The sequence below is a fragment of the Pteropus medius genome, unplaced genomic scaffold (assembly GCF_902729225.1).
Source record: "Pteropus medius unplaced genomic scaffold, Ma_sr-lr_union100, whole genome shotgun sequence".
NCBI lineage: Eukaryota > Metazoa > Chordata > Mammalia > Chiroptera > Pteropodidae > Pteropus > Pteropus medius.
Window position 1 is genome coordinate 4,014,810 of NW_024340848.1, and position 72,089 is coordinate 4,086,898.

The 72,089-nt window shown below is 32.8% G+C and overlaps 1 long non-coding RNA gene, 1 other non-coding gene and 1 pseudogene across 2 annotated transcripts; 2 read left to right on the forward strand and 1 right to left on the reverse strand.

Moving 5' to 3' along the window:
- Positions 1-912: 912 nt before the first annotated feature.
- On the forward strand, positions 913-55,505 carry LOC120582307 (uncharacterized). Its single transcript, XR_005647534.1, has 3 exons — positions 913-1,221; positions 51,376-51,476; positions 55,393-55,505. It is a non-coding gene; the product is annotated as an uncharacterized LOC120582307 (long non-coding RNA).
- On the forward strand, positions 38,621-38,739 carry LOC120582827 (uncharacterized; annotated as a pseudogene).
- On the reverse strand, positions 40,635-40,741 carry LOC120582773 (U6 spliceosomal RNA). Its single transcript, XR_005647637.1, has one exon. It is a non-coding gene; the product is annotated as a U6 spliceosomal RNA (small nuclear RNA).
- Positions 55,506-72,089: the final 16,584 nt, after the last annotated feature.

The window sequence follows — 72,089 nt, forward strand, 5'->3', positions numbered from 1 at the left end:
AAACGAAAAAAGGAAATAGGCTGCCACACTCAACAATCATTAAAATTCTAATTTGAGCGACATTTCCTGAAATGTGTCCTCATTTTTTCCTAATGTGGCAAGGGATGACCTCTAAATGTAGAAGGTTGTAAAATTTTTATTAATTCATTTTTTTAGAGTTTATTCATAATGGCTACTTTTACATTTTGGGTTATATAGGTTATTTTTATCATAATAAGACATCTCCAATAAAAATATTTAAGATGCTAAAAGGTTGAACAAAAGTTTTGGAGGCTAGGTGAAATATCATTAATAGTTTGGTATGTTGCAAGGACAAGTCGAAGAAAAACTAGTTTGCACATCTGTCACGTTTAATCTGAGTGGGAACCCTATCTCCCCTAGTTACATGTTTTCCTGTGTAGGGCCTTCTAAAGTAATACTGGAGGCCTCTTGCTCCATCTCTACAGTTATGTCTTTCTAAGGTAGGAATGATTTATCTGACTGTTAAATTTAGAGAACTGGGCTTGTGGGGCCAGCCTTTCCCTCCACTTCCTTCTGTAGGGGGACCTACCTACTCCAGGGAACAAACATTCTCTTTTTCATGCCATAATTTTTACAGAGTTGGTCCCTGCAGAGCAAGGAACCTGAAATATTTCAATGGTCTCTATTTCTGAAGAGCATAACTCGAGTTCACACAGATCTTAGGTAAGAGAACTGGAATTTTAACTCTGTGGCTTTATAGCTTACCATCTTAAGCATTAGACTACACAGTTTCTGTGAAGTTGTGTCAGGAGATTGGAATGAATACCCCACATGATAAAATAAAAGAAGAAACCTCATCCCCTTGCTTGATAATATAAAGAGAGGAAGAGTTAACTGCGGTGTGATTCATCGCACTTGTTTTTGTTTTAGTTCTAAACTAGAAGTCACCCTGCTTCAACACTTCTTAACCACATCAGGAGAGAGATGTCTGTTTCAGTGAACTTGATACTTCAGGATGCAGAGAAACAGAAATTGAATACATGTAATAGGTCATTGGCAGAGAGTGGATCAAGAGAATTCAAGGATCAGAATGTAATAGGAGCAAGGTTTGGAGTCAGACAATCAATGAAAGAACTTTATTGAGTTCTCCAAGGTATTTAATCTATACAATCATAAGTATATCAAAAGTCGATATAAACAAGAGGAAAAATGTGTTTCAAAGGAAAGGAGGTAAACCATTTGAGAATAGAGCCACGAAAGGTAAGAAAAGGTGTGTGTAGCGGGTGGGGGAGTAGGAAAGAAAACTTGTATTCAGAATAGGACATTGGATAATGCAAGTATATAAATTTTATTGTCAGATCCAAAGGAAGAGAGCTTTAAAAATTAATCAGAGAATAGGTGATCAATGACTTGGTTTTAACACACCACAGATAAACAGCGTATGGAAAGTGATTCGGCTATATTCAGAGAAAGAAAAAGCAAATGGAGCTGATCAGAAAGAAGTTAAAAAATAAAATGATTTTATTAGTGAAAAAGTATAGGGTGTTTTTGTGTGTGTGTGTCTTTTCTAATGAATTTGTCCCATCAATATTTCAAATGAGATTTTAACAATCTTATTTTTTAATGTATATTTTCTATAATTTTTGCAAAGTTAAAAAAACTTCAGAGTGAATTAGGTTTATTTTCTTAATGAGAATCTAATATTTTAGCAGTGACATGTATTTGGTTGTGAACTTCCCCACACTGAGGGATGTAATTCAAATAAGCAATTCATTCACACAGGTAAAAAAGAAGAAATACCTGCACCAGCAATAAAAGCAAACTTTTCTCATTTTGTGTTTATGAGTTTAACTCCAAGGAAGTTTAGATCACACTCCCTTGAAATATGTGATTATACTTCCAAAGCCCAATGGCAAGGAAATAACCAAACAATACAACTAATTTGTTTCCTTGTACAACTGATCTTGTGGCATGTTCTAGAATTGAAAAAAATCTCTGCTGCTCGCCTTCCTGCAAATACGATACAAATTAAACATTTCTTGTGAGCTTTTAATGAAAGACCAATTTTAATTATTTTCACTTACTATGCAAATTAGACTTGAATCAGCCAGTTCATTAATATCATATCTGGAGTAACAAAATAAATATACCATCTAAGTTTTATTAAACATGTTTAGAGTTCTGTGATATTACAGAATGTGAATTTTTAATTATGATGCAAATTAACAGATTGTCTTATTACTTGATATAATGTTTGTTGTTAGCTGATGTAAATACTTGCAAATATCTTGCATATGCAAGATTTCTTTCTTTTGTTAACATTAACAAGAAAAATCTCTTTATAAAGTTCCTTTCCATTTACAATTGTAGATTAGTCCTTAGCATTTTTCCTCATTACATGTGAATCGTTAATCATACAAAATGAATGCAACATCACTTTTTGTTCTCGGGAATGATGTGCTTTGCGATGAATACTTATTATCATAAATCTTTCTAAAAGAGCTTCTAATAGCATCCAATAACTTCTAACATCAGTGAGTAAAATTTAAAGTGTACTCTTTCCACCAGCTTTTATATCTGAAGCTAGCATCATCAATTTTCACAAGGACAATTTAAAACCAAAGCGTGTAAAAACAAATATCTGTACCATTAGTAATGCAAAACACATTTGCTACAGTTTTTCTCATGAACACCATTCCACAATGTCCTTCATTTTTTGTTTTTGTTTTTGTTTTTCATTCTAATCTCATTAGAGCCTGCTGCTCAATAATTACTTGTTTTTGCTATGGTAAAACAAAATTTCAGTAAATTTTGTTCAGATCCAGAGTATTTCCAAATATTAAATCAAAGAAAACATGAAATAAATAATTTTAAAAACTAAGATCCCTTTATCATTGTACAGCAGTTTTAATAAGGGCTTTTAATGCATCTATTTTAGACATTTTAGCCACTTAAATTGATCAATTATATATCCTGCTATTTAAACCTACCAAAATTATATATATATATGTATATAGTGAAAAAAGCCTGATTTTTCTCATAACCACCTATGCTGTTGGTATCCATTTGCTCATCCCTAAAGTGAACCTAGACTAAACATACTTGAGAGAGTGTCCTAAAGAATATAATAAATATTTGTAGATAAAAACAAAAACAAATTTTTAAAAAGAGCAAAGGGCAAATAAAAATTATCTTACAAAATTGTATTAGTTATAATTATTAAACTGTACTTGGAGTCTTCTAAAATTAATTTCCTCTTACAAATTATTAAATTTTGACCTTTCTATTTAAAGTCAGCATAGCTTATGCAAGGCACAATTTCCAAAAAACACTGAGATCATTTAAGGCACAATATAAAATAAATTTTTATATATATGTCATCTATTAACTTTTGTTGTTATTTTTGTTTCAACTTGAAGTAATTTTAAATCATCATAAAAAGATAAAAATAAAAGGTTCTCAAATTGTTTACAATTGAGACACTTAGACCAAAATAATTGTTGTGTCTTCAAATGGTGAAAAAACAATCATAAATAAAAAGCTATTCAAAAATTTTAAGTGTTTCATGATTATTATAACAAAATAAATAATTTACTGAGTTTCTACAACTATGATCTCAGTTCTATCTTGAGCTTTAACTCCAGTGACCTCTTTGAATCCAGATAATAACTTCTAAGGTAGGTTTTTATAGCCCTATTTTTTACAAAAACACGGTAAGGCTCAGAGGGCTTACATGGTTTCCTCAGAAAACCCTACTAAATAAGTAGCACAGGGTAAAATTAGAATGCAGATTTGTATTCAAACTCAGCTTTTTCCATCATATGTCTTTTTTATTTTTTATTTTCATTTCTCTTAGCTTTAAAATTATAGGCATGGTTTTGAGTTCCTTCTACAGATGGCCATGGGACTATATACTCAAATATACAGTACAGATGTAGTAGTTCAGTAGAGGTCTACAACTGACTTATTTAGAAGAACCACATCACAAGGATTTGCCATTTGTTTTATAAAAGTAACTTCTACCTTTATATAGAAACCTTCTATGAGAGAATACTATAATTTCTGATGTCATCACTTTTTAATATACTGGAATGTATATGTTAATAATTAAAATTAATTTAGACATATTGTTCTATGCTTATATGTATTTTCAGGAGAATATTTATTTACATTACCAAATAATTTAATTGATCCTAAAGATTTGCTATGGAAAAGTAAAATATGATTTAGTATTTCTAATAATATTTTCTTATTTATAATAAAGTATAAAATAAAATGTAATTCAATATTTTAAAACACAGTATAAATAGGCTTCATATAACATTATATATGCATGTATATATACACCTATGTATATATATAAAAAATCAAATTTTAGAAATTATACAGCCTATTGTGTGTTTAATTCCATAATTCAACTCATCCTTCCAAATATGTACATAAATTACATATGTTTTTTTTAAATAGTTGAATTTATTCATTGTTTTTGGATATTATGAACAATATGAAATACTGATTTAGTTGAAAATATTATTGTCATAAAATCAAATTTCGAATTGATATTATCAGCAATACCAGCACCAATGATTTTGTAGTGCAATAAGGGAAAAATGTAGAAACGATAAACATAAAAGTTTAGTTTGAAATATTAGAAAATAGTTATAAAGTACCGTATTAATAACACACTACTCTGGTGATGATAATTAAATACCAATTTCTAAGCAGGCGATTGTCAGAGAATAAATGCTCTTGTGGGTGCTATTATGTTTTTACTCTTGGACAAGGTACCTGAGGGTGTATAAATGTAGTAAGACTCTCTATGGGTCAAAATGGAAGCTGGGCAAGGAGTGTAAATAGAGGGATTGTACACCTGCTTCTTTATTTCCATGAATAATTGATAAATAGCCTTAGATGGATTTGCAATATATAATTCAGCTTAAGCTACTGCTAATCTTTCTTAAATTTCTTCACATAATTATTGGTAATGGCAAAGGAGGGTAGGCACTTATCTCTAAGACTCGGGAAATGGAGCCCAAAGAGACCCAAGAAGCATAATAACTCTGTGAAGCCTTATAATTTATCTAAAATTTCACATAATTCTGTATTTATGATAGTTCCTATTTACCTAAGGTAAACAATTAAAAATTTTCAATTAAAACCTAATCTCTCCCCAACCTCACTATAGATTCTTCATAAAGGTAAGCTTTATGAAAGTCCATATGCAAGAGATGTAATCATAATATTTACTTTCAGATATCCTGAGGACTTGAAGTTCAAGGTTTCTAGTATTTATTAATTGTGGTTTTCATAATTTAATGTAAAAATATAAATGCTACAATATAAAAATTTATATTTGTACAATATGGAGTACTTCTGAAGATTTTTTTCTTTTAAAAAATTTTAAGGTTATGTTAAGATGTTTAGTTCATACGTGTTTTATTGATTAAAATCATTTTTTAAAAATCATCTAAATGTAGAATAATACCTATATAAATACATTTACAATGTAGCATCTAGACATACTTGAAATCTACATAACTTATAGTAAAACTAAGTCTTTTTCTTTATGTTATGTTTTCAGATTTGAGTTCATCTTGATGCTATTATGGTACTTTGAGGAGGAACAACAGATTGTGAATCTGAAATATTTCTCTTATATATTAGTTTCCATTAAATTTTCATTTCTGCAGGTCTCCATGATCTGTGCTAATAAAATATAGTCTTAAAATATGTTTTATTATAAGCATTAGTCAGTGGCAGATGATGATACTGAGCTATGCTAGTATTCACATATAAATCATCTTTATCCTTTTAAATTTTAAAAATAATAAAATGCTGGATTCTTCCATGTTTTTGTCAAATTCTGTATTTAAAATGTTAATAGGGTCCCTAAATCCATCCATAATTTTTAAATGTTCTGCTAATTATTCTGCATAATAGATTTAAATGAATTGCACTGTTTAATTTCCTCTGTATTTAAAATAATAGACTATTTCACTACAACATAATTTTAATTTCTACTGTATCTTTTTTCATTGAAATAAATGTATAATTAGATTATTCATTGTAGGCTAAAACCAACCTTTCCTAAAAGGATCTTTCATCTTTTCAGTTTTACATTTCCTAGAATATGGGAAAGCCTTATTTTTTCATGTGGCCAGTGAACACCTGATGGTTCTCTGCTAGGTCTTGGAAAGAGATTAAAAAAAAAAAAAACCACCACAAATACCAAAAAATTTACCTTCAAGAAAAGCTCTTTATCAGAGAAAAGAAGCAAGTTCCAGACATAAAGTTTACCTAATACTAAGTCATTCTCGTTACTCAAGGTAGGCATCTTACATGAGGTGGCACTAACCTGAGTTTCATGAAAGTCAGAAACAAAAGCAGAGAAAAGCTGGCCCCTCATGTGTGATTCTTCACTACTGTTGTATACAATGGCAGGCAGTGGCCATGGAAAAAGAAAGGCATTAACACAAAGAAAATTAAATGTTTTCTGCAAAAGTTAAAGGAAATGCATTGGCAAACATAGGGCAAATGACATATTTTCATTTTAGAAAAATTTCTCTAGCAATATTGTTGAAAATGGGTTGTAAGAAAGCAGCAGGCGTCAAAGAGACCTGTTTAAGCCTGTGACATTCCAAGGAGAAATTATAAGGACCTGAATAAAGTGATAGTGGGAATGGAGAAGAGAGAATAGTGAGGAGATATTCTAGAAGGGATTTAATGGCCTATTGTAGCAAGGGATAGAAGAGAAGGCAGAATCTAGGGTAAGCATACACATTTGGCTAGGATGACTGGCCAGATGGTGGTTCTCTTTACTGATCTGGGGGAAAAAAAACAGATTGGGGGTCTTGTAAGAAAGTAACTGATGAGCCTTATTTCACTCATGTTGAACTTGAAATATCTGTGGAATATCCAAGTGGAGAAGTCCAACAAAAGGCTGGATATATTCTCAAATTTAAAAGAAAAATGTACATGGTGGTATACATTTGATAGTTATAATAGTGATAACTGTAGCCAGTGATGAAGTTTAAATAATACAAGAGACATCAAATGAGGGGAAAAAAAAGAGCAAATGGCAGAACCTTAGCTGACACCCATATTTAAGAACTTGGTAAGGAAAGAAGCAGCTGTGAAAGAGAATGAAATGTATGGAAGCTCTTTTTTTTGCACCCACCAGACAGTACTTCCCGGAACAAATGAACGTTGTCAGCAACACAGAATTTCCTTGGAAAGATGTCCATTTATTTCAGTGATGCTGTCATTGCTCAAAGCACTTTATTAGGTTCTCTTTCATCTTACCTCTGGACCAGCAGCATTTTCTTTTCAATATTGTCAGTGGTGGCAAAGTTTTATCCTTTTACAATAAATGCATTTCTTTAGAAAGAGCTCAAACGTCAACAAGATGTAACTACCTAGTAATGATCCTTATTATTCTTCAAGTGAATTAGAAACTGACTATAAAGGTAATTTCAATGTGAGGAGTTTGAAATTAAAAGCCAAATTTCAATCATCTTCAAAAATGTATATGTTCTCCCAAAGTGACTTTATTGGAAGACATTTTAATATGTGTTTATTATATTATTTATAGGATTATAGTAAAATCTTATCCATTATTATATTAAATAATCTGACCTCTAAATAATATTACTGAATCTGCACAATTTAATATGGCTTTTGTCTCTTATACAAACCTGTCAACTGTCTTATTGAGATGAATGACTCAATATAAATGCAAGCTCCATTTTAAAGCTTCATTAAAATTCTTACATTCTCTTACATTTTTAGACATTACTTTATTGCTTTTACACTACTGGCTAACCTTAATTTGCATGAGTTGTCTATCTCGTTATTAAGACATTGAGTGAATATGTCACCTGTTAAAATAGTTAATAGTTCTTGGCAATCTTTTTCTCATTTCTCCCTTAAATTTTGTCCACTGTTGTAACTTAAAGGCCTTTTCATTGTAAGTAGTGCTAAATCTAAGATATATTTATTTATTTTAAAAACACTAAGGTACAAAAATCACCTATTATGCACCAAGATATCAATGAATTGTGAATAAAATAGAGTTATCATTTCTATTTTTGACCAGCTCATTAGACACAGTATGTTAGAGGCAAGTTCCTAAATCTGCAAATAAACTAGTCAAACAACAAAGACTTCGTTTTCTCACTATCATGTTAAATAGCTTTATAGTTGATATCTAGGATTCCTAGACTTCAAAGTACAAGTTTAGAATAGGCTTACGGTACTAATGTTCGAACTTTATAATCTTAGCATATAGTCTATACAAGTCTATTAGTATTATAAAAGGCCATTACACTCATACACTGGTCTTCTTAATTCTGAAATTTTATCAAATTAATTTATAGGAAAAAATATTTCAATTTTGATTTTAGCCCTTATTTTTATTTTTGCCATGTAAACATTGAATTCAGCTTATGAAATATTAAGAAACATTTCTTTTTAGGACTTCAAATAGTATAATTAATGTATCTAGAAACATCTCATTGGAAAAATAATTGCTAAGTGGAAAATTTAAAGTTAGTAAACTACCTGCATACCAAAAATCTTGGATGTGATTTATTCTCAAGTCAGCATTTGGCAATATTGAAATGAAGGCTGTTTGACCTGTACAAAAGATTTTTGATTGGTTAAAAGATTAGACTAGAAAAATACTAAGATTCTTATTAACTCTATGATATGGTGATCACTCCCCACATAATTTAATTTAAACCAGAAATGTTAACACTCATTCAACTTTTGCTTTCTTTCTAAACCCTGTGTATTTTTATGCATTAGATTGACTGTTGTGCTTAAACCCTATGAACTCCTGTATTATGTTTAATTCATCCTTTTAACCCTAGTAGAGCATTCAGTAGACAGACATTTAGAAATGTTGGTCTTGTCAGTTCATTTGCACACACACACAAAAATTGTAAGGCAAGGAAATGATGAGATTCTGGTGCCAGTAACTGGTGAATTGTATTTTATCTTGATCACTGGATACTAGATTCTGACAAAACTTCAAGTTTCAACCCTTTCTATAGGATGTTTACATATGTTTCTGTACTTGTCATGCCTTTTGATTCCTTTTTGATTGTCCATCCCCAAGTACCAGATGTTATTCAACAATCTTTGATTCTATAGTCTCCTAGAAGTTTTCTAATAAATTATTATAGATTACACAAAACTGCCACAACCACATATTTTAATCAAGTGCACAGCTTTTTCCCTGCACAGCCCTTCACTGCCTATATAGACATCAGAGCCAATTGTTAAGATATGTTAAATTTATCCTATCTTATCACAGTATCTGCACCCATATAGTCACCAAATGAACTACTTTGATTAAAAGTATTCTGTAGATATCCATACAAATGCAACAACAAAGAATAAAACTATGTAATAAAGAAAATATTTGGTACATTTACTCTTCTAATCTAAAAATTATGAAGTCATCCCTTATTCACTACAAATAAAAGAAGCAAGAAAATAATTCTGAGCACATTTATGCTTGCATATGAAGTACTTAATTATAGGAACACTAAAATGCAAAAGTAAATTATCCTATAGGTAGCATTTCTAAGGCTATTCATTTCAAACATTCTCATCCATTTGATAAATAAATAGCAGATACAGGATCTTATAAAAGAAGAAGGAAAGGGAAGATGAATTAGGCAGGTAACATTTGCTGAGCTTAAGTTATATGCTCAACATATAAGTTAGACACCATGCTGGCCCCATTCCTGCATCTTAATACAAGATTATTACAATTAATTGTCTTCAGACACATGTATTAATCATACCAGGGATAGCACAGACTTCTAGTGATTGGTTCAGGTTCCTCTCAGTTTATTATTGTAGTGATTTTCTTTTGAAATAAAGACTCCTGGCTTTGAATCAGTCCCATCAGTTTTGGGGGTTACTGAATCTCAAATTCCCACTCATGGTTCAGTGACCACTCACCCCACTTTACCCATAGCCCCACATGAGAGACTCTGTACCAACTACAGTTCCATGAAACCTGATCGGCAACCTCCACTCTGTTTATCCCATGTATAGTTGGGATGGAATAGGTTATGCTTTGGTAGCAACTTCCAAATTCTCAGTGGCTTATCTCAACAAGAATTGTTTTCTCTCGCATACTGCAGGCCCAATAAGACCTTGTAATCAGGTTAATTATCGCTCAGAACCCAGCAGAATACCAAAGTATTACCTCCATGAAGACCACAGAAGAGGGAAAGAGTGTTGCAGGGTCTTATTCTGGTAACTAAATGTACCCATTTAAAACTACACACATTGTTTCTGTAATATCTCAATAGACAACCCTGTCAATGAACATGTTCTAGTTCTAATAGAGTGAGGAAGTGTAATGCTGCCATAATCCATAAGAAGCAGAAAAAATGAAATGTGAACAGCCTTACCAACTACCACATCCCCACAACCACTAAAACCACCAGCACTCCACACCCACGTACAGACATATACACCCTCTCTCTGCTTCTGCTAACTCTCTCAACTAAAGGATAAGGGATCAGATGTATGTTATATATTGGTCTCACTTCTCACAACATACAATGAGTTAAGTGTCAATAACTTGCCCTTCTCAAATGAGATAACTGAGACTCATAGAGATCCAGGACCTTGTAAATAAAATCATATAAAATATTGGGCTCTACATTCAAACTCAGATCATTTTGACTTAAAATTCTTAGTGAGTATTTAATTTTCACAAGAAAAAATAAAATTCTTCAATGTTATGCATAACATTCCAAGCTCCTTTGTCACTCTCTAGAGTCATTTCTTACTACCCTCAGTTCACCTCTATAAAAAACCTCTTATGGTTTTATTGGCTTCTTTTTTGTTGTATCTTTACTCATTTGGCAACTCTCTTTGGGATCACCCATCTCTCTTGTCCTCCTAACAAACATTAATATTCTTTTAAGATACATTTCACAAATCCATGCCCTCTGTGAAGGCTTTTATGATTTTTACTCTCACACAAAAGTTGAATTATTTGTTCTTTATGAGACATCAAACCCTGCATATAATTTTATAAAACTAATTTGTGTTGCGTTTACCATCTTTTGTATCTGTCACTATTATAAGCAAGGTGCCTTGAGGTACTCCTACTCATTTTTATAATTGACTGTGTGTCTATGCTGAAGGTTGGTATGTATGCTGTTATTAAATGTTGAGTGAATACAGAATAAATATGTAGTGGAGAAGTAAGACATGGACTCTGGAAGCCAGATTGTTTCCATTGGAACTGCCTCCACATTACTATTGTCCAATATTGTTCAAATTATCCTCTCTGTGTTTCAGTTTCTTCATTTGAAAAAGTAAGAAAATAAAATCATATCTCTATTGTTCTGTCAAGGTTATTATAAGGATTAAATAAAAACATATGTAAAGGTTTTAAAGGAGTAATTATTAAAATCAGTGGCATTGGTGACAGTAGTTGTCATAATGCTACTAATACAGGTAATCTGTGTCATCTCTTGCCAGTACTTTGAAGCTATTATCAGTCTCTATCTCTAGATAAAACCTATTCCAAATGGTAGGAGGTCAAAGTTACACAGAACTGGATAAATAATTATATCACTCAGTTTATGCATTCAGAAGAAACTATATATTTGATGTGACCAACTTATACTAAAAAATATAACTTGGGCCGCAGATTGGATCGTTCAGATAATTTTTTTCTGATTTGTTATTAGTTTGTGCAAAGTTACTTCCTCTTGTGGTAGCATGTAACCCAATACTAATGAGTATGAAAGAGTTAAGCAGCAGCCCTCAAGCTATACATTGAGAAACAGATTATTCTTCCCATCCATTACAACTGTAGACAGTCCGGGAACAGCCATAAAAGTAAAAAAAAATTACTTGAGTAATGGAGGAGAGTTACTTAACCTGGCAGTTGAGAATTGGGAGGGTTATCTTGCCTATAGAGCCAATACCCCATCCTGAAGAGCAAGGGGTCCCCATCCCAGGGTTCTAGTGCTGGGAAGAGAAGTCCCCACACCCTCTGACTGTGAAAACCAGCAGAGATTGTGGCTAATCGAGACAAAGGGCTATGGGAATAGCAGACATTACACTTAAAGGGCCTGCGTGCGGACATACTTGCTGATGGACTCACTCCCTCTGAGTTCCAGCACTGGGGCAGCTGCTCAAAAGATACCAAGGACACATGGGGAGAAACAGTAGTCTGGCTTCAGAGCAAGGGCTAGAGGAGCAGCTTTTTTCTGGACAGAAATGCTGGCAGTATTCATTGTTTTTTTGTTGACCCCTCCTCACTCCCAGCATTCAGACACAGGTGGTCACCATATCTGAGTCTCCACCAACCTGGTTAACACAGGTCGCTCTACCCTGTTGATTCCCTGAGACTCTGCCCCTCTCAACTTGCAGACCCTCCCAAGCTGCCTCCAGTGGTTTTTGCCGTACAAATGGCCTGTCTTGGTTGATACTATAGACTTTTCTAAAATTCTCTCAAAGGCTCACAAAACCCAGCATGCCCCATACCTCTTGCTGAGCAGCTCCAAGCCTGGCATGAGTGGCAGCCGTCCTCGGTTTCAGGATCGGCCTCTCAGGACACCTCTAAGCCCAGCAAGGGTGGCGGCCATCTGCGGATTGCTTGATGACTCTTACCAAGCAGTCCCAGAAGTGCATACATAGGCTGCAGCTGATCTTGGTCCACAGCTGCCCTCCCCCTAGGAGGCCCTTGGACCTAGAGGATATTGTGCTGAGTGGAGTAAGTCAGATAGAGAAAGAAAAATGTCACATGATTGTATGTGGAATCTAAAGAGTAAAATAAACAAATAAAACATAAACAAACTCATAGATTCAGAGAACATTTTGAGGGTTACCAGATGGTAAGAAGGTTGGGGGGGTTGGTGAAAAGGGGAAAGGATTAAGAAGTACAAATTGGTAGTTACAAAATAGTTATGGGGGTGTAAAATACAGCATATGGAATAGAGTCAATACTATTGTAATAACTATGTATGGTGTCAGTTGGGTACTAGATTTATCAGGGTGATCACTTCGTAAGTTATATACATGTCTAATGACTGTTATACACCTGAAACTAATATAATATTGTATGACAACTATAATTGAAAAATAAAAACTATTTTTTAAAAAGACAGATATGACAGTTCTATTTCTGATTAATATTTCCTTGGTCTATAGGTTTAAGGGCCTTAGTAGTTAATACTAGAATCACACTCTAGTGATGCCTATGTATTAGCCAGAGCTTAACGAATGTAAATGTAAGGAATTGCTAAACTCTATGTAGTGTATTTCATAGACTGTGATAGTTCTCATTGAAAGATTTTATTTTTAAAAATGTAATACAAAACCCTTTCGCAGATCATTAAGGATAGGCTTTATACTAAGGGAACCAGAGTTATGCATTTTTAATAACCAGGCTTTACAGTTTGGTTTACTAAAGGAACCAAATTTTATACTCTGAACTCCTAATTTTAGAAATGTTGGAACTTCATTTGGCACTACGGTAACATTGCACAAGACAGAATAAAGCTTTCTTGAAATAAATAAGTGGCTAGAGGAATGAATAAATTATTAAAACAATTTAGGAATAGAATTAATTCACTTTAAATGTTTTTTATTAATTTATTTTTAATTATAATTGACATATAGTATTATTTTAGTTTTGGGTGTACAACATAGTGCTTTAACATTTATATACTTTACAAAGTGATCACCAAATAAATCTAGTAACCGTCTTCTAAGATGGCCTAAAGTAACCAACACTTTAAATATTAAGCATGCCACTAATATGAGATTAGGAAAAATTCAAAATAATAATTTTGACACAAATTGTTCAATGTTAGGAAAATGACAATAAATATTAGGAACGTGGTCACTGCCCATGTAACATTACATTTTTCTATTATCCATGACTAAATGATTTGTACAAGTAATAAAATTGTCCTATTCCTTTGAGTCAATAAACAATCTATAAAATTTATATTTATTCAAATAACTAATGGTCATATAATAGGAATATTAATATTAAAGTTTAAAGGTATATTTCTTCTGAAATTTCCATTTCATTATATAACTCTCAACAAATATGGTGGTGGTTCTTGATGTTTTTGAGTCACTAGAATGCTGTAGATGATAGTTTCATGCATGTGCCCTTCTAAACTATGAGAGAATGGTCGAGATAAAAGGAATCCTCTTATCTGTGAGAGAATGGTACATAGTAAGATATAAAATTTATTAAAATTTGTTAATTTGATAATACTTCTTAAAAATATATTTGTGAGAGCAAGTTCTTAAAAATATCACCTCATAAATTGTATTCCTTACAATTAAATAGAAAAATTATTATGATTATAGGTAAATTTTAAAGTCACAGAATAAGGAAAAATACCTTACAATTCACCATTTCATTTGACTTATCTCAAGTTCAAGTAGTTGTTGAAATTAAGTTCAACATATATTGCTCACATATTTGCCTTTTAAAAATCCTGGCCTTATTGAAGCATTTCTCAATGGTAATTTGTATTTCTACTCATTATTTCTCTAGGACTAAAGTCCCTCTGGTGAAATTTGCAATGAGGATCTGGAGAAAGACCAATTCATTTTATTATGAATTAAATATTTCATGAGCTGCTCATGACTAAATTGAATCAAATCTTATTGAATTTTCATGTGTAATCAAAAAACTGGACTTTACCAAATGATCAAAATTTCTTGCTGAAGAATATGAAGCGATAAAAAACTGAAAGTAATAAATTGATGATATATTTAGCATCAAATTGAAAGGCCCCATTTGGTGCTCAATTTTCCTAATATAAATATTGTTAAAATTATAATTTTCATGTGCACCGTTTACAACCCAGAAGGTGATTCTTGCTTAAGGGTCAAGGAGTTTAACAAAAACTATTTCAAGCAATCCATTTATGTGTGCATACTTTGTAAATATTCTAGATTTTTTCATTTCATATTTACATATATAGGTAAATTTGTAAAAGAAGACTTTTTTAAAAATTTATTCTCTGTTTTATGAAAGAAAGTCAGAAAAATCTAGAATGCACCATAATGAAATCCTTCATTTGCAAGAGGGAGGGGAAAAGCTAAATGCAATAAATATGGTTTGATTCCTTTGAAAAATTTTCACTGGAATTCTGAATTGTTACATTAAAGAAACTTTGAAAGGAACTATTTTAGGAAGATTTTATCTTCAAACGCAAACTGTTTATAGATGGTACTCATGAGAGAATAACAAATATTTTTAATCAAGATGTACCTAACACTTCAATATCATTAATTAAATCTTAAATTTACAATGTTGCATTATAAAGAAATGCCCACTTACTCATTTTCTTGAAAATTCACAGCATTTAAAGATTGCAGTTCCACGTATATATGAAGCCTTTCTTGGTCCTTGAAATCATATATGATCCCATGATCTATTAATATCCAATAGGACATTATATTTCTTTTGCATCCCTCTCAATGGTGTGATACGTACTTAGGTGTGTAGCTGTCGTGTCTGCTCTATTATATTGCAACTCCTCAAAGATGAGCAGTAGCATTCATCTTTTTTTAATACCTCTCAGCGTGTGAATGTCTTGCCTACAGTGAATGCTCAATAACTATTTCCGGCATCAAAGACTGAAAGGAAAAAATGATCAAAATTCAGACTGCTGCCCTGGAGAAAACTGAATCTAACTCCCTGGTAATAATCCTCCACATCCAGAGTGGGTTTTGAAGCAAAATAGCTTCTTGACTGGGAAGAATCCAAACAGAGAGAGGAGTACTGCCAGTGACCTTCAAAAACACTCATGTGTGTGTGTGTGTGTGTGTGTGTGTGTGTGTGTGTTTATAAAGGTGTCAGAATCACCTGAGGAGCTTTTCTTTTGCAAAATATAGGTAAACAAACCACTTTCCCCACCCCAGAGTTCTTTGTATTTTGAGAGGGTAGGTAAAGCAAATGGTGAAAATACAGTATGTTCATATTTTGAAAAAATTCTCTGGATGATTCTAAAGTTCATCACTATTTCCCTCTGTTTAGTGCTACTGTCCTAGAATTTTGGCTTAACTTAAAAAGGGGGTCAAATAAAGGGGGATAGAGGAAGAGTGAAGTGGGTAAAGGGGGTCAAATATATGGACTTTGGATAGTAAACACACAGTAGAATATGCAGATGTCAAATTAAAATGTACACCTGAAAAGCATATAATTGTATTAACCAAGGTTACTCCAATAAACTTAATTAAAAAAAAAAGTCATATGGAGAATTAATTGAATGCCAATTATCTAGACGTAATCTATTTTTTCCCAAGGATCTTTGTGACTTGGTCAATAGTATATAAGTCAATGTATACTAGTAGAATTAAACCACTGACACATATTAAAACACATATTAATATATAAATCTACATTATTAGAGTAGAAAGTAGCATTTGTAGTCCTCTACTATCAATGTTGTCTTGGCCATAAATTATACAGGGTAATTCCTTTGGAGCAGATATAATAAGATTTCACAAGAGAAGCAATAAATATCATACTAATTATATCAAATTCAAAAGATAAAATTTTTTTAAAATAATAAAAATTAATAATGTAAAGAAGACTATATGACTACAAAGAGCAACATTAAAATAATGACAGTACAAATTTGATTTCAAATACAAATAAAATTTCTGTCATATCATCCCATTAATTCACTTACTTGAAAACTTAACTGCATTGATCTTTAATTTCAAAATATATTTTTGTCAGTTTTCATGGCTGTAAAAAATATGTTCAAGACCCTTATACTAGTCAAATCAGTCAAATAAATAATTAAAACATGGGGATGTAATAATGTAAAGCATGTAGTGACAATAGTTAGTAATACTGTATTACACATTTAAAAGTTGCTAAGAGAGTATATCCTAAAGGCTTTGATCACGAGAAAAAAATTTTGTAACTATGTAAGATGACTGATGTTAACTAGACTTATTGTGGTGATTATTTTGCAATGTATACAAATATCAAAATCAGTATGTTGTACACTTGAAACTAATATAATGTTACACACCAATTATATTTAAAAAAAAATCCAAAAGGTTAAGAGAAAAGAAAACGAAGCAGAATTTAAATATATCAATTAACTAGTATTCTCCATAGACTATGATAGGTTTTTTTTTTTTAAACTGTGGGCCTCATGTTATCCTACCAACAACCCTATAAGATAAGTATTAAAACCTCATTTTATAGATGAGAATTCTAAGGATCTGGGGAATTGGTGAATGGATGCACAAGTTCAGTTACTTAATAGTGACAGAATCGAGATTGAAAAACTAGTCTGATTTCCACTACTACTGTACATCAGGGGTTTGCAAATGATGACTAGTGGGCCAAATCTAGCCTGCCTTCTGTTTTTGTATGGCTTGAGAGCTAAGAATAATTTTGCACTTTTAAATGACTTGTGAAAAACCACAAAAGAGGATAATATTTCCTAAAACATAAAAATTATATGAAATTTAAATTTCTGTGTCCATAAGTAACATACTGGAACACAACCACATTTATCCATTTAATTGTTGTCTATAGCTGTGTTCGTGTTACAGCATCAGAGTTGAATAGTTACAATAGAGACTGTACGGCCTGCAAAGCTGAAAGTATTTTCTATCTGTCCCCTTACAGAAAAAGTTTGTAGACTCCAGCTATATATTGTTGCTTCTTTATTAATGCATGTTTGTGCTTGTAGATGTGGCCTAAATATAAAGTGGATCCATACAAAAAATAAAGTGAAGAAAGCAATATTCCAAAGACACTGATGAGTAATATTTCTCAACAGCAATAATGCATCAGATACAATAACTCATTCTGCATTTCCTTTCCACACAATTTAGAGTTCATTGGTTTGAAAGCTTCTTTGAAGGCTTGCAGCACTTAATTCATGCATGCATTAAAGCTCTCAAGTTTACTTGGCCTCAGTGTTGTTAAAAAGATCTTGGAGGCAATTTATCACATAAGAATCTGTCACTGATTAACTCTTTTTTAGATGTGTCTTGGAGCAGAAAAGTGAAGTTGAAAGTGACAATTCTGACAATATTTCCACCAACTAGTGGAGAATCTGCCAAGTGGTGCTAAAAAGATTTGTAGTCTCTGCCACAGCATGTTCTTGCTCGAGGCTCTACTCCAAACCCCACTCTACCCCCAGGAACCAGGTTTTGTGGAGACTGAAGCTTATACAAATTGAGGGACCCTTTTTAAGAAAAAGATTACAAAATTGCAATACAAAATTAAGCACAAGGTCTTGGAAGGAGCCCAGACAAGTGAGAGGCTCTGAAATTTAATCATCATTAGCTTCAAGAAAATCAACTTTTGCCCCAACAGAAAAGAGAGAGGGTAGAGACATCATAGAGGGGGAGTGGCCATATTCATCAATATGTTTGTGATACAAAGTGTAAATTTGATAGATTTGATTGTAAAGCAAAATTTCCATATTTCAATAGTATTCTAAATTAGAAAAGCACCTTTCATATAACTCCAACTCCTTTAGCAAGTAAGGTCCTGTTAAATCTTCCCCAGTTTCTCAGAAAAATATACAGGTGAGGAACAGCTTCACTAGGACACAAAAGAGATGGCTGCAGAATTATAACCTTCACAGTTTTACTTTAGTTCACTCCAACTCTGCTTTCTTTCAGTTCTTTTTGAGGTTTAAACTCAGAACAAGGAACTAGAGCAGACAACGGTCTCTCTGCAGGGCTTACTGAGTGCCCAAAGCTTCAGAGCAGCAGCCCAGTCCCAGGCAGCTGGGACTCCATTTGCCTCCTTTGAACGAGTACCAACTCTTCCGGTTTCTCTCCCCCTCCTTTTATTTTAACTTATTTCCAAATTATCCCTTCACTCTCTTCTCCTTTGATTCTATATTACTTCCAAAGCGAAGATCTTTTTTTGTGAGAAGTAGTTGACTAGAGTCTAAGGACCAGAGCCAGAATGAAATAGGAAAGAATGGACCAGATGGTAGGAAAATAAAAGTGACTACTAGGCCTGGTTTGAAGCCAGATCTGAAAAAGCAATGGAGTTAGAAGGTCTGAAGTAAAAGGCCCCAGTGATGATCCTGCTGACAGAAGTGGTCATGGCTACCACCAGGAAAGAATATGAAGAGGGTTTGCTGCCTAGTTTCCTTTGATTAAGCAAACACTTTCAAATGTCATACAGAGGCATGGAGTAAAGGAACAAATGCAAGCTGAAGATAATTCAGCCTGAATACCAGTTTCTTTATTTTCCAGCTATATAAACTCTCAAAAATCAGTGAATTTTTGTTTTTTGTTTGTTTGTTTTTATCTATAAGCATTGGTAAGGATTCTGCCCAGAAATGGGTGCTCAAAGCTCTGCTGACTGCATCACCTGGGGCAATTTGCTTATTGACTTCTGCTGAGTTCACCACTAGCAGGCATCAGGGAAAGAGAGGAGAAAGATATAGGGTGCTTACTCTCCCGGCTCTCCCTGCAAGTCTCTATTCTCTATATCTACAGCTCTTATTAGGTGGCCTCTCTTCAGCTATCCCATCTCTTCAGGGCTCTAGGAGAGACACTCTCTTCCCCACCCCTGTTACCACTTCAGTCCTAAGGGAAGTGATAACTTCCTAAAATTGTACTCCTCGTATGCCTCACTCAAAATCCATTTTTGTTCTTTTAAGTAGCCATTTCATTATTGCCTATGATTCTTTTAAATACATAGTTTCTTCATTAAATTACCTTCATTTGAGCCATCTGAATTAGATTTCTCCAGTTGAGGTCCTTCCTGATATAGATTTTCACATCTAAAAGAACTGTTTTTTTGTTTGTTGGTTGGTAGTTTGTACTCAGCCAGATAAACAGTAACATCACGGTTTATCAAGAAAGGTCCTCCTCTTTCTCCAAACCAAGATTTTCAGAAAAACATGTACAATCAGGAAGGAGTTATGAAGAAAGAAATAGGACAAACCCACATTGATCATCGCTGGGGTCATAAGGGTTCCAGCCACATTCCACTATCTTCGGACCTTTTATCTTATAGAAATAGGGTTGTATTTTGTATTCAATGACATAATCACATGTCAACTGTTTAATTATACATTATGTATGAAAAATAATCTAGTCCCCACTGACTTCACTATATACATCAGTACATTTTAGATTTGTCAGCAAATTCAATTTATTTACCTTTCAACTTAATGAAGTTATTTCAAATTTCGTAGATGTGGAAGTAATTGAAATATAGACATTAGAAATCTTATTTTAATGTCAAATCTCATTTGAAAACTCATTTATATTTCATGGAAATGAGGACTCTGGTAACTGTAATCTTACTATTTCCATACATATTAGGAAATAAATATTAAAAAGTGAAAAACTAAAGGATATGCTTATCAAATTATGGTTTATAATTTCAGGAGGTGAATCTAACAAAAGGATCAAATATTCAGTCAAGTCTTTTTGTCATTTCTATCTCCTGTGATACTAATGCTTGTCAGGTAATTTTAATTCCAAAAAAATTTACAACTTCTAGAGCCATAATTAATAAGCAGTTTATGGCTGCTAGACACATCAAAAATATTATTTCAAAGTCTAGCTTTAGAAGAGAGATTTTTTTTTGAACATGATATGGGTACTGAGTTAATAGGCTGCTTTTCTATTCAAATTGTTCCTTTGTCAACCTCCTCCAAAGTCTAATGTAAGTACACACTGGCAGGCGTCCCTCATGCTTTTAAGTGCACTTAAGATTTAGCAGGTAAGAAAGAGCCAGTGTATTCACACAGCCACCAGTCTAATGTCAAATAAAAGAAAAAATATTTGGGACTTTCAGAGAAAGAGTTGTGCTTTAGTTGAGACCAATGCAGAACCAGAGCTTCCACCATACACATTGTAGCCCAGAATCTGAGAGTAGTTTATATAGCATTCCCTGGAGTATAGCCTTGTAGAGATGCAAGCTGTGCACAATAGCTTTGACCACCTCATTGAAAAGATAATAATTACATTATCAAGGATGTCAACAAACTTTCTCTTGCTTAGGGGTATGTCTGATGAATTTAGAATCAAGGACCATGAAGGAGGTTTTCTTATGTGTAGGTGCAGTAACGGTAAGATAGCACAAAATAAGGCCTGTTCTTGCTCATGCACAAACCTATTCCTGGTTTTAAGACGACTACATTTGATGCTTTTATAGAGAGAGTATGCCCTTCAACCATGAGTTGTCAACTGAATTATTTTTTTGTTCGTTTCTTGTTTTCTGTAACACCACACTTTCTTTTCTTCCTGATTCATCAATGGTTCTTCCCCCATTATTTTGTTATCCTCTTCCAATTTCAAATGTAGGATTTCCTTAGGAATGAGTTCTAAGTCCTGAAGAAGGTTTTTTGTTCTCATTCCAAATACTTTCCATGGGCAAGCTCACATATATCAGCAAGCCACAAAGGTCTGTTTTCAAACCAGAATGCTTCCACCATTCCCCGTGGTCTCTCTTTCTGGTATACTTATTTTAGTTTTTAAATAAATCACACTATTTCCTTTTACCTACCTTTTTTACTCTCTATCTAAAAGATTCTTCACCTGTTCCTTTTCCTGCTTCTTGCTTATCTTTCAAGTTGCTCTCTTAACTGAGATTTTACTCTTTTAGAAAAACTTCCCTGAACTCCAGATAAAATTATGTCTTTCTACTATCTTTGTTTACAATAGCTTAAATGTTTCCCTTTGTAGCACTTATCAAACCATAACATATTATTTGTGTGATTATATGCTTACTATGGTCTTAATATAGCCTATAAAGTACATTCAAACAGGTCCTATTTGTGCTTTTCACTATGTGTCTGTGTTTAACACACTGCTTGACATACAATGTGCTCATATTTACTGCCTTTGATGTAGGTATTACAGTAAAAGTTATATGAAGTGTTTTAGCATCCTTTGAGAAATTTGAAAACCTTTCTTTCCTCATCAAATTTAAAGATAATCCAAGTAATTTTAAATAAATGGACTAGTAAAGTGATTAAATATCACTAGTGATTATATTACACTACTTGATACATAACATTATTTTAGTGTGAAAAAGCTAAAATACATTATCCTAAAGACCAGGTTATCATGGAATTAACAAATATTCCGAATCTCTGAACAGTAGTCACTAACAGTTTCTATTAAATAATTATTTTTAAATATTGCTCACAATAGAGAGAATAAGCATATTTAGAATGTATATAATATCCAATTTTGTATCAAACAGTTTTGGGGTAATTCTCAAAATATTTTATTTCTTTTTTAACACAAAATGAATTGAGTATGTTAAATGTTTTGTATCATTATCTTAAAAGTGCAAATGTTTTACCAAACACATGCATGGTCAGGCTAATCAAGTGTTCCAAATCATTTATTGCAAGAAATAAGATAAAAATAAATTCTTGTCTACATAGAGTTATGCATTGATGATTGAGAACTAAGGATCTGGAGACTTCCTAGAAAAATAATAGAGAAAAACATACTTGGCATCTTGAGATTATCTGTTGAGCTGAAAGCTGTCATCTCTTTTCTGCTTTTGCCTAAAGACCTGGAACATTAGCATGTTCACTTGGCCAAAGACAGATGGCTGCCCACACATTCTCCCTGGGCTTAACACTTGTTCTCTTAATACCAACCACCAAGGAGCTTGGTCCACCATCTGTGGATATGTGGTCTCCTCTTCACTGTATGAATTTCATGACAAGAGACTGAGTGACTTTGGATTTTGCATGCTTTTTTTTTTTTTTTTTTATATAAACACTATAAGTCACCATCTTTACTAGTCAGGATGGGCTATGTCGGGCTGCAAAAACAAACACCATCCTGTTCTCAGTGGCTTAACACAACAAATATTTATAGCTCACTATCCTAAATATCCAAATGGAGCAGCATAAAGTTCAGCTCATTGTGGTCACTCAAAGCCCCAGGATCATGGGGGTGGCCTCTGAGCCACTGCTACTACAATCACTACCTGGGAAAAAAGGAAGTTTAAAGCCAATTGCCTACAATTAAATCCTCTTACTAGGAACTGATATACTTCACTTCTGCTCATTTTTAACTGGTCACAATAGGTTGATGGCCATACTTAACAAGTGTGGGAGGTGATGGTGAAGGGAGTGATGAAGTACAATTCAGCCATGTATCCAGAAGGAGAACTGGAATACAGGTGAATATCTCTCTGAGGAATGGAGGAGAAAGTAATGTTTTATAGTTTAAAAAATCAAACTCATCAGAAATTATATATTTTACTTCTTTCACGCTTTCAAAATAAAATAGCTCTGTATTATATTCTTTAAATATCTTACCTTTCTCATTATTTTAAAAGTAACGTACAGCTCATCTAGATAGATACAGGCCTATGTTGTACAGTCCATAAAACCCCAAAGCCTGCAATTTCTACAGGTCTTTGCTGAATAAAAATGGTTCTTTCTACACAAAGATATCATATTTTTGTCATGTGACCATGAAAGTCAGATAATTTCTTAACTGTACAGAGATTAGTGACATGATAGGTGAGCTTAAGAAGAGGTATGATAAGCAAGAGTTACTTATAGGTTGGAGGTAATAAGAGGCATTCAGGAATAAATCACAATTTAGATTACAACAAGATGAGTGAGTCATTACAATTGCAAATTAATTAGTGACTTATCCAGGTTTCCATTAGAACTACTATGAATTGCCTTGAAAAAAAGTTGTTGATGGGTGTTTATTCATCGCCATACCTTATGTTCTTACATCACCATCATACTTCGGTCTCCTCCTTCTTCATCATCGCCATCATTTTTACTGCTTCTTCCTTTGGTGGAGTCTCACTATGTGTCAGGAATTGTATTTGGAACTTTTATCACACTTAATATTGTATTTAATATTTAGACTCAGAAAACACAGAATTATCTCTTTATTTTCACCTAAAATAAAGCATAATACTCAGCCTTGATAAGGCATATTTTTTTTTCTAATGAGTTTTGCTTAACTGAGCTTCTCACTCCAAACATCAGAATTTTAATTATAATTATTACTGAGATCATCTTACTTAGTAGAGAAAACTATCAATAATAATAGTTGAAGAACATTACAATTCCAGCTCTTATAATGACAAAAGTAATTACTTAGAATTACTAAATCTATACAATCAGCACTACATAATGTTACTATATAGGATTGAGTAACTTAAGTGATGTGCTAGGATTTATTCAAAACCATGAGACAACATGTGACAGCTTCCTGAAATTTTATTGTAAATCCAAAGTCCACAGTTTACAGCATAATTACATTAAAACTGCAAATTTAAATGAAATATGGTACCTTTCTATTATGTCAAGTTAACTAAGCTGAAATTACATTCCCCATATTTCCATATAGACAAATATGGAACATTTCATGTTAGAATTAACCACAAATGGAGTTTGCATGTGAATTGAAAGATGGCAGGTAGCAGCACCCATGTTTATCTTAGAAAGGTGAGTGTGAGTTTAGAAGCTATTGTAGCTCACACACATTGTCACTGATCCTCTTCTTGGCATTGTTGCAACAGCAGCCAAGCCCCAAACTTCTCTGTCTCCTCTAGATGTTCTCTTTCAGTGTCTCCAGTAACTGGACCAGGTAGAATGCAGTGTCGCAGTCAAAGGCATCCATATTGAAGGCACCCACCTCACTAAGGATAGAGACAATGAGAGACATCCTTGTGGATCAGTTTGTTGCTGCTTTTCCATTTCTTATCCACCTTTCTTTCCCAGTTTCCCATTCTGTCAACTTTAGAACTATTCTTAGAAACAAAATAACAACCTTTAATAGACTATTTAACAAATACCCACCTGCATATGGTCAGTCCCTATATTCCTATAATAAATCCCTTATTTTATATTACTTATTGTGGTTCTGTTTCTTTGCTTCTCTTTCCCAGAGTCAAGAGCATTCTTGATATGTGTTAGAAATTAGGAGCATGGGAAAACTGGAATGGATATGGTGATTAGATGGAAATAGGGATGAAGAAATGATGGGTGCAAGATTGTATAGAGATTTTGACTATTTTTGTGAGATGGAAATCCATTGGAAGATTTTGGCAGAGAAGTAATATGGTTTGACTTCAATTTTTAAGGTTCAGCTTGGTTATGGAGATAAGAATAGACTCAAGAGGCAAAGTAAAGATGGGTAAAAGAATATAAATTATGAGGCTATTTCAATCATCTGGTTTTCAGAGGAGGGTAACTTGAACTGGTAGTAGTAGAGGCATAAGAAATATTCTTGAAGGCAAATTCAACATTATTTGTTAATGGATTAGATGAGAGGTATGAAGAAAATTAGGAATAATTCTAAAGTCTTCAACTCAATCAAGTAAAACTAAGTTGTTGACTTTTACAAAGATGGTGAAGCTTGGAGGGAAAGAAGTAATGGGTTTCAGTTTGGATTATTTTTAATTAGAGATATTAGAAATACCTAGGAGACATCAATAAATAGATATTGCAAAGGCCATCAGACATACAAGTCTGAATTTTAGACAAAAGTTTCTGGCTACATGTAACTTTGAGAGTCATTAATATATGAATGATATAAAAAGTTATAAGACTGGATGAGTTCACAAAAGAGATGAGTGTTAATAGTGTCAAAATGTGGTACACGAATTGAGCCTTGAAACACTCTGAAATTAATATATCAGGAAAGGGAGAAGCCAGATAAAGAAATTGAGAAGCAATTAATAAAAGAGGATATAAGGTTCACAAGCCAAAGGAAGAAATTATTTAAAAATATAGTGACCAACTCTATCAAATGCCACTGAAAGTTGACATAAAATGAGATCTGATATTTAGCCATTGGATTTAGCAAAGCAACGATCTCTAGTGACAAGAGCTCTTTGGGTGAAGTGATAAGGAGAAAGCTTGGTTGAAATTGGGTTTATGACAGAATCAAGTAGAAGAAATGAATGCACTAAGTATAAACTACAATTTCAAGAAAGTACACAAAAATGAAAAGACAAAAGGTAAAAGTACTTATGGAGGAAATAGAGTCAAGACAGTTGTATACTGTGTTGTTTTTTAAGAAGGGAAAAATAACAACATGTTTGGATGCCAATGGAAATGGTTCAAAGAGAAGGCAAAATTGATAATGTAGGAAACATTATATTAGAAATTATTTCTAGAGCAATGTCCTCGAATAGGCAAAGAGAAATAGAAAGATTAATCTTAGATAGTACACCATTAAGTTCATCCATATAAACTGGTATATAATTATATGAGCACAAATGCAAGCAGGTGGATAGATGTGTCCAAGTCAACTCTTAAGGTTGCTTTCATTAAACAGAGGTGAGACAATATCTTTTCTCCACTCAAAAACCTGTAATAGTTGACAATTTCATATTGAATCATGTGAAATTATTTAAATATTCAATGATTAAAAATTACCTATCAAATTCATGTTTTGCACCAAATAGTTTTCTAGGCACTGGGGATAGACTGGAAACAAGATTCCTACTTTCATAAAAATGATAACAAATACAAAAACATCACAAGGTACAAAACAAACCCAACATCAAAAGGGAAAGCAGGAATCAAGTTCAGAGAGAACAGGCACCTGGCCCACTATTCTCTCATTATCCATAGACATGGGATGCGGAGTTTTGAGGTCTTCAAGTGATTGATTTGCAACTGCCATTGTAGACTCATTCTCATTGAACATCTTCTCACTCAGCTTCGGTGACAGAAAATCCAGCCACTCCTAGTGCAAAATTATACTAACTCTATCATATATGTAGGTCTTTTTATCATACTCTTTCTTCAGCATAGAATGCCCTTTCCCCCATCATAATTTACCAATATTTTAAGGCCCTAAAGAAATGCTTTCTCTTCAATACTTGTGTTCTTCAAGTAAAATGTATTATCTTAGGGTTTATAGTTTGTTACTTATGATTCCAATTATTATTATTTCTTACAAATTGAAACCATTGAATCAATCAATATTTTGAGTACCAAATATGGATTAGGCATTGTGCTAGTTATTGAAGTTTCACGAAGAAAAAACACAATATCTCTCCTAAAGATTTTCCATGTTTACCTTACCCACAAACTTGTGCTTGATTCATCTTTGTGTTCCCCACAGAACACCCCAGAGCATCTTCAATATGTGAGGTATTCCATTAAATATGTTCAACTAGTAGAATATTTTTCAGTCACAAGTAAGAAGGAAATCCTGACATTTGTAACAACATGGATAGACCTTGAGGGTATTATCCTAAGTGAGATTAATCAGATAAAGAGACAAATACTGTATGATTTTTATTTATATGTGGAATCTAAAAAGCTAAACTCCTAAAAACAGGGGATAGAATGGTGGTTACCAGAGGCTGGGGAGTGGGGGTACTGGAGAGATATTGTTTAAGATTACAAAATTTCAACTAACAGATATATAAGTCATAGAGATCTAGAGATTATAGTCAATAATACAATATTATAAACTTCAAAAAACTAAATCTTAATTGTTCCTTCCACAAAAAGAAATGATAATTATGTGACATAGTAGGATGTTACACACCTTAAACTTACACAATGTTATATGTCAAGTATATCTTATTAAAATAATTTAAAATTGTTTAATTCCTTCAACCATATTTCAGTATCTAGAAATGGGAAAAGAGAACCAAAGAGATAATAACTTCTGGGCTAGGTATTGTATAGGTAGATGTTTTATATAATCTTCATAATAATCATTCACATCAAATAATTTGATCAATTTAGTAAAATTAACCCACTGCTCTGAAAATTATAGGCATTTAAAAAGTAGCCATTAAGAAAGGATCTGGAAAAAAAAGCAATTTGCAGAAAGATGCAGATCATAGGAGAAAAACAGGACTCTGGAATAAGCTGAAAAACTTTGGAGTTGTGAGCCCTTATCAGCTATCCTGGTAAATAAGCCTTTATCCAATATGTCCCAGTAGACAAGGTAATCCTTAGCCATGCTCAATAATTTATTTCCATTTTTTAACTTATATAGATACAGAATAAGTTTTTAAGGAAGTTTATTAACTTTTATATTAGAGGGGTATCATGAACTACATCTCTTTTTCAAAACAGGTATTCCACAAAAACAAAAATATGATTAGATAATTATATTTTATATTTATAACATTTTATTCTAGCCTAATAGTAGGTCTAATTGCAGGTTTTTCTTTGTGATACAGTGCTCAAATGAACTTCACCTGTACTTTTATTAGTGTTCTGTTCTGAAGGTGTTATTAAATCTTTAGAAAGAAGGTCAAAATACAAACAGAGCTCATTCTTGATTATTGCACTTGAGTAACTAAATTAACATGCTACAAGCATTATAACCTAAATCGTAATCCAATTGAACTGATTATAAAGAGGCACAGATAAATGAGCTGTTTTAATAAGCATTTATTTATTAATTTGCTATCAGAGTGACTTCCATTAAAGTAAAATAATTAAGATGCTGAATCAGATGATGACAAGGCTGCCAAGCAACATCTTTTCCATTAGAAGAGAACACAAGAGTGTTTGGAAGTGAGGCAATGTTCTTTAATGAACGCAAATTTTCTTTCAAATTTTTTCACTGCTCAAAGAAAGATTGTTATTTAATAAAAAGACAGCTATAAACATCAGCCACCATTCCATTCCTTGAATGCAAAAAGACAGTTAATGGGAGCTATATTTCTACTTTGGCATTTACCACTTTTCGTCTGAGTAGAAGTCATTTTGTTATTAGCACACAAGTGAAAACTATTATTCGATTACTATTTGTTAATGAGTTATATCAGAAGCTGAGCCAAAAACCAAAAAAGGAGATCCATAAAACCACTCCATGTCCTCAGATCTTTGAGGTCACCAAGACTCTGAGCCTCAAAGCTGTTCTATGGATGTGCACAGGCATATTTCCCTCTCACACCCAGGTGCAGTGATGACAGACACTGTGGAGATAACAGATGGCACTTCAATCTCATCATGATCTCCAGTTATCCTTCATCTATTTTCCTGTTTTCTAACTCATGATCCAGAACTCAGGTCAACATGCTTTTCATGTCAGGGATGTTTCTGCAATTAGTATAAAAACATTAATATTTGACCAGCATTCCACTAGAAAATAATTTTTTTCAAATACTTGGAAATGAGTGAAAAATTTACCCAGATTTTTTAATATTTTTTACAATTTAATACTTTGGTACACCAGTGTACATAATAAAATTGAATCATACCTAAAAAGCTGACATTTCAGTCTCATTAATTTACCATAAAATTACACAAATTATATATGCATAACATATATATACTCAAGATATATATATGCATACATATGTATAAATTCAAAAGATACCAATCTAAACCCTCCCCATACTCTGATTAAAGAAATTTAATTATGTTTCAAATATTTTATATGTAATTATGACCACAGGAGTCACAAAACTTGAAATTTTTCATCTCATGGCTCATTTCATTTAGAGTTAATGTATCCTTTAAATTAAATTTCCTTTCTGACCGAAAAGTAAAAAACAAATTGCAATTAAACAACAGGAAATATGTGGACTCAATATATTTCATTGGTTTCATATTAAGATTAAAAGCAAAACATTTTTAAATTAAGATCTCATTTTATCTGTACTTTCAATTTGTACAACATGATCAACTTCTCAGTTGATGCTATTCAAACATGTATGAATCTCTAGCTGACTGACTGAATCTGCATTTCTAAAAGTGAACCATAAAATTGAAACTGATATGACATTGAACTTTTGTAATAGGACTGGGTTTAAATAAAAAATAAGACTTTTCTGACAACTGATATAACTGAAAAGTTTTAAGATTTGACAAAATTGTTGGAAAGAAATGGTCTAATCAGTAGAAAAGAGAGATTCAAGAAAGTACATGTAGGGGATAGTTACTGAAAAAAATGTTCTCTTTATATCCTAATAAGTTAGAATTCCTCAATAAACTAGTTATAATTATATAAGTTATAGATATACAGTGAGTCTTTAGGTTCTGACCAGTTCACTTAGCTCCATAGCCTATGGGAATCTTGGTTTAAATTATATTAAGTGAATTAAGAGAAAGGCCTCAAATTCTTAGAAATATAAACAAAATACCTATTTGTGTCACATTTCTAATGATTATCCCATTTTTGTGAGTGAGTATGACAAATGCGGTATACAGTTCTTTTACAATTATCTTTAAAGGTGAATAAGATTTCTTTGCTATACAACATAAACCTAAGCACATTTCTCTCTCATGCTGAGTCTTAGAGTAGCAATCTCTTTGGAGACTGGTTGTCTGAAATTTTCTCTCACATGACCATTCAGGCTTAACCATAATCCAGCTAAAGCTGAGTCATTGATTGACACTAGGCACTGGGGCAGACAGATGAATTTCTCTGGTTTAAAGTTTAATGGAACAGATCTTTTGATCTCTGATTCTGTAAGGAATCTGAAGTTCATTTTCTCCCTCAGATTTCTTTGGTGCTGGTACATTGTCACATACAGATCTTGTTTTCATGAGTAGAATGTAATGCAGTGAGGCCAACATTGCTAAACTAATATAGTGATTTATATTCATGCTTCATGGGAGGATAACTTGATCACTATCATTTTCAAAGGTGCATAGTCTATCCAATAGACATGTGACATAGGTTCTTCTAAGATCTAAGGTTGGATATGTTTTTTCTTATGAAAATAAGCTGGATAATAATATTGTAATTCAACATTTACTCTCCTATTTCTGAAATGGCCACATCATTTTAATGTGAATATCAAAGTTAAAAATTTTTTTAAAGGAATAAAACTATTCCTTGTTTTCATATAGTTCAGTCTTTTTTCTTATATTAGCTTCTACAAGCCCAGAGCAGTATTTGAATTAGTGGAGGAAGAGAAAATATAGCAAGTCACATTCCCCACTATATAGCTCATTTTGTAGTTCTAGTCTCAAGAATGTGACCACAAGACTCATAAAACCCAGTTGCAGTTTCTCTCATTCTGCATATTTATTGAAGTCTTCTTAACTAGTCTAGAATTATGTCTAGAATTAGGTCCTTCCTGAGGCAAGCCAGATTACTTTGCTGTTTCCAGTAATTCAAGGTCCACTCCAGGGCAGAATGAATTAATCAAAGTAGAAGACTTGCAAGGTTAAAATATATGAACAGCCAGTTTTTCACTGCATTTTCTTCTCTATATAGTATTTTCATAAAGATCTACCTTCCCAGGACTTTGCCAGCAAATTGAGAGAAAAGGTACATTTGGGCATTTTTTTCCAAATTTCAATCATATTCAAATTAGACAGTTTTTAACAGAAAAAAGTAGTGAAATTTATATAAAAATATAGTATAAAATTTCAAAATGTCAATTCCTCTCTAAGCATCATCTATTAGATTCCTTTTTTCCTAAAACATGTGGTAATTTTTGACCAAAATTGATCACGTATTTGTTCTAAAAGAGCTTTTAGAAGAGTGCAAACTGCTGATAAGGCCAATAAAGCTGAGCTTTTAAACTTTTTGCATTTCAATTGCATAATCAAATCCTGATGATAGCACATCACACACTCTGAGAATGCCATGGGCATTGCACAGAAAATGAAAATTAGTTCTAAAAGCCTTTTCATTCTCAGTGGCAATGCTTCTCTCCTGGCTGTATATAAAAGAGGATCAGACACAAAATGGAAAAAATAATATGACTGTGAGTGAAAGCAAAACCCAAAGAAAACTGAGAGCATTGAGGGTTGAAATAGAAGAATGAGCAGCTGTAATTAGCTCTAGAGCTCTATGAGAATAAAAAACAAAACCTATTTAAAAAAATATAAACAGGCAAATGTCAACTGAAATAGTTACTACTGCTGTAACAAACCTTGGTAAACAGTGAGCAAAATGAAAGTAAATAAAGTTTGTGAATAAAAGTTTGACATCAATTCCATTGGCTACATTTTTCATAAATTACCATCCATAATAAAAATCATTCTGTTATATTACTTTTTAGGTATGACAACATTTAATACTAAAGGTAGTTTTAGATAAAGGCAGAATATCATTACATATCTTCTACTACACAGACATATAAGGCAATTTTAATTACCTTCTATGTTTATAGATACTTTTGTTTCAAGAAAATAGTGCAAAGGTAATCAAGATAGTGAAAAGGCATTCTCCCCCATACTCAACTTTGGTTTCGTCCTGTTTGAAGTGTGGTTTATCTACTCACTTAAACAACTTGACCTTGTAAAGCATTAAATTAAATCAAAACTTGCTTATGCATTTCTTATTTTTGCACGCTGGAGGCTATAATTCTTCCAACATGAAACCATGCATTATTATAAAAGGTTTCATATTTGTTCATTTGATAGAATTTAGTTGGAATTATGCTCAAGCCATGTCAGTAGGAGGCACATGAATGTTGTATTAATGTGGCCTTTACATTTAAGGCAACTAATTCTTTAAAATAAAATAACTTGGTCTTCTTCCAGATCCGTTTCAGACAGACACAGGGAAATGAAATTTTTGTATTCCTCAGTTTGTTATTGTTGTTGTTGTTGTTGTTGTTGTTGTTGTTATCCACAACATCTACAAAGCTGTTACATTTTTGCAGAAAGGTCTATTCTTCTCATGTATAAATGACATGTACAGAATTATTTGCACTCTAAGCGGTGTGTTCTGTAAGAAAGAGCAAGACTAGAGAATAACTCTTTCCATTCTCTAATGCCATTTTATAATTCTTTAAATTGACAAAATAAGCCTGTGGTCATGCTTGAGTCTGATTCACAGATGGAACACTGATAGTAAAGAAAGACATCTCCTTTTAAGTTGGAGATATGAATCCCCTACCTGTCCTCATCCTTTCTTATTTTTCTTCAACTCATTGCCACTTGATATATATTTGCTTACTGACAATTTCCCTATTAGAATGTAAGAACCATGAGAGAAGGAATCTTTGTTCATTGCTATGTCCCTAATACCAAAAATTCATTGGAGGTGCTCCATAAATACCATGTAAATGATTGAATAGAGGAAAACCAAAATTGATAACCTGTCATGCCTGAATTATACATGTACTCCCCTAATTCTTCACTTTCTGAAAATTATATTCTTAAAATTCCCCAGATACTTCCTAGCTACACATTAGAATGATTGACTACCAGTTCTTACTCTTGTCCATCTCTCTGTCATATCTCATATAACTACCAACTTTTCTTCTCAAAATTTTATTGGATTCAATCATGCTACCTCTCTCTTAGTCCCTTTAATTAACTGGAAACTCATTCCCTTGTCCCTTATTGGATTCTTTATAGGATTATGGGCATGCCCTAAAAACAACCTTTGCCATGTGATTCTTCTCATCCTGTATGAACTCCATAAGAAGCCTGCCCACTCTCTTGGCTTCAATCTTCACAGTTATACTGTTGACAACAAATATTTTCTTTCAGTAATGATTTAGCTCCAACTTTATTTCCCTATAAGAAACAATATGGTGGAAATTTTTATCTGTATTGCTCTTTCCAATTCTCTCTCCTGACCTGGTATTTTTATTCATGAAGTCATTACTTTTCTTTATATTATTCCTAAGACCTATAATATTTAATCACTCTCCAAATCATATTCACTTTTTATACAAATAGATCTAAAAATCCCTTGCCCCCATTCCCCTTCCCTTGAAATGTGGTGATTAGGCACTTAACAGCATCTTTATGGATTTCTTGCTTCACTGCTCCTCTCTGCAATGTTTCTAGAACTATTAGAGCACTGCTTCAATCATACAACTCCCCTGCAGATTATAAAAGAAGACTCATTGATTGGGTAATAGGCACAGTAGATTATTTCCTGTAATATTCTCCTGCTCTTATCTTCTAAAATCAGTGTGTTTTTATTTCTGTTCAGAGAAATGGAGAACTAGTATTACTTCTGGATCTACATTCTTGGCACAGGTTTCAATGCCAGTTATAATCAAGGTCCTGACCTCCCTTAACAGTTTTTCTTTTAACTATCCCTCATGAATTGTCATGTGTAGTCTATCCACTCAACTTAATTGTGTTTTCCTATTTACATGTTTACTAATACACCTCTGTGGAAAAGCTTTCCAGTAATTTACTTATTCTTCAAGAGACAGTTCAAATATAATTGGCTTCATGACCTTCATAAAAAAAAAAAAAAAAAAAAAACCCACTCTGACCAACAGAGCATGAAATACTCTGCTTTCTGAGTGCGTTAGCATGGTTTTGTTACTCATCGAATGTCTATAATTTACTACAGATTCTCCTCAACTTAAGATAGGGTTATGACCTAATAAACTCATTGTAAATTGAAAATATCATGTCAAAAATTCATTAACTACACTTAACCTATAGAATATAATAGCTAAGTTTAGCCTACTTTAAACATGCTCAGAATACTTATATTAGCCTACAACTGGGCAATTATTTTGAGTTTCATCTCAAGAGTAATTGCCTTCCTCTTCTTCTCACCAGAAACAAGAAACAAAGATGGACATATTGTAGAAATGATGGAGTGCAAAAACACAAAATACAGTGTCCAAAAAAATGCTGGCACTGTGGAGTATTGATTGTTTCCCCCATGACGGTGTGGCTGACTGGGAGCTGCAGCTCTCTGCCAAGTCTCAGCATCCTGAGAGAGTATGGTATTGTCTGTTGCTAGCCCAGGAAAAGATCAAAATTCAAAACTTGAAGTATGGTTTCTACTAAATGCATATTGCTTTTGCACTACTGTGAAGTTGAAAAATTGTAAGTCGAACCATTGTTAAGACAAGGACCATCTGTGCTTGGACCATGATCAATCTTTTCCTGAGTGTCTGCTTTCTGTCTTCTACTAGATAAAAATTCTTTAAAAACAAACCCTGTGCTTTCCTTATCTGATCATTTCCCTCAGTGCCTTGCACATAGTAGGTATATGTTCAATTAACATATATTATTAATAATTGAAAGAAAAGGCCTATTATCATGTTTAATTTAATAGTAAAACATGAATTGTATTTACACATTAAAAATGAGTTTTATACATTTATATAGGAAACCAAGACTCCAACTTCTATGATATCCAATCCAGAGGAAAAAAATTATATAATCTTCTTATTCTTTTGGCATACATATTATCATATGATTTCTGCTCTCTGGCAATTTTTGAAAGTCAGATTTCTGAGCAGTTGATCAAGAAGTTATATTTAGGACTTTCAATTTTGTAACATTCTCAACGGAACTAAACTATTACTAACTTCTAAGATTTCTAAAATTACATAGTTAATTTTTTTTTCTAAATTTCTTTAAATTTTTAAATTTCCTGGTGTAATTTAGTGACATTTACACCATATACAAGAAATATCATTCCCTATCAATCATCTAAGCTGGCAGCAAACTTCCCCAGTATATTCGGAAGCATCCAGCAGCAAGGCAGGTGGCCTATGGAACGTGTTACTGTCAAGGTCTATCTTAACCCCAAGCAGGAACTTAAATAGTGACTCAAGCAACAAAATTGGATTTCATTTCTCTTTTCCAGCTGTCAAGGTTAAATTTTTCATGTTTAGTTCAGTCAAATTTTCCTCTATTAGCATTGGAAATCTAAAAGCTCTAGTTTCCTTCATCTAAACAGAAGGTCACTTGCTGTGTACTTTCATCAAAATATTAACCAATAAAGGAGAGATCATAAAATTTTATCTGCATGTAACTGAGCAAATAAGGGTCTGCCACAAGATACTAGATTATTGATTTTTGGAAGAAAGGTTCACATATTTTACAAGGCTTTACTATATATAAAAAATACAAAAGTTCTTAATATGTTATTATACAAACATGTTACTCTTCAAATGTAATATGCAAAATTGTACTAATATTCTGAATAGCATGTAAAAAATGAAACATTTGACAAAAATCTCAAATGTTCTTAAGATCCAATAAGCATTAATTAGCATTTAATTAGTTCTGTGAATTTGTATAGTCACATGAGCTAAAAATAAATGAAGCAAAGAATGAACAGAAAGAGTATTAATAGATACGTCTACATACTGATTTAGAAATTTTAACATATCTCTCTTAAGCTGACAGAACAAACACAAAAATACTCAGGAGAAAGATATGGACTTGAACAGCACAATTAGAAATCAATAATAAAATAACCTTAAAAACCTCAAATATTTGGAAATGAAATAATTTACTCCTAAATAACCCAAAATGGAAATCAGAAAATAATTTGAACTTTAATAATAATGAAAATACAGCACATTAAAACATTTGGAACATAGATAAAACAATCTTTAGACCAAATTTACAACAATAAATACCTATACTCAAGTTGGAAATCAATGATATCAACATTTTGAGAAGCTAGAAAAAGAAGAGTAAATTAAAATAAGATTAAGTAAAAGGAATAAAATAACAATAATAAATACCAATGGAATTGAAAAGAAAAATATAATAGAGAAATTCCGCAACGCCAAAAAAAGTTTTTTTAATGACTAATATAATCGATAAACTCCTACCAATACCAACCAAGAAAGCAGAGTAATCACTACCTGTCAATAACTAAAATTGAAAGAGGATACACTACAGATTTCACAAACATTAAAAAGGTAATAAAAGTATATTGCAAACAAATTCATGTCAATAAACTTTCTAAATGATTAAAATGTTCAAATTTCTTGAAAACAAATTTAAATTTAAAAACTGACACAAGAATAAAAATAGAACAGAACTAGCTAATAAGTTTTAAATTCATTTTATAATTAAAAATCTTTCCATGAAAATGTCTTTCTGAAGAGAAATTAAATGATTTATAAAATTAGCTCCACCCCATTACCAAAATATGACATGGCCTTTATAAAAAAGGAAAATTACATGTCAAACTCTTCCATGATTATAGAAGCAAAATTCCTACCCTAAAGTATAATAAACTGAATACATTGAAACAGAAAATATTAATGATACAAGACCCAGTAGTTATTTTAGAAATAGTTTCGTTTAATATTTGAAAACCAATGTCATTCACTATATTAATAGGCGAAAAAAGAAAAAAAAATCACCAAAAATGCAGAAAAGGTTATTTGATAAATTCAAAAGTGATTCATGAAAATGTCTTCTTTTATTCTGTTTCACAATATAGTTATAAAATAGAACTTCTAATTCTGAAAATAAGTATACCCTGCCCCTCAAAGAAGCAAAATTAATTGCCATAGCCATAGCAATCATTGCAATTCTTGGATTGTTATTATTTAAAATCTGTAAATGTTAAAAGATATTATTATGAGGATGTTCAATAAATCTCATATTTAGACTTAGATATTTTGCTAAATAATTTATATTGAAATGTATAAAGTATCTACAAATAGAGCAAGGACAATTTTATTTTCCTGTGAAAATAAATATAAATTACATTCTATATCACCGTATTTTTTAAAAAGAAGATTTTTATAATAGTTTGTTTTTTCAAAAAAGTTGTGTAAAAATCTTAAAAGACAAAAATATTTACTTTACAAAATAGATTTTTAACACTCCTCAATTTTATTCTTCAAATAATGTACTATTTCTCTATATTTCCCATCAGTTACTAATTAAAAATTCAACGTCATACTGTTTGGGATATTTCTCCTTTTTTGCATCTAATATTCAATTTCAATTATTTACATATACTTCTATGTTTTTGAAAGTCTAGCTAAGTTAAACTGAAACTTAAAAATTTATTTATCACTATAGTGTGGAATATTAAATTACAAAGTCCTTAGAAACTTCTAATTTCCCATCTATTAATGTTTGAGTTCTACTTAAATGAGATACACATAAAAATAATATAAATTGAAAACATATTCTTCAAAAAAGTAAATCAATATAATTTCTAATTTAATAATTTATGAAATAGGTAATTTCCATTGTCACATGAACTAAATTTCCTTTGCAATAAATTTGAAGAGTAAAATATTTATTTAAGTATCATGTTTCCCTAATTTTCTCTAAATCCCCATAAGACATAGTAATCAACTAATATATGTCAATTACAGTTCAATATCTAATATATATCATAAAACCTCAGATCAAAGGAGAAACCATGGAAATTTTACAGTTTCAAATGTAGAATCAAGCAATATTTAGATATCAAAAAAATATCTTAATCCAGAAGAATCTGCAGTGTGTCATTTGCAAAAAGGAATAGGACAGACATGTTAATTTTTATACTTATCAGTTGCCAATATTTAATTGCAAAGAGCTGAAAATTCAATGAGGACAAAGAGTACCAGTGAAACACTAACTCAAGCAGACATCATGTAGTTGATATGTTGTAATCTTCTTCATGACATAAAACTAACACTTTTGCCTCTTTCATATTATTGCAAACTGTTTGTATGCTATCTTGGAAAGTTTCTAAATAAAATGAGGATTTACTTTATATAATTTGATCTGTAGTCATATTTGTTAGAAAATAATTATTCTGTAAAAACTTTTAAAGCTTTACTATTTTATGAGCTTATTTTATCCCAAATTGTGTCACCCAACAAGATATGACTTTTGGGGCCTCCTACAGAAAGCATATGCATCCTTGCCTCAGTGGCATTAGGTCTGGTTTATCCAAATTGTCACAATACCACTTATTCATTGATCATTTCTTCCCACTGTTTGAAAGCATTGACTTAATATTATAGTCTTCCACTAAACTATTTAACTATTTAATAAATTAATAATTAGTTTACAGCCATACCACCCTGAACATGTCTGATCTCATCTGATCTCAGAAACTAAGCAAGGTCGGGCCTGGTTAACACTTGGATGGGAGACTACCTTGAAATACCAGGTGCTGTAGGCATTAAAAATAATAATAATAATAAATTAATAATATAATAATTAAACAAATATTTGCTGATAAAATAAATGAATAAATTAATACTAAATTTGGACATATGCTTGTTTTAACTACTAGATCTTTTTTTCTTTTCTATGACTCACCAGCTATATACTAAATACTATGCATGAATCAAAAAGATGAGTAAAGCTATGAAATAAGCCAGATAAAAAATGTTGAAAACCACATGATATCACTTATATGTGGGATATAAACCTAAAAGCAACAAACGAACAGGACATGCAAGCAGAGACTCATGGACATGGACAATAGACTAGTGATTCCCAGAGGGGAGGGGAGCGAGGAGAGGGGAGAGGAAGGAGTTAGGATAAAAAGAGTTAAATATGTGGTGACAGAAAGAAATCTAACTATGGGAGGGGGACACGCAATGCAATATATATATTCCTTACTGTTAAATTGTATACCTGAAACTTACTGTATTTCATTAACCAATGTCACCCAATAAATAAATAAATTTTAAAAAACCTTACAATGACACTTAACCTATTTAAAGAAATCCCGAAGCATAATATTGTTACTTGTGAGGGAAAAAAATTAGTTTCAAATATATTGGTAAACTGCAAAAAGTAAATAAATCTTCCTGGTTTTAGGGAGATTATAATTTAGTTACTTGGTACAACTAATATTCACATGAAATTTTAGAAATTTATAAACATTCCTAAACTTAATCCATTGCAATTCACTTACAAATAACATATATAATTACTGACTGACTTATTGTTACTATGTGTTTGCCTTTTTAGAAACCTGTACACATTTTGGAGATTTATCATTACTTAGATGTAAAACAAAACAATGATCCTCCTTTGAATATACTATAACACAAATGTCAAGAAAAAGACATAGGCTACCTGAGGTAAAAGTATAAAGATACAATGTGTTTCTTAACAAAGAATAAAACACAGAGTCAAGCACTGATTTTCTGAGTGGAATCCTTGCCAGGCATCCAACTAAAGTCTGAGCAGAAACTAGAGAGGAAATCAATATTTCACCACTGAGTATTTTTAGAGTTTAAAATTATAGGACACAGAAGGCTCTGACAGAGAGCTAGTGAATGGTACACAGTGTGTGTGTGTCTGAAATGTCTAAAAATGTTTTACTTGACAGAACTGTAGAAGAGGTTATCCAGAGTAACTAGCTTTGATAACTATTTTTAACTTGTCTTTCTTTAGATTTGTACACAGAGACAAAATATTATGTCCTGTGTAGGCAATGTCTACTAAAAATTATGGGCTTGCATTTTTCCATTTTTTTAAAAAAGTAAATATTTTAATTATATACAATATATATTACTTATAAATAACTAGAAAAAATGTAAATTGATTCAAGGAAGAAGTCATCTATTATTTAAATAACCAGAAATAATCACAGGTAATATAATGAGTGTCTTAATACATTGAAGTGTGTTTCTTCACGAAATGGACCGAGAGCTTCAACTGACTCTGTGATGAATATAATTGTGGTAATTTTGAATTTATTTTATTATATTCTTAACCTCTGATCAAGATGTAATGCTGGGAGTAAAGGTTCTGATATTGAACTTCATCAGAGAAGTTAAAACAATTTGTTTTTCCTTCATTATATTATTCATTTATATTTTTTAATATGGGGCTAAATATGTACATGTTGCTAGTCATTCTTATTTATGCTTTGTGAATTACCTGTATAGCGATAGATTATATTCTTGTTCCCAAATATTTGCTCCTCTTCTCTGAATGTGGATTATACGGCCCTATTTAATGCTATATGATTTTTCAGGGCCTCCTACCTCATTGGCATTGAGACTGGTTTATCTACCGTGTAATTGTCATTTTTGTTTCATTTGTTTTGTTGTTGTTATTTTAATGGCATGCTTCAAGAATTTGTGTGTTATCCTTGCTCATGAGCCATGCTAATCTTCTTTGTATCATTTCAGTTTTAGCATATGTGCTGTAGAAACAAGCACTATTGTATATATGTTTAATTTTATATATATTACGATGTTTAACATTTTTTAAAAAATTTTTGCCTGAAGAAAGACTGCTCCTCCCAAGGCTATTTTGGGTGTGTGGTGGGGGCAGGGAGGACGGTGCTTGAACAATAAACAATTTCTCACAGTTGCAGAGTCTGAAGCCCATGATCAAGGCATCAGCAAATCCAGCATCTGCTGAGATCGTACTTCCTAGTTTGCAGACAGCTGTCTTCTCATTGTAGGTTCACATAGAGGAGAGCAGAAAAAGAAGAAGCAAGCTATCTCATTTTTTCCTTATAACAGCATTAATCCCATTCATGAGTGCCAAACCTCATAATTTAATTATCTCCCAAAGAGTCCCACCTCCAAATAGCATCACATTGATGATTAGAACACACATATGAATTAGGGGGTAAGGCACAAACCTTCATTCTAGAGCATCCCAATACACTCTCTCAGTTTCCCTTTTTTAGTAAATATGTGCATCATCTAACACATTTTTTTTTCCAGCTAGAAACTGAAGATTCCTTGATACTCTCCATTCACTAGATCAATAAAGATGCAAGTACTGTCAGCTCTATCTTCAAAAATATGCTGGTAGATTCTGAGAGATGACAAAAGACCCAGCAGGGAGCATGGCTTTGATATACAAATTAATCTAGATCCATACCTCTTGTATTTGGCCCTTACATACCCTATACATAAAGAATCTTAGAATTTCAAATATAAAACTTAAAAGAAAAATAATCCTACTCTCTTCTCTTTAACACAATACACATTAAATTTAAGGAACAGAAGTCTTTCATTCTAAAAAGAGAGTCATTTAAAAATGAAAATGTCATAAAGAAAGAAAATGAAAATTGGAATTTAAATTTCAATAAATGTCCTCTCTGGTTGATACAATGTCATTCACTAAAATATGTGAGTATATCAGGGTCATCACAATTGCTAAGAGTCTGTAAATATCCTTGAGTTATGTCATAGGATAAAAATGAAAGAACTTAGAAATATGTATTATGTTCAAGACTCCAGGCACTACGCCAGAGTCTGACTCAATCTACATTTTAAGAACACACATACACGCACATATACACACACACATGATTAGGATAGTGAAAACATGTACTTTTCTAAAATATATGCATTTTTAACATATAACTAACAAATATAAAAAGTCACAATGAATAATTACAAGAACAGTGGATAATTAGATGGGAAACAATGATAGAAATTTCTTCTGACAGATATTCAATCTTATCACGCATGAAGAAATAGAAATATCCTATAGTCCTTCCCATAGGCTTCTCTGTGAATTGTAATAAATTTCTTAAAAACAATGAGCTACTTGGCTACTTATAGCTAAATAACTCATAACTAAAGCACCTTAGTTATGCAATAAAAGATCTGACTGCTTAGTTTTACATTGGCTTATGTCTGCTTCCTTTAGAGGTGAACATTGTGCTTTGTTGGTCTCATGCCTGATCTCCATAGTTCCAAGCAATCAACTAGATACTCCAGGAAAATTCTATTCTAGCCTTTGCTTAGAGGAAGCAGTGCTCCTGCATGCAGGTGTAGATAAATCAGTAGTTGCTTGTCTTAAGGTTCACTGAGTCTACATAAAAGTTTACCTGAGGTGGGCTTGCTGTGAGTTACCACATGCTAAAGCAAATCACGATGTATCAATATGTATAGATCTTGGATCTCTGAAAGCTTGGAGAAAGGCCATCACTGTCCCAGCAAGCATGGAACTCACAAGGCTAAGGAAATGTTTAGGTCCATATTTCAAGTTACAACTCTTCTGGGTTGTGAGAAAGGGAGATAAGAAAAGCTTATTGTCATCATTTTTCTCCCTGATGCATTATACCTAAATGTTTATCTCACATTCTAAACTGATTGAAAATACAATCACTTTATTGTATAGTTATAGATATTATGTAGAGACTGGTTCCACGTGTCTGGGAAATTTCCAATAGTCCCCATTTTTCATGCTCAAAATACCAAATAAAATCCATGTAGACCCATACGTTTTCTTACTCAGCTTTGTGAGAGCCAATCTTCCTTGTAATAAATTGTGAGATCATAGTCTAGGAACAAAAAATAAATGAAAAGAAGGGAAGATATACAACAATTATCACTCTTTAGTTTTCCCAACTGCTATGCTCACAGCAGTTAGCAGACTACTACAAATAAAGAAACCACAAGGTAGGCAAGTATAATTTCTTCCTTCCTTTAGAGAGACAATGACAGTCTCACTGACCTCAGCTCACCTGCTAGCACATCTCAGGATACTGAAGATGTAAAGTTCCAGAAGCAACACTAGTTCTCCATTTGTCTGAACAGAAATATAAACATACTAATTTTAGAAGGTGAGAGCAGGAGAGTATTACCAGAAAACAATCTACTAGGTCTATTACTCAAAAAAAAAAAGGCAGAATCTGTCTCAGAAAGAAAGTTGTTGAAGTGGAGAGTGTTGTCCCTTTATTTTTAAAAGATAGATATAAATGAGAGTTTTCTCATTCTTATCCCTTTATCTCTAGCATCATATTCTAATATGGGATTTGCTTCATTGACTCAAAGTTAGTGACCTTTTTGCTGTTAGTCCATCTTATTTGCCACAATAATATTCCTCACAATAATAAAAGGAAATGAATGAAAGATATGTTTTCTTGTCTGTTAAACTTGAATTATGACCTCATATGCTGAGTATAAGTTGTTCTGTAATAATAATTTGGCAGAACTTTGTTATTCTTCTTTCCCTGCGTTAATGACAATAAAATGCTCTGCAGCAGTGACTACTTCTCGTAAATCTTGGATATAGGCCATGTTCGATAATGTTTTTAAATGAATTCATAGATGTGTATGAGAGTCATATCCCAACTTGAATAATATTTCTGCAAAAGTATATTTCAGACAATGTTACAAGATAAAGATAATGAGAAGATATTACTTACAGTTTGGGGAATCCTTAATGGATATTAAGGAAAGATACTGTGAGCATTTTAAAATTTCTTCAGGAGATGCAGTGTACAGTAATTCTGCTAAAAACATTAATGATTGAAACTCTGTGTCTGAGACTGCTAGGTGATTAGAAAACTTATCTCCACTTCTTTCCAAGCCAGAGTTCGACTACATTCTTTAGGCTCCCTTGAATGAGATGTGGCTATGTAACCGACTTCTATCCAATAGAACGTGAGTGGAAATGAATGCTATGCCTTCCGGCCTGGCCATACAAACCTCCTGAGTGTGGTGTTCCATTTGCTTTCTCTACCTATTGCTCCTGAAAAGAGCAGAATCACAAGATAGAAGGAGCTGAGACACTGAGTAATCACATGGATAGATGTTCATTAGAAATAACTATTTAAGACTTTATGTAAGCAAAAATTAATCTATTACTTAAGAATAATAAAAGAAGTTTCACATCTGATATGACTGACTAATCTCCTACCAGACCAACCTTTCCATAGATAACAACTATAAGCTTCTGACAAAATGCAACAAACAATTATCTAAAGACCTGGGAGATAAACAAAAACAGAATCTGTAGAGGAGTGATCAAAAAAAAAAAAAAGCCCAAACAAATAAATAGTGCAAGAAAACATGCACTGAGTTGACACTGTAGTGTAGTTGACACTGTGGTAGCTAAAATGCCAATAGATAATCCTCATTTTTCTAGCGTAAAAAAACACAGAAGCTAGAATTCTATAAAGTGGTAGGGGAATATTGGAAGAAAAGGAGACAAAGTTGGAGAGTCACAAATTCTATGTAAAAATCTATGGCTGATGCTTGAGCTACTCAGGCACGTGGCAGATTCAAAGCAGTCCAGGTAAGGATAAAATAACTGAGTGGAGATTTTAAGTACCACACAAATAATTGGTTTTGACTATCCAAGTTAATTGTCTGCTAAAAAAAAAAATTAACATTCTTTGGAAGACTATCACAGAATCAAGAGCTTCCATAACATAATTTTCATAATGTTCAGGGTACAATCTAAGCTTCTTCAACATAGAAAAAAAAAAAATAAGAAAATGTGATCCATCTCAAGAGGAAAGAACAATAGAAAAATAGCACAATTATGTTAAAAAAATAATAATGAATGTAAATCATTAGGTTAATGCTATCTACTGACAGATGAAACATTATTAACTAATTTCAGCTTAATAAATGTACATATTCATATTTATTAAAGACTAAAAAGTTAATTTCTTTGTAGACAAATAAGATACAGTCATCAAAAATAATTTCTTTAAATTTAACTCAAAAAATGAAAAGCAAAGGAAATAACAAAATGAAAGGCAACCTGTGCAATAGGAGAAAATATTTACAAATTACAAATGTTTGGTAAGGGATTAACTTCCAAAATATATAAGGAACTCCTACAATTTAATAGCAAAAATAAATAAATAACCCTATTGAAAATGAGCAAAAGAATTTCTCAGAAAAATACAAATGGCCAATAGTCTTAGTCTTGGCAAGAATATGGAGAAATTATAAGCCTTAGACACTATTGGTAGGAATGGAAAATATTGCAGCAACTATGAGAAACAGTATGAAGCTTCTTCAAAAAAAAATTAAAAGTTGAACTACAACATGATCCAGTAATCCCACTTTTGAGTATATATCCAAAATAATTGAAATCAGAATCTCAAAGAGATATATGCACTCCTGTGTTCATTGCAGTGTTATTCACAACAGCAAAAATATGAAAACAACGCAAGTGTCCATTGGCACACAAATGTATAAATAAAATTTGATCTATACATATAATAGAATATTATTCAGCCTTAAAATAGAAGGAAATCTTACCATTTGTGATGACATGGATAGATTTGGGAGACATCGTGCTGACCAAAATAAATCAGTCACAGAAGGACAAACATTGTATATATGATTCTACTTATATGAGGTATCTAAAATAGTCAATAGGGCTGCTATTAGATTTTAAGTCATGCTACTACATTTGCAAGAGATCAGAAAACTACTGTTGTTATCCAGAGGTAAGAAAGCCTCCTGATATAGATGTCAATATCCCAACAGCCTGTAGTACAAAATCTGAGAACCAGACAGTGTGACACTGAGTTTAGCTACTGCAAAATACAAATCTGCAGAAGTCTACCAATCGGCTGCCACCACTGAGGAAGAAAAATCACCTATGCATTCTTTCACCTTTCAAATCTTGCATAACTAAATCTCAATGGCAAAACCTTAACCACACCCAAAATGTGGCAGCAAGAGACTGAGTATCTGGGGAATATATTTCCAAGATTTCTAGCCCATGCAATAAAGATGACCATGTACAATGACTGAGACTGGACTGAGAATTTAGTCAATAGACAAATGTGGTGCTACAAGCTAATTCACAGGGCAACTGTAAACATGAAATGAGATGAAATTAAAATTATGACAGGCCCGCAAAAATACTAGCTCTCATTCCCTTCCCAGAAATATCTAGGTTTCCAGATTAATTCTACAGTCTAGCCTGAAGAATCTGATTTTAGCTACTGAATTCATGAGACGATATCCCTCCCTAATTGGAGAGATTTTTCTTATGAAGAACCTAGAAGAAAAACCAAGTTTTTTGAAGAACCTGGGAAAGTTCTGAAATACCTGGAACCCGATGAGAGAAAAAGGCAATATGGTCTCTATCTCCCACACAGGAAGTAGATTTGAATTATTTGGAGAGTGTTCAGAAGCTGAAATGAAAAAGGCAGCTTTGTGAAGTGTGCAATATTCAAGGAGCAAGCATTTCACAAAGCTTTGGTGTCTTTGGACAACTTTAGTTTCATATTTAGAGAAATAAATATTGCTACTGAGATTAATTTTAACACAAAAGAAATAAAGGAATATACAGCCATTTGAGAACTCAAAGGTTTTACATGTTGGGTAGCATCAAGAGACAGGACCCTAGAAGAGAACCACAGGCCTTGTGGAGAATTTTTGCATCAAAAGCCACCACAAGATGCTTGCCTCAACTTGCTACTTAGGCAGGAAATAGTAACAGTTACTTGACAGTGGAAGAACATAAGATGTTGGTCATGGGTATATGAAAACCTCCAGTTTTAGGGAGTTTTAGGGAGGAAAGGAGTTAAGACACTGTTTTTATTCAGGTGTGAGGCCATGAGTCCACAATATAAAAACATTAATTTTAATATGACTATTCTTCGTTAGTTACATAAACTCAAGACTTGTGGAAATTTGGGTTATACACAGAGATTCAACTCAATCTCTGCTTTTTCTATGACATTAGGGATACATTCCTCCATTAAATATTTGGGATCAAGTTCTGATGACATGAGCTTGAGCTACAGTATTTAACCTTTCTTAAATTCTTGCTGGAAAATTAGACAAATTCTTTTGTCTTCTGAAGAGAAAATATTCTTTCCCAGTGGGTTTAGGGAAAGAGCCCAACAGAAGTTGCTATAGAATAATAATTTCTATTTGAATAGGTGAAAAAAGAAACAGACATGACGTTCTGAAGGGGAGGCAAAGGCTATAATCACTAATAATCAGTACTTCGTCAGTGTACCCTATTCTTCTGGAAGGGCTTTCTTGCTCTGATTTAAGTCAGGCCGATAGTTTCCTTTAATATGGCATTTAATGTGAGCATTAAATCTCCCATTCAATTTTACTATCTTTGAGGGAGTTGCTCTTATTATCTGCATTTTACAAGTGAAGAAATAGGCTGAGAAAGGTTAAGTAATTTGTCCAAGTACACTATTTTGTGAGTTACAAATTACATTCTTTTCCAGAAGCATCGAACTGAATATATAAGCTCTTCTTACTCTTAAATTAGAAAAAAAAATACTTAATACCAGATATGATTTTTTCTAGAAAGTTTCTCTAGATCTATCAAAGAGTTTTAATCTGCATTGTTTTTAATTACTATTATTATTAGATAATGATCAAACTCTATCAAGTTGAAATATGTGGAAAGGAAAATTACTTCATAATTCCACTCCCAAAGCAAAAACCACTCTGAATAATTTGATATATATTCTTCTAGGTAAATGTATATGTTAGAATTTACAAAATTCTGTATGTGTACAGCTATGCCATTTTTCTCTTGACCAATCTCCTTATAAATTGCATTGTTTTTAATGTTTTGCTAATTAAGCAATGCTGCAACTGATTCTGAAATTTCCTCAAACAAATCAGTTTATGTATGAAATATTTATTGCATTTTGTTTGATCTTTAGTTATTGTATATTTTTGAAATGTCATACATTTCTCTCAAAATACCAGCAATAAGAATAAAGTATTGGTTATTTAGTAAATAATTGGTTATTTAGGTTATATGTAGGAGTGTGCCTGCATATAACCAATAAGTAGATCCACAGATTATTATTTATTTTAATGACTAATATAAGGCAAAAATCCTTGGATGAACTACATAGAAAGGAAAAGATAGAGAGTGAAAACACCAAAGAAAGCACTTGTGTGATTGATTTCTACATCTCTAAATGGACCCAAATCCTTTAATTAGATTTCTTATAAATGGGATTTTAATTCTTGTTTCTACTAAATGTCAAATCTCTAGTTATATGGATAATTTTATAAAGGTACCTATATAAATCTGTAGGAATATCATGGTCAGTTCCTCCCCATATGGAAAATTAAGTTTAACACATTTACATTAATTAAATTCCTGTAATAATTGCAGACATAGGAGAAAGGACGAGATCCAGCAAAATAAATCTGCTAGGTGAAAGCATTTTCTGGAATAGACTAATAATAATAAAATAATATTATATACACCCAGAGAGTTTTTCTATATCAATTTTTCCATCACATTTAACAGATCATATAAGTCTCTGTCTTCCTGGGAGAATTACTTTCAAACTCTATTCATGCCCACGATATACACAAATCTCAAAAACTGCATGACCAAAAGGACACAGGCTATCTAACTACTCTAAATTGTTAGAATAAGAGTGACAGATATAAGAGAGAGGATACATGCATAAATAATACATAGCTGGATGGAAAAACTCAATGAATGGACAGATACATAGATAGCCAGACAGATAGATACATAGCAAATAGGTAGGAAGATAGGTAGATAGGTAGTTAATGATAGATGATAGATAATAGATCATTTTAAATCAAATGCTTATATATTTTATGCATTATAATAAAGGCTTTTCATAAATTCTCTTCCTTATCATCTATAGAAATTCTATGAGGTACGCATTTAGAGCTGAATTGCCAATGATCTTGCACTTAAATGGCAATTCCAATATTCATACTTGAAATTTGAAAACACAGACATTTGCCCATTCAATCAATATAACTGAATGACTAAGGCGCCAGCGCCATTCTAAGCATCACAGTTCAAGCAAGGAGCAAAACAGACTGTCTCTGTTCTTACACAGTTTATATTCCTAAGAAGAGACAATAAAAACAAATGTGTATGTATCACGAACTAATGAACATGATTTGAAAAAAGTGAAAACAGGTGAGTTAAGAGATAATGAAGGCAGGGAGACTTTTTTTTCTTTTAATAAGAAAAGAAGACATTTGAGCAGGGGCCTGAATGAAGTGTAGCACCACCATTGAGTTATCTGGGTGAAGGGCATTTTTTGCAAAAGGAAAGGATCAAAGATTCTCAGATCGGTGTTTGCTAGATGTGTGAGAAAAATTTCAAAAAGATCAATATTTGCTAGAGAGAAATGAGTTAGGGGTGTTGCAGGAAGTAGAGTGATAGAAGGTGAAGCAGAGAAGTTATCAGGGACAGACCACACAACTCTTTGGGATATTATTCTAAGTGGCATAGTAAGCCTTTTGAGAATTGTGTGAAAAGAGATGACAGGGTCTACTCTAGAACTAATAAGATAACTCTAGCAGTTGTGAAAGAGTTGATGATAGGGAGAAAAAAAAAAACAAAAGACAAGTTAGAAGACTGAACCTCAACTCTGTCAAGCAATTTAGTATTCTCAATAAATCTAAACTACCCATTACAACTGATTATTAAAACAACTCAACATTTAAAATAATTCAAAATTTCAAAAGCCCTATTCATAATACCAAAGAGCAATAAATGGAAAATAATTTATTTAAAAAACCATGTATTTCAATATACCTCTTTCCCTGCAAGAATACAATAGAAAACAATGACTAGTGGTCAGATTTTAATACCCATATGTATGCCTACTGTAAATGAGAAAGTAAAAGGACCAACACAGGTGTTTTACACTAGCAACTCAAAGACCAAGAACAGCACAGTCAATGATGTCATTTTCTGAAATTAAAAATTCTTAATAAACTTTCAATACCAAGTAGAACTTTCCTCCAATTTACACAGCAAATACAAACCTAAAAAATTCCATGTACATTAAAAATACACACACACACATTGCATATATAAGTAAAATGGAATTAGATTCTAGGCTTAGAAGTGACGATGAATGTGGGGCATTTAAAAGTAAAGCAGCAGGGAGGATTTTTTTTTTTTTTTCTGGAGGACTAGCTGTGCATTGAAGGGTATCTGGCATCACTGACCATTAAAGGCCAAATGTCTTCAACCCATTTGATTAATGAATATAGCTTCACATGTTTTAAAAATGCTTCCAGTGGAAGGTTTTACCCACTTTGGGACCCACTGAGCCTGAGACTAAAGCAAAGGCCAGGTGAGAGGAAAGTGGCACTGCAGGTGATGATAAGTGGCAGATTCAGAATATGAAGTTAGAACTAATAGGATTTGCCAATCCCAACCACAGTACATCCTCATCAATTGTACTTAGTGCCTAGAAATACTAGAAGTCTTGTTAATTATGAAAAACGAAAATTCTAAAATAGGGTAAATTATATTTAAATTTTCAGTAATAATATTCCTTTAATATTCAGTAAGGACATCAAGGGTATGGGTATTTTAATGAGGAAAAAAAGTTACTGGATATGTACTTTCAAATGAAATATAGTCTGGTTAGGATATGCATGAGGATTGATAATGGGCATGAAAAAGTAGAATTGAAAATGTGAAAATAAATGTAGAAAGGAGAAGTGGATGGAGAGCAATGACCAATTCTGTTGGCTTTATTATTTTGCCTAAACTGGTCATGATCAATGATATGGCCCTTCTGACATATGCCAGCCAAGTTTCACTGAACACCAACATATCTTCAATGCTAAATAAGTAAATAAGTAAGTAAGTAAATAAATAAATAAGTTGACTTCAAATTGAAAAAAAATAGGGAAAAGTATCTCAGTTTTCCCCGTGAGCCCAAGAAAAGATGGGGCTACCATTCACCTCTTAAGGATGGCAAGGTACAGTCACAGGCTGTTGTCAATCGAGACAGCTGCCCAGGAGTACACAGTGGGTGTCCTTCCTCTTTAGGTAAAGAGTTTACTAAATTCTTTCCTTGACCTGCCCACCTTCTTGTCCACTGACCAAGCCACAAGCATATCAAAGGAAAGAAGACAAGCCCAGGAACGTCTTTCTGGATTATTACACACTCCATCCTCTGAAGTCATATTTCTCAATGTAAATTTGAGTAAGACAAAAATAAGAGGTCAATGTTTTAATTTGAATATGTTATCTCTTTCCTTCCATATGCAGAATACTCTCAAATAATTCACGATATTATTTCTCAGAACAGTTGAAAACTAAATCTGCTCTTCTTTCACTTTCACAGGGTCAGTTTGATTTACATAACAATATTGACTGCAAAAGGAGACTCCTTTTTGGTGAGACCACTTCTGAGCTTGAAGCAGCTGTAATGAAAAACGGAAAAAAGTATTATATTATTCTCTGTCAAATACAGAAAACGTGTGATTTTGCAATGGTTTATATCCTACACTACTGTTTGACAAGCATGATGTTGAACTGCATTAAATATTAATTTGTATAATATAGTAGTCATATAAAACTAGGCATAAAACACAGCAGGGAAATTGCATTTTCTTACTGTTAAGACTATTGTTATAGTCATCTGGTACCTCATGCTGTCATCCTACTTAGTAGATTGATGTTTGTTTTCCCAGTACACACCGACTGCTATCAATAGCATTGCTAACTTGTCTATTGTTATGTTGCCCTCAGAAGTAGTCAATCTTGCTGACTGCGAAAGGGTCCTTAGTTTTAAGAGACTACTCATAATCTCCTGACATGAACTTAATCAAAATTCTAAAATGACACGTGAACACTTGTTTCTAGCAAACAGTTTATGTTAAACCTAGGCGCAGCTTTGGTTTTGTTCTATAACTTATTTCATGATGGATGACCAGGAATAACCTAACTTCGAAGTGTTATTTTCCTTTGTTTTCATGTGTGCAGTCCATATAAATAATGTCTCAGTTTTCTCCTAATTCTCACTAAAGGAGGGTATTTGCTAAATAGGCCCATTCACCCTTTTCCCTAGTCATTCCCTGCTCACTCTTTAATCTTCTTGTTCTTGTCATAAATCATGAAACTCTTAGTTTGATTCCATTTTTCCAGAACACCCACAACATTATTTGACAAAACCTGCAAGGATTGAAAACATATTATTTAAAAGCAACTTCTTTCTTTTCTATTTGGTTCTACTCCTATCTCCTTTGTTCTTGGCTCTCAACATGTATTCACATCCATAAAACCAGCTCTCACTAATCTCACAGTCTCTCCAAAGCCTTGCCTAAGGCATTCTTCCATGTCAGTTCATCTGAAGACTTTCAGCTGATGAACAGCAAGAAAATGTCACTCAGAAAAAGATGGTTACAAAGCTGGCCAGACACCATGTGCTGTTATATTTCTAGCTTTGCCAAATGTAATCTTCTTGATCTTCATTTCTATTTTAGAAGGAATCTCAAAGTCTGAGACTCATTCTTAGCCCAAATCTAAGCAAAGAGGAAGAATAAAGAATAGGTACAGAATTTCAGCAAAAAAGAGATTCTTTTAATATCTTTGTTTATGAACGTATATTCATATTGCATGGATAGGAAAGAGCATCAGGAAATGAATTCGGGAAGTAAGGAGACTGAAAGTGAGTAGTGAGTTACAAACTCCTCATGCATTGCCTCATTACACCTGGATTTTGAAGGCTCACAGATTGCTCTCTTCTTTTTTGGCAAAACTAAACATATAGCTTTTAAATAACTACAATTACTCCTAATTTTAATTTCCCTAGAGAAAAGAAAATCTATTTTATTTCACCTAGACATCTATATTCTCACCTAGATACTTGTACTGATTAGAGGTTCATTTCTGCAAGTGCTTTACTCTCTCACAGAAACATGTGATGCAGAGCAGTGGTCCTCAACCACTGTGCACCCCAGAGCAAGAGGAACTTTAAAAACTTAAGGTTGACATAGCTCCCTGGAGATGATGATCATTTATGTCTCCAGGAGAAAATCACTGACAAACATTTCTGTGGTGTGCAGGTTCAAGAACTTAAAACTAGATTAAAATATTCCTGTATTTACTGCCATTTTATCTCTTTTTTTTAAATTAAAAAAAATCCCAAAATACTAAGTAAAAAATATTCTTATTTATATAAAGTCATCTGCTATCATTATTTCCTAAAAACCACAACAAAAAATAGGCCTACCAATATCTCCTTTTTCAACATTACTTCAAATAAAATTCCTCCCAGATATAAACATTCAAAAGCTATTTTTAAAGTTTTAATCATCTGAACCAAAGGATTTAGTGTTGACTGATAAATCTTCCTATGATAGCCTGTAAAATACACTAATCACAGGCTACTGGCTCTGTGGACATTCAATAAATTAACAACCGATGAAGCTGAAAATATGTTGCTCTAAGCTGACTCTTTAGTTTTAAATAACCGCTTTCAAAACTTCACCTTAAAAAATGTCATGAACATAAAGAATATTTATGAGTGATTGGTCTTCATCCCTTCCAAACAAGTGATTTAGTTCTGGCAGGCAATACTGGGTCTCCAACGTTCAGGCTTTCATTTCTGAAGTTCAACACAAGAATAGGAAATCACCCTAAGTATGCATTACTACTGTCAATCAGAAGACTAAATTAAAATTCAAATAATAAAGATGAATTATATCTATATTAGAAAAGATTAAAGGAACATTTTAAAAAATAAAAATCAAGAGGCATAACCTGTTGAAATAATTTAAATAAAGAAATAAAATTGGAAATACAGAAATTACAGACATAGACAAATATAAATGCTTTGGGACAGTGGCAAAAAGAAAAAGGCCTGTGATAGTCATAGCATATTCACTTGTGTCTGAATCAGGGACTTCAGCTCATAAGCATTAATCAGAAAAATGAGTTGTAGTTACAATACAAGAAAAATTACCTAATTTTAGCCTTAGTAAAACACTCTGGCAATTTATAAAATTGAGTTATGGAATCTCTTTATTAAAAATACTTTAAGGATACACTTAAGAATGATTACAATGAAATAGTTCAGCCAGGTTGCCATGAATCTAAGTAGAGCCTTCCACTTCAATTCCTGAGTCTTTTACTGCAATAAAGCAACTCAGCAGCAGGACTTCTCTAAAGTCAAGTAAGGCCTCCATTTTTCTAGTAAATTAATATATTTTAAATACCAAGACAAGATTTTTAAAAGTAAGTTTTTTTTTCTGAAATCCCTAGGAATATTAACAAGAGATTTTACTATATAGACTTACCTATAACTATCATAATGATTAGATTAGAAAATTAGAAAATAACCTTAAATATCTACCAATTAATAATAAAATCTTTTTGTTTCTCTCCTATTTCAAAATGATTTCTAAATTTCTAAATGGTATTTTTGATGATCTCTGATATTCTAGATAACGATGCATTTTTAGAGTAAAATGTTTTTTCTCCCACCTGAATGAAATTCATAAAGCATCTAGTTTATGTCAATCATTCCTTTTTTGGCATTCCAATGAAGACTATGAAAGATACTCTTACCTTAACATTGACACTGATCCTACAAAACAAGCAGAGGCCTTCACTTGAAATATAAAAAGGAAGCACATATATGGAGCATCTAACGCAACAGTTGAAACAGTGCTTAGCTCAAAAGACTTAAGCATCTGGAGGATATGAGTATCCAGTCACTATTCAGATGAGACTTGAATTGCTTGAAAAATAAAAAAGATATTATTTAGGAAAAATTGAAGTTATTAAGAAACAAACCTATAACAATTGTCAGCACAGAGAACGGAAGAAGTGCATAGACACTCATCTGAAAACTATAACTCTTGGCAGTTAGCCAATAGCCAAATGCCTAGGGTTAAATACAGACTACTAACAAGAATCGAAAGAGTAACCTAAAAAAAAAACCATGATCGATGTTATCTTTTGGGTTTGAAATATCAACGTTAATAACTCTTCTAATTTAATTTAAACAATTTCTGTTGTATCATAAGATTTTAATAAAATAGTAGTGCTACTATTATGACATCTGATTATGTTGCCAATAACATTTTCTCATTTGAAAACAAGATTGTCTAATTAAATGTCTTTCTATAGAACCGATTGCTGAAATCTCAAAAAAATTTCATATTGATAAATTACATGCTATGTTTCATATTAAGATACTCTGCAATACACACACACATCACAGAAATAGAGCCTATATCATGCTATTTGTGCTTTTGTAATAACGCTTCTCTGTTCCTCCAATGTTGCACTTCCTTATTTGTAACTATAAAAATAACTGAAATAATCTTCTCCCCACTCCTTTTCTACTTCGTAGGGTCATGGCTGCCTTCCAAATTTAGCAGAAGTGATTCCTCCTCTATGAAGGAACAGAATTCCTTCACCACTATGGTCATGATCGTCGCGGCCCTCAACTGCCCTTTCAGTTTGCTATACTCCTGTGCTGTTTCCTATACGGTACTGACATTTGTTATAGAAGTCATGTAGAGACAATTGCAAAATGATTTTAATTGGAATTTCAGATACATGACTTGCAGATTTATCAGCTGTGCAAATTTAGTCAAATTGTTTAACTCTCCTGAGCTTGCATCCCTTCATCTTTAAAGTGGAGCCGAATACGTCTACCCTGTAGGTTACACTAAAGGTTAACTGAGTTCACACATGTAAAGACCATCGTACAGCATCTGTCCTGTGTAAACAAGAAAGGATAGTTTTCATGATGATAATGAAGATGAGAGTGATGACATACCCTCACTGTGGGGCCTTCAAATCTTTGAAGCAAACCTTAGTAATCTTGTTATCTCCAGAGCCCAGGACTTTCACATTGCAGATTATGACACATCTCTGTTGAATTTAAAAATATTGACTGTAAGTACCTACTCGGGAGGCAATGTGTAGCAATAAGAAAAAAGTGTAAGAAGAGGACAAAAAGACTACCTATGGAAAGTTTCTGGATAAAAAATCAACGTTCAAAAATTCATAGCGCCCCTGTATTCTAATAATGAAGTGTCGGAAAAAGAAGTGGAAAAAATAATTCTTTTTGCAATTGCAAAAAAGAATAAAATACCTAGGAATAAATCTAACAAAACATGTGAAGGACCTATATAATGAAAACTATAAGACACTATTAAAAGAAATCGAAGAAGTTACAAAGAAATAGAAAGATATTTTGTGTTCTTGGGTTGGAAGAATCAACACAGTTAAAAATGACCATATTACCTAAAGCATTATACAGATTTAATGCAATCCCCATCAAAATTTGATTGGCATTTTTTAAAGAAATAGAACAAAAATCATCAGATTTGTATGGAAGCACAAAAGACCCCGAACTACCAAAGCCATCCTGAGAAAAAAGAACGAGGCTGGAGGTATAACTCTGCCCCACTTCAAATTATACCACAAAATGGAAATTGAAACAATCATCAAAAACGTACCAAAAAGTAAAAGTCCAGAACCAGATGGCTTTACCAGTGAATTCTACCAAACATTCAAAGAAGATTTAATACCTATTCTCCTCGAACGCTTCCAAAAAATTGAAGAAGAGGCAATACTTCCCAGTTCATTTTATGAGGCCAATATTACTCTGATAGCAAAACCTGGTAAAGATAACACACAAAAAAAGAGAACTACGGACCAATATTTCTTATGAACACAGAAGTAAAAATCCTAAATAATATACTAGAAAACTGAATATAGCAACATATTAAAAAGATTATACATCACGATCAAGTGGGCACATCTCAGAGGCACAAGGATGGTCCAACATATGCAAATCGATTAATGTGATACACCACATAAGCAAATTAAAAAATAAGAATCATATAATCCTATCAATAGATGCAGAAAAAGCCTTTGACAAGATACAGCATCCATTTATGATCAAAACACTTAACAAAACTGGTATAGAAGGAAAGTACCTTAACATAATAAAGGCCATCTATGACAAACCCTCAGCCAACATTATACTTAATGGTGAAAAACTAAAAATCTTGCCTCTAAGATCAGGAACAAGACAAGGCTGTCCACTATCACCACTGTTATTCAATATAGCATTGGAGGTTCTAGCAAGTGCAATCAGGCAAATGAAAGATATAAAAGGCATCCAAATAGGAAAGGAAGAAGTCAAACTGTCACTATTTGCGGATAACATGATTCTCTATACAGAAAACCCTAAAGACTCCACAAGAACACTACTAGAAACAATAAGCAAATACAGTAAAGTCCCTGAATACAAAATCAATGTTCAAAAATCCATATCGTTTCTATACTCTAATAATGAAGTGTTAGAAAAAGAAATGGAAAAATAATTCTTTTTGCAGTTACAACAAAAAGAATAAAACACCTAGGAATAAATTTAACGAAACAAGTGAAGGACCTATATAATGAAAACTATAAAATCCTATTAAAAGAAATTGAAGAAGATACAAAGAAATGGAAAGATATTCTGTGTTCTTGGGTTAGAAGAATCAACATAATTAAAATGACCATATTACCTAAAGCATTATACAAATTTAAGGCATTCTCCATCAAAATCCCATCCACACTTTTTAAAGAAATGGAACAAAAATCATCTTTGTATGGAAGCACAAAAGACCCAAAATGGCCAAAGCTATCCTGAGAAAAAAGAATGAGGCTGTAGGCATCACTCTGCCCAACTTCAAATTATACTACATGGTGACAGTAATCAAAACAGCATGGTATTGGCAGCTAAACAGACACATGGACCAGCGGAACAGAATCAAGAGTCCAGAAGTAAACGCATATTTATATGGGCAAATAATTTTTGAAAAAAAGCAAAAAACATACAGTGGAGAAAAAAAAAAGCCTCTTCAATAAATGATGCTGGGAAAACTGGAAAGCCACTGGCAAAAGAATGAAACTAGACTGTTGTCTATCACCACACACCAAAATTAACACAAAGTGGATTAAGGAACTGAATATAAAACCTGAAACAATAAAAAGCATAGAAGAAAACATTTAAATTAAACTCAGGGACTTTGGACTTAAAGAGGATTTTATGAATTTGACCTCAAAAGAAAGGGAAGTAAAAGCTGAAATAAATGAATGGAACTACATCAAACTAAAAAGCTTCTACTCAGCAAAAGAAATCGTCAACAAGGTAAAGAGACAACCATCTGAATGGGAAAATATATTTGCAAGCAAAACCTTCGATAAGGGCCTAATATCCAAAATATATAAAGAACTCATACTACTCAATAACAACAACAACAACAACAACAACAACAAAACGATCCAATCAAAAAATGGGCAGAGGACCTAAACAGACACTTCTCCCAAGAAGACATACAAATGACCAACAAACATATGAAAAGATGCTCAACATCGCTAGCTATTAGGGAAATGCAAGTCAAAACCAATGAGATACCATCTCACACCTGTGTTAGAATAGCTGTAATCAACAGGACAAGTAATAAAAAATGCTGGAGAGGATACAGAGAAAAAAGAACCCTCATACACTACTGGTGGGACTGCAAATTGGTCCAGCCACTCTGGAAAACAGTATGAAGTTTCCTCAAAAAACTAAGAATTGATCTACCATATGATCCAGCAATCCCTCTACTAGATATTTATCCCAAAGGCTTGAAAACCCACATCTGAAAAGATATTTGAACATTGATGTTCATAGTAGCATTAGTCACAGTGGCCAAGACATGGAAGTAACCAAAATGTCCTACGATAGATGATTGGCTAAAGAAGCTGAGGTACATATATACAATGGAATATTACTCAGCCATAAGAAGAGATGAAATACTACCATTTGCGACATCATGGATGGACCTGGAGATAACCATGCTAAGCAAAATAACCCAGATAGAAAAAGTTGAAAATCACATGATATCATGTATATGTGGGATATAAACCTAAAAGCAACAAATGAACAGGACAAACAGAGACTCATGGATATGGACTATAGTCTAGTGGTTACCAGAGGGTAGGAGGTGGGGGAAGGGGGGAGGTAGACGGGGTAAAGTAGGTCAAATACATGGTGACAGAAAGAAATCTAACTATGAGAGGTGAACACACAGTCTAAATATATATATGCCTTACTGTTAAAGTGTACAGATGAAACATTGGATTTTGTTAACCAATGTCACCATAAGAAAATAATTAATTAATTAATTAACTTTTTATAAATAGACTACATATGGAAGATAAACTTAGATTTTATGCAGTGGTCAATAGGTGACAACTGGCAATTTACAGAAAGGAAATATGATAAATATTACCATTTTAGAAATATAGGCAACAGTCTGCAAAACAGATTGAATATATTTTTTTCAATGCATAAAGTGGAAATATTTATTAGCTTCAGCCATAAGTTCTCATTTTCTATTATTATAGATTTAGAAAAAGAATAAAATTTTAAATTATTTTAAAACATTTTTGTTTGTTTTGTTCTACTTTTAAATATTGTGTAATCTAGGATTTGCATCTTTTTCTCATATATTTTATGCTTTCTGCCTTATATATATATATACATATATATATACATATTTTATGAGGATAAAAGGTGAAGAGAATGTACATGAAGTTGAAAGTTTACTAAAATGCTTTAACCAAATATTAAAAGCTAAGTAATTACAGAAAAATAAGGTAGTATTATAATAATTTTCTAGTTCTTATTTACAGAAGAAAAAAATTTTACAAAAATAGAAAGGTTCTTTGGTAAATTAGCAGGCATTAAACAATGTTTTATTCACATTTCTGCATTAGGAGATAAGAGTTATTAACTTTCATGCTTTTTGATGTACTTAATACTCTGTAGAATTATCCATGAGCCTTAGGGGCTATTTACCTTTCTTTGCAATATACACATGTGTAAATTTTTAAAGACTTGGAAAATTTAAATAATAAATCCTCTAAAGCAACCAGCACAGTATTCTTAGGTGCATTAGTTTGCTAACATAAGTTTAATCTTTCTCATTATCATTATTCCTGCAATAAAAGCAAAATATCAACTGAGTTGGGTTTTAAATAATTTTTAAAAATAGAAATGCTAGTGATTCATACAGATAAAACACTATTTTATTAAAATATTAAACATGAAATATTGGATTACAATCCATTGCAGCTTGATATCATTTTTCCAATTAACACTATTTTAATCAATTAAATTTAGTCCGTAAATCTTTTGGTAAAGTACATTTCAATGAACCTGTTACATAGCTTTCATTGGAAAATAGATAGCTAAGACCAAAAAAATTTTTTCTTACTTAGCTATAATGTGACTATAATAATAACTAAAAAAATTCATTTTATTATAATTACTTAGGACTTACAAGCTTACTCCACCAAGAATATAGAAATCGAAGAAATAGTTTACTCTTTAGGGGTCAATGGAAAAAGGAAGTTGGATCAAGGCTGCAAGATAGAATCCTGCATATTTATCTATATAAATATTGTGTCAGTTGCAGGAGTGTTTATTAGCCATGGAAGCAGAGGGAAATATTCACTAAGGAAAATGTGAATGCCTATGTCTTCTCTGTACAGAGAAAGGAAGTTTGAAGCATCGTAGATCCAGTGAGAGATAAATGTGGGTAATTGTAGCCAGCATATTTTAAATACTCTAATCTCAAAAATAAAAAATAATATATAAAAATTGGTGATTGGATTCATTAAATTGATAACTTTTGATCTTTAAGAGTTAATGTTAAGAAAATGAGGGTAAACCACAGACTAGGAGAAAACATGTGCAAAATGTATAGCTGATAAAGGGTGTTCTTCAAAACATATAAAGAATTCTTATAACTCAATAATAAGAAGACTGTTCAATTTAGAAATAGTCAAAAGACCTAAATAGACATTTAATCAAGGAAGATATAGAAATGGAAATATGTACATGAAAAGAGGTATAACATTATTAATAATGAGAAAAATGCAAAATAAAGATACAAAGAGATACCACTACGCATGCACTAGAATTACTGAAATCAAAAATACAATACCCAGTTTAGTAAAGATGTGAAAAAACTGTAACCCTCTAGTGTCACTGATAAGAATGTAAAATAGTATAACCACTTTGGAAAACAGTTTAGTAGCCTCTTAGAAAGTTAAACATACACTTACTATATGGTCTAAGAAATAAAAATTAATGTTTACAAAAAATTAATTACAAATGTTTATAGCATCTTTATTCCCAATAAACAAAATATAGAAGCAATAATACGACACATCAACTGCTCAGTGAATAAACAAACGATGTCATCCATACATTGAAATAGCATTTGGACATGAAAAGGAAAAAAACTCCTGACATATGCAACAGTATGAAAGAATCTCAAAAATTAAATAGATCAGACACAAAAAAACTATATGTGATTTCATTTATAATAGATTTCTAGAAAACATAAAAACCATAGAAACATAAAGCAAAACAGTAGTTGTCATGGGAGAGAATGGGAGTGAGGACTAACAAGTAGGAAAATATTTGGAGGTGAGGGGTGATGAAAATGTTCTAAAATTGGATTATAATGATGGTTGTACAACTCTATTAATTTAGTAAAACTCATCAAACTGTATATTTAAAATGGGAGAATTCGAGGACTATAAATTATCTCTCAGTAAAATTTTAATAATATTAGCATGATCTGAAAGCCAAGGAAATTTCTATTTTGGTTTTATGAAAGAAATAAACATTATAGAGAAACTCATGAGACATAAAATAATTTTAGAAAATGAAGAAATTCAATGACAACATGTAAAACATCAAATTCAAAATCAATCAATAATTGGATATTTCCTAATTCTATCCTCCAATTGGTTCATTTTTTAAAAACTATGAGACACTACCAAATCAGTTAAGACAATATATGCTTAATTAATTAATGAATCCTCTTTAAAATCAAGAATTAAATTCTGTTGATATCTGGAAAGAGATTTTAGACGATATGGTAAATTCATTTTGAAAATAGTTAGAACTATGCAATACTATATAATTCAGTCATTTTAACAAAAACAGAACCTAGTAAATTTATACCCAATAATTTTTACTTGCTCTATTATTTTGGTATTATTTCCTAAAATAAAAGTTTTGCATAGAAAACATCAATTAATAAAAAATATAATTAATATAAAACATTAAAGATAAAAATACACAAAGAATATCATTGAGATTACCTTTACTTCAAATTTTTCAAACTTTTTACACTACTAGTTTAATTTCTTCATTGCCTAATTTGAAGATCAAGCATATACATTTTTCTAAAGAGCAAGAAAACGCATTCCAGACTAAAATCTAAGAAAAAGCTAATGTTTATTAAACTAATATTCATCCTAATAATAGTACAAATTCAAAGATATACCAAAAAAGAGTGCTATTAATAATGTAATAAAATTACCAATTTATCTTTTGCCAGTTTAAATAAACATTATTTTGATAAGCCAAAAGTCTTAAGGAGTAGTCTCAAGACCAGGTATCAGTGCAGGTACAGCCTACTCATTTGAAGATTGCTGGTTCAGGAACTTTATTATGATACATACTTAGCAAAGCAGTCATTACTAAAACTGATTTTTGGGTTGAATCTATAGTCATTGATAAAATACCTTCAAACATGTATCATTTTGTGCAATTTTGAAAATGCTACTTTTGATAATGTAACAGTGTCCTTTAACGTTTTTAGAGGAAACACTAAATGCTTTATTGTCCCTATAATGACAAGAATGGCAATTATTAAACTGTATTTCTAGAAGACCAAACCTATTTTTTTCTGGTGACACCTCAATATCAACACAATTACTTTGCTTTGAAGAAAATAAAAGTTGACATTAGAATGTCAGAGCCTGGAATAACCTCTAAAAGCAAGAGCTTTTTCCTGTTAAGACTTAATTTTAAGAACTCTAGATCAGAACATTTTAAAGAATTCTCTCAAGAATCACACACACACACACACATATTCACAGAAAAGAGTTCATTTATGGAACTAGATTTACTAACTAAATATACTAATAATCAAAGACAAAAATTGTATTGGACAAACCCAGTTGAAAGATATTAAGCTTCATGTTAACAACTTTATGTGTAACCAATACCTTTAAGTTCTTTAAACACATAGGTGCTATGGGATAATATAAAAAGATTAAAGACAATTCTAAAATTCTTAATTATATAATAATAATACCACAATTTCTATTCCTTAGTACATCTTTGTTTTGGATATAACTATATATTCCATATTATGTATTTTATTATTTTTGCTTTTCATCTGTGAATTTGTATGCAAAAATGCAGAGATGCAAAATTATAATTTTTAATAGTTTAAAATTTTGTATTTTTTTGTCTTAGAAACTGTTTTTTGATAACAGAAAACATCCAAAGAAATTTAAACTCAGTCACTACATGACTCCTTTTATGTATACAAATATATGTGTATGCATATTCATAATTACGAGGTTTGATATGTAAAAACAATTGGGAAGGGAGACTAGAAAAATGTTAGCCTGAGTTTTCTTACAGGAAGTTCAAGACAAATTATGCTAAATACCCACACATAACATTAATCCTTTCCTTCCCATGTTATTCTTGATACTGAGCATATTTGACCTAAATGTACACACCCTTGATTTCCCTCCCTTGTAGTTTAGAAAACTTATTGGATTTTTTTTCTTCATTCTACTTGCCCAAATTTATTAAAAAGCAAAATGCAGCTGAATTCAACACTGAGGGGATGTAAAAGCAAAGATAAATCAACTATGAAAAGCAAAGTTTTTCTCAGTTTCAAAGTATTGAATTTGATCATTATTTAAGAATTTAAATAATTGCAATTTAAATAATTTAAATTGTGAAAATTATTGTAATTTTCTGTCTTCAACTAAGAGCTTTCCAATTAATCTTAGCTAGAAGAGAAATAGCTAATCGGTCCATTAAATGTAAGCATGACATTATTTTTAAGAAGTGTAATGATTACATATTTGATATGGTACTTTGTTGTCAAAGAGACAGAAGTGAATCTGAATCCTAACTCTGGCACTCATTATCTATGTTAGCTGGAAGTTACTCCTCTGAACTTCAGAGGAAAAAGAAACAATATTTAAAACGTATACTGCCTATTAACTCTTCTGCCATTAGCATGTTGTCAGGCTGGGAGTGTGAAGCATTGTTCATATTAGAGAGAAAATACATTTCTAAACTGTTCCATTCAACCTATCTGTGGTTGAGAGGGAATAGGATAAGAAAAGACCAACCTTTCAAAATCTTGGCCAGTTCTCTGATGCTCCTGGGAGACGACAAGAGTGAATGACTGTGTCTTCAACAAGAATATAAATGTATTTTTGGATATCGAAGTGTTAGTCTTCCTAGTAAGGTAGATTGTACTGGCTGATAATATCAAGACAATTAATTTCATAAGAAAGTCCCAGTGGAGGGCACACAACAGAGATGTAGAGTTAAGAGATGAGGCAGCAGGTCAGAAAAACAATTTACCTACTAACTAAATATACTAATAATTAAAGACAAAAGAAAAAGGTGCCACATGAGAAATTTGGGATGGTCAAAAGCCCTTCAGAAATAGGAATGCCAAATATTTCATTTTAATTGATATCCTAATTTTTCTGTAATATAACCACTTCCAAAACGACAAGTGCATTTTGTAAAAGTACCCTGTAGATACGTGCTTGTTGCTTTCGCCATACTCCAACAGCTCACCTCCAATTTCAAGCATGTCTGTGGAGGACAGTTCTGAGCAAGCCTAGACATAAAATTCAGTGCCCCACTACATGCTTGAATCCTTGCTTGGAGCGTTCTTCCCCAGAGCCTTGTCACTATTTGCCACAGGATCTTGTTCATCCTCATACAACCCCACCCAGAATGCAGGTCAGTGTGCACAGCCATGTCAACCTTCAGCCATTGGAAGCAGGAGCACATGAATGGCTGCTCAGACTTCTGTCATGGGGTGGATCACTGAGAGGTATTCTGTATGCTTTGCAGTATGCTCCAGTAGGATGGAGCCCTTAGTGCTTACAACAACACCAACAGCATGGGGTTTTTCTCCTCCCTTGCCTACACCTCCCACTTCTTATTCTTGCTGCCTGTGAACACCTCACAAACAGGCTATCGAGGTCTTGCCCATCCATGATTCTGCTTTCAACAGACTCCAGACTAAGATGCCTTAAGGAAACTTTTAAGGAATAAACTGGGGAGGGGTGGCGGGGAGGAGGGGTTAAGAAGCTGAGTTTCCTACATGAGCCAGTGCAGAGCTGAGAGGGCAGCAGCCTTTGTGAGAGAGAAGCTCCAGGAGAAGCAAGAATTCCAAGCCAAGATCTTGAGGATCACTGCCATTCCTGTAGAAATGTAACAGGAGACTTGAGTCGATCTTATTTATGTCACAAAAGACAACAAAGGGCAAACTTAGATAAGTTATGGTTAAATAGTAGGCTCACAATAAGTGAGAGAAAATTCATTTAACAAAGGTGATTATGAGGGTAAGAATTTTGCATTCTGAATCAGTTTATTGCTGTGAAAATCTTCAGTTTCGGATTCAGCTGATACATCTCCAAACTTCAGTTTGCATTGCTATCAGATATGACTTTTAGTGAGATAGTCACCAATGAGTAGGTGGCACATTTTGAATCTCAGGTCATTCTATGAGTTGGTGACTATCTTTCAAAACTTACTATTTCCTGAAACTCCCATTCATGTATATGTTCGAGCCAAATTATTACCCATATAATACTTGCATATTATGATACCCTATATTTAGAAAATATAGGGAATTCTCATCTACTTTTTATACATCTTTCCAAGACTGCCTGAAATGTATCATTCATAAAAACCTTGAATCATACCGAACTGCATTTATTAGTTTCATGGTAGTCACTTACTTCTTGGTTTAGTTATTTATATTGTTTACTCTCTCCCATATCATAGGACAATATTTATGCTTTATTCATCTTACATATTTGGGATTTTTGCATAGAGGTGAAAGTTACACTTGATCAACTTCTGAGTTGTGAAGGCTGTTGTGAAAGCTGTTGCTACCAGCATTTTTTTATTGGCCTCTAAATTTCCATGTTCCATTCCACAATACACCATTTCACATATTCAATTCTGAAGCTACATTCTGACTCTGTCTTTTAAACAAATACCTACCTATCACCATCATTTCGCTTTCACCTGGATTCTCACGTCTCCTCTTATGGCAGGGTAGACATTTGTACTAGTTTTCCCAGGACACCCCCCGTTTAAGGCTCTTATACAAGTGTAATTAATGGCATCCCTTTTATTCTCAAAAGTTTGCAGGTTTGAAGAATACAATCACCTTATTTATATAGCTGCATATTTTGTTGCCTTTTCTTCCCCTTTGTGCTTCACCTATTCCCACACTGCACTGTATGTTATATATCACTATTGCAGAATAAATAATATTTTTAGAGTGAGAGAAATTGTCATGTAAAATGATATAACATAATCAGTTTGCTTCAGGCATGCAGAAGGACTTTCCTGTGACCAACATTATAAATGTCTGAGTACTATTAAGTCTGAAAAGCGGACACAAACTAGAATGGGTTGGAAGAGAGATTGCTTTTGGCACAGCTTCAAAAACATCATTTCAGGAAGAAAAATCCAATTCAATTTTCAGAACGACCAGTTAAACCAATCCATGACAGGTCTATATAATCAATATCTACTGCCACTTACCTTGGCAGCATTCCTGGAGAGATCATTTTCCAAAATTGACCTCTTCTCAGCCACTTTCTATTGTGTTTTATGTAAATGATTTTGGCCTGTCTACTGTAATTCCATTTTTTTTTTTTGTTTCTACTACAATAAAGAACTTAACCAACATATTGCATTACATATGAAAGGATAGGCATTTTTTAATCCCTGCATGCATTTCATTTTTTGTGTAGTAAGTTATGAGATACGCCAAAATATTCTCCATTTTCAGAGTTCTTGTAGATAATTCTAACCTGCCACTAATAGCAAGCATTTCTAATCTGTTATCTAGTCCAGTTTCATAAATTGGCACACAAGCTCCTGCCCTACCAACCACATCTAAGAGCAGCTCTAGATCTGTCCCTTGAAAAAAAAATAGTGTTTTTCCTAGTCAGCAAAGTCTTTGGCAGCAGACATAGTCATTGGTTAAAGAATTGTTTTTTTCTGTAATCACATCTGCTAAGTGCCTTCTGTCAAAGGATAAGCACTCAGTTAATTTGGACCTACTAAACAGAAATGGATCAGGAACCGCTTTCATTTTCCCACTTAAATACCTCCTTGTAACCCTCAGCAGCTTTCCATTGCTATGAAAACAAAATCTAAACCTAGAACGCTGGCCGACAAGTCTCTCCGAGGTCTGGCTGCCCTCCTCTCCAGCTGAGTTTCATTCATTCTCTCCATTGGTACCATGTTTCAACCATACTGGTTTCCTTTTTGTTGATGAAAGAATGCACTAATCCCTTTCCTTGCTCTGCCCAAAAGGCATTTCTCTCATCTCTTTAATAGGCTCATTCTCATGTTCCATTTCTCAGCTCAAGCATTACTTTCCCAGAAAAGCTTCTCCAAAATGCACCATACAATAGTTCCTCCAGTTAGTTTCTTTTGTTGCCCTCTTAAGCCCTCCATAGCTCTTACCACAGTTAATTTTCTTGCACATTTGCTTACTTAGTTGTTGTCTGTCTACATATTAGGAATGGTGTCTTTTTTACCTCAACAACCCCAGTGTCTAGCAATTAATGAGTGACTAATGAATATTTGTTACCTGAATGAAAACTCTAAAAAACACTGATACAAGCAATGTTTCTCATGGTGTCATTTTGTCTGCCTCTTTTCTGCTAGTATATAGTGCCTCTCCAGCAAGCTATTAATTCCCACTAAATCGCGGGATCTCAACTTGGTTGCTGGGAGCAAAGAATTAAAGCAGCCAACCTGTGATCCATGGTGGGTTGGGGCAGGGTGATGAAAGAGGAAAGGGGCACCCTGGGGAACTGAAAAAAACACAGGTGACATTGTTTAATCCTCATGTAATTAGACCTCCAAACAAATAGATCAATAATCTCTAATAGGAGAAACAAATATTTTCTCTGAAATGTCTAGGAATCTATCCCTGGCTAACAATTACCTATAGTAAAAAGAAACTAGAATCTATAAACCACAGATAATGTTATATATGCTATATCACATATAAAATAGATTTGCTTAATAATTTGATTCTTGCAAACCTCATATAGAAATTTTATCTATTATCCTGGATAAAAAGTACATGCCCACTGAAAGAAGATGGACCTTAGGATTCACCTTCTCTTTGCCCCCACACCTCTCTTCATTCCATCTGAGACTCTTAATGGTCTGTATCACTGAAATTATTTAATAACGCTTGATGCTGAATAGGATCTTTGATTTATGAGAATCTAATTTAACTATCCAATCACATGTGTCAGCTCAGTTGTGAATTAGAATCTCATGAAGAGTTTAAAAAATACCGAGATCCAAGAATTTAATTGTAGGGGAGAAAGGAAAAAGGTCTGCTGAAATTTGTTTTTCTCTTATTTAATCTTGGCGTGGAGAAGTGAAAATGCAACCAAAGAGCTTCAGGTGATACCAGATGAAGTCGATTGAATAATGATCCCCAAATGAGCATCTATGTCCCAACCTGCTGTCTTCATAAGCTAGGGCTGGCTGCCACAACAAATGACTATAGACTGGGTGGCTTAAAGAGCAGACACATTTTTTTTCTTCTCACAATCCTAGAGGTTAGAAGTTTTTAATGAAGGTGACAGCAAATTTAGTTCCTGGTGAGAATCCTCTTCCTGGCTTGCAGATGACTGTCTTCTTGCTGCATCTTCACATGGCACATGTGAAAGAAAGAGGGCACAAGCTCTCTGGTGTCTCTTCTTATAAGGGCACTAAACTCATCAAGAGGACTCTAGCATTGTTACCTCATCTAAGCCTAATTTCCTTCCAAAGGCATCATCTCCAAATACCATCACATTAGAGGTTATGAACTTGGTGGGCAGGATACTATGATTCAGTCCATAGTACCTGTGACCATGACCTCATATAGAAAAAAGTTCTTTGTAGATATTAAGAATCTTGAGACAAGATCTTGGATTATTCATATAAGCCCTATATCCAATGATAGGTATCCTTATAAGAGAAAGACAGAAGGAGATCAAGCACATGGAGGAAAAAAGGCCATGCACACACAGAGGCAGAGATTGAGATTATGTAGCTCCAAGCTAGGGCACACTTACAAAAAAATTATGCTCAGCACCAGATTATTTGTACTAGGGAATGTATTGGAAACTAGGGTTTGTGATAATACGTGTTAGAGGCTTCCGGATCCTTTAAAACCACTTCTGTTATAACTGGAAAAGAATTTTTTTAAATAAATTTTAAAAATAGGCTGAGGGGAGCTGTGAAACAATAAAGCATTTTTATTTCTGGACATTGCACTAAAAATAATAATTCTAAATTAGCCTGTGGAGCAACATCAAAAAGCTGGGTGTTTTCTTTCTTTTATGTTATAATTTCCTATAGTTTTCCTTCCCAATATATCATCCTGACCAATAGTGAATAAATCTAGCTATACTAAGTGAAATAAAGATGCAAAATACTCATAGCCTTACAAAGAAAGAGACAGTTCATCTAACCCCAATCCTTCCATTTCAACCTGCCATTAGAAAGCAGTTCAGAAGTTCACCTCTTCATCTCTATTTCTTAAGAAAATAATTAGTCATACATATCGTTAAATTGGCTTCATCCGCAAAGAAATGAGAGATGAACTTCTTGAACAAAGGGACATTACTGCACTTAGAAAGCCATTTGCTTACAACAGGAAATCAATGTGAAGAAGTCTTAACAACATTGCATGACATTAAATGTCTATAATCACTTTATTCTGCTTAAGTTGTACAGATGTGTTCTGCCAGCATTCTTCCTCTATAATCTCTCCCTAGGAAAACTCACCTCCTTTTACAACCACAGTGATCACTTATAAACTGATAGCTCTCAAATCTCCATCTAGATCCCTGACATTCCTTCTAAATCTCAGAGGCTATATATGGTGCAGTGGCAATGGATGTATATACAGGCTTTGAAACCAAAGTCTCTATGTTTAACTCCCAGCCACAATTCAGAGGCAAATGATTTATTTTCAAGATGGCTCACTTTTATCATCCTTAAATTGAGAAAAAAATGCATACAGCCTAGTGTTTGGCAACAAATAAGTACTTGATAAATGTTCTATTTACTTTATTATCATCATGCCTACCGACATAGATGTCCTAGGAACACTTTAAATACAAAATTGTCCAAAGTTGCATTTATTATTTTCCCCAAATACTTGATTCATCTCTGTGAGCTCTACCATATTCAATAACACTGTCACCCTACCAAATATGTGATCCCCCCCACACATTGTTTTTATTCCTCCTTCTGCCTAATTTCCCACTAACATTTAGTTGCCACATTATGTTGCTTGACCTCTGAAATGACTCATTAATCCATCCTTATCCATCCCCATTGACATGCCCTGAATTCAGGCCATATCGCAACCTCCTTATAACTGGTTTCCTAGGCTTCAATCTCCTGCCCTCACGTTGCTGCCTAATTTCTTCCAGCAACACAGATCTGCACTAGAAATGACTATCCAGTGCAGTCAAATCTTTACTTAACATGTCTTTGAAGGGCTTTCAAAATTAGGCCCCAACCCATTCATCTAGCCTCATCATCCATACAATCTTCTTAGGAGGATCTCAGTCATAATCTACTCTTGATAAATGATACTAATAAGAGTCACTCACTCCCATGGGCATTCTCAGAGATAAATATAATGACCTGATCTCGGACTGTAAATCTATCACTCAAGCAAATAAGAGAATACAAGTGAGAGCAATGTTACTATATATATAATCTTTATGTGATTCTAATTCATATCTCTTAAAGCAAATTATGTATAAACTTTAGTACTTCATAATTAGTTTTTAAAGGAGTAGCAGAATTTTCTCTCTCATTATATCTTAATAAACTTTTAGATGATTGTGTTATGGACGAGTAATGCTGGTCAACAGCCTAAAATTAAAACTAAAAGGCCATTGTGATACCTCTTGGTACATGTTTCTCCTTCAAAACTCTCCTCAAGACTCCAGATACCATAATCCACAAGCTCCCATGCCTTGAATACGTAAGTATATGGAGTTCCCGCTGCCTCCCATGCTAATTTGCCCTTCCTTATCCTTACTTATTCATATTTACTCATCCTTCCACTCTCAGCTTAATTGGTAACTTCTATCTAAATGTTCTCTGACTTGCTGGAAGTGAATGTGCATCTTTCCCCATGTATTTGAACTCCACTGTGTTGAAAATTTAAGTACAGTTCTCATCTCTACTTAGACTGACCCCTAAACTACAAATTGTAACACCCAGGTTAACCCAAGAGAAAAAGTCTAGAAAAGTCTTGAAAAGAAACTGATACTGAAAACCAGGATAATGTACAACTGAAGTGACTACAGAGAGAGAGTCTAGATATAAGACAACAGGATATAAATCACAATTTCAAATCAGAGAGATATTGAGCAGACTATACCTTGGAAGAGAGAGCCTACCCAGATTATCTAAAATGCTGGATTGTAGTCCTCAGCCCTTCTCATAGGTCAGTTAGGCCCTCAGCAAAGAATGAAGAAAAGGCTCTTAGAAGCCAGTGCACATTATACATTCTCTTTTTTACAGGAATTTATAACATTTTTTTCTGAGACAAACTGATAATGGAAGGAAAAAAATCTCTAGGTAAAGAAATTAAATGTGAATATGTGAATAAAAAAAAGAAAAAGAAAACTTTAGATTAATACATTGATATAGAAAAATGGAGACAAAATATATATGGGATATCTTTAATTACTAATATAATTTAGGCATGCTAATATATGCAAATTTTAAAACAGAGTAATGGACCACCTACTATTTCTAGGCTGAGGCCAGAAAACATTGCTCTTAAACTTTTCGAGGTAGAAAATGCTTGCTTCATCTTGTTATAGAAGTTATCCATTTTTTTCTCAGTGATT